Here is a 72,089-nt window from a genome sequence, read left to right on the forward strand (position 1 = left end):
AAATGGACTGTACGTCAAAAGCGATATTTTTACTCGTAAAGGGTCTTTTTATAGACGTGGCCAAAAATGTAACATTATGTTAAGATGAATATGTCATAATGTCTTAAAAGTTATGTTGGGCAAGTGGCTTCAGTGTTTGGCAGCACCACAAATTTGCACGAATTGCAAATATTGTTCAGGAGAAAGTTTATTAATTACTAGCAAATCCAGCAAACTCCGTTTCGCCACCAGATGGCTAAGTTTTTTGTAACATTTTGTTTGGGGATTAAAAGATGAAGACAAATTATTTTTTTTTATATTTGAAAAGGAAAACATTTATTTCATTTTTTCATTCAGAAATGAATTCATTTCGATTACAAAAATTAAGTGTAATTTAGTTGAACTTCTCGAAGTAAAAAATTAAAGTGAATCCAAAGTAAATTGAAGCGTTATACTTGTCCGCAAATTTTCCGTTTCATTGAAGCGCTCTTTGGTAAACCACTTCTTTGGTTTTTAGGTCTAACGTTAAAACAAACAAAGCGGATGGTTTCCCAACTCGTGAACAAGCTACGTATAACTGCCCATGTAAAAAAATGATTTTCTAAATTTATTCCGCAAACACTAAGCGATTGGACTTGCGACTTGTTAATTGTCATTGCGAACGCAAGGCGAACCGGGAGTTGCATTCGTTTGAAGTCAAGCGGAAGATCAGTAGGAACCATTGGTATTTGAGGAATACATACATTTTCACCTGCGTACTTTCCGTTAATAATGGTTGCCTTAATCAAATTCGGCATAAGTCTTTTCACCGCAAGTCGACTACCTTTGCAAAGTCGCGGTGGATTCAAATTGCACAATATCACAATAACTGAATATGTGGTGGAAATTCTCAATAATGTTTGGGAAAAAATTTTCAATAAGCTAATTGAGAGTTTACAAATCGCCAAACTCGTTGGTAAGAGTAATAATTTTCCATATCCCACAACTAACAATTGTTTAGAAAATTGTGCTGCACTTCGATCATTTTGAAGTTGAACTCTCATATTAGTGGTTAGCGATATTTTTTGTACGTTATTCCACATAGGTGATGCCTTCAGGCAAGCATTCAATTTATCTGCTGGCGTTCCACGGGGAATTACTGCCAACAACATCATCAAGCCGCTAAAGATGTTGTTATTTCGTTGAAGATCCTTCAGTGCGAAGTTAAGTACTTCAAACCCAATAGTTGACATGCTTCCCGATATGTTTGGTATAGGTGGCCATTCACAGTTTTCAAATGATTTTGGTCCTCGTTCATTTACCAACAGCAGTCGCAAATAAAAAAATTCATCATTTCTAGAATGAACAGTGTACATGCCACCTACCGTATCAGTGGAAAACACCTGTGGCCGATCTGGAATTGGGTTTCCTTGTTTGCGAAGAATTTCTTTATTGATGAATTCCAAGTGTAATACTTGGCCTTTTCAACGTCTGCTTCACACATTGCAAAGAAGCTAGTCAATATTGTCGATGGTGGTCTCTCGCTCGTTGTGCAGCATTAGCCTCAGTGAAGTAAACTCTTTACCCATTTTCCAAATGCACTGCTAAATGGACAACTAAGTAAGTAAGCTTTGGTTTAGAATATAGGGCCCTTGAAACGTCAAAAAATTTAAGAAAAATTCAGTGAGTAAGTGAGTGTTGTGGGGTGCGAATCTCATTGTTACTTGAAAGATATTTTCAGAGAAGTATTCGAATTTAATAATGATCAATTGTAAAGTTTGTGGTGAGGTGATCAAAAGAGGTTCCGGGTCCAAAATATCGTGCAACGATATTGTGTTAAAGTTCTGAGGGAGGACATTGATTACTTTAAATCTAGTGATGTACCATACCGTTGCGACAAATGCAGAGCTATTTGGCGTTCATCGATGATTGCGGCTCCATCTAACTTAATCAGCAACAACAATGAACAACAACGTGCCAACGAAAGTAATTCCAAAACACAACAAACATCAAGTGTAGGAATAGCTTCACCACCACCAAGTCCTAGTGAGAGTGAAGAGTTCTCTCTACGTGTGGTTTGCCAAAAACTTTCATCATCATGTTTTATAATTGATGTTTTGGCACATAACTTTAACAAAAGTATTTTTTCTGGAGTGCCAATATCTTGCCACTTTTCAAGAAACAAGCAGCTAATGATCTGGGTAACTATAGGCCTATATCACTCTTGCCCCCGATAAGTAAGATTTTTGAAAAAGCTGTAAAAAATAGAATTGTGAGCTTTTTAAAGAGAACAAAATTTTTCAGTGATGTTCAGTTTGGTTTTCAAAGCAATAAATCAACCGAAGATGCGTTGTTACATTTCTGTTCTCAAATATTTGTAAGTCTTGATAGAAAAAACAATACAGCTGGATTGTTTGTTGACATATCAAAAGCCTTTGACATGGTTAATCACGAAATTTTGGTTAGCAAACTTGAAAGTACTGGGTTTCGAGGATTCATTAATGATTGGTTAAGATCTTATTTAAATTTAAGAGCCCAAAAAGTGAAATTTGATGATGTTAGGAGTGATATAAAGAAAAGATTTGGGAGTTCCACAAGGTTCGGTTTTGGGACCAATACTTTTTTTGGTATACATTAATTCTTAATTCAGTTTGCCTTTTAAGGTTCCTCCTACAGCCTTTGCAGATGATGTTGGTTTTTCGTATCCTACAGATAGTTGTCTGAATCTTATATCGGATATAAATTGGGATCTCAGCTTGTTAAGAATCTGGTTTTCAGAGCACAAATTGATAATAAGTTCTAAAATAATACTTTGTTTCATACATGTGTAACAGTTAAGGCATTAAAATTAGCAACATAATTTTATTCAGTAATAATTTATAAAAAAAATACTACGAAACGTAAGAAGATAAGAATTACAAAATTATAATTATTTCACTATTCCAACAATGTGTATCATATAACCTGCATCTGTAAAAAAAATTGAAAGTAATTAGCTCATAAATTATTTAATTACTATATTTTTTGAAACGAATTTGACGTAACAAAATACACTATAGCATATACATATTTACATAGATACTCGTGTCTATTTGTAATGGTATATAAATAATAATAATGACTTTTACTTTCGAAACTATGTTTATGTTTCCTCTCTTTTATGTGCACGTATAGCCTTCGTAACTTACCTAAGAAAGACAGCTTACTCCAGTAATGGTCTTAAATTACACAAAAAGCTAACACGAATGGAGGACTAAGAAAAAGAGAACTTCTTAAAGTTCGATTTTTTTCCTCAGCTAACGTAAAAATGTAAATTTTCGACCGGATTTTTTTAAAAAGCCTATGTTGGTCTTAGATTGACATTTGAGTGAGTATCTTTTTTCTTCGTAAACACAATTTGCATGCAAATGAACGATTTGAAGTAAACTAACATAATTTCAAACGAGGTCAGACATCAAGTCGGAGTAAATTAGAAACTTATCAGATTAGGTATGTTTAACGATTATTGGAATCAGGTGCCAAACTATAAAACAGTATGTCGCCATGTCAATAACGACTGATAGGTAGGTGAGGTAGACCACAGTATACCTAACCTACCTGCTTTTTTTTTCCATTGAACGAAGTCCTCGTAATTTAACAAAATAATTATTGTAACTCATTATTTGTGATGTTAAAATAAGGTTGAAATGACAATAGGGGACATGAAAAATAAATTATTTTAACGAATTTTAAAATATCTTTGAATGACACATGTGGAAAATCATTTTTGAATCCATTTTTTATATGCATTAAATATTACAAGAAAAAAAAGAAAATTTGAAGTAACACACAAAAAAAACATTAAATTCATTTAAATCATAAAATATATGTTCATGCCAAAAAAAAAAACAATTTAAATTAAGAAAAATTAAAGTCCATATCTATCTTTTTTCTCAAGATACTAGAAATGAAAATGATTAGTTTTCGTGAGTTTCTTATTTTTAGAAAAAAGTTGTCAAAAAATAAAATAAAAGCCAAAAACAATATTGTAATGTATAGGGTAAGAAAAGTTTGATTTCAATATATGATTTATTTAAGTCCAAGACTATTTTCACAAATTTTTAGTAAGACTTTTTTGAATGTTGATTGGAGAAGTTTATTATGTTAAAAAACAATATTTTGTTGACAATACAATTTTTTGGAAGTTAAAACCTTTATTAATTCTCGAGATGTTCGAGTCGAACATCAATTTTTACCAAATTTTTGTAGTATTTTTGGTAGATTCATATTTTTTTGTAAGAAAACTGAGGATTGCATTTTGATGTTAAAGACAATATTTTGTATAAGATTTAATTAGTTTGAAGACAATATCTTTAATTGTTGTCAAGATATGCGCGTCAGAAATAAATTTTTACCAACTTTTAAAGTTTTTTTTTTTCGCACAAAAAAAGAATACAAAAGAAAAAATCATTGTTTTTTGTTAGTCAAATATTAAAGGGGACCCTTTTTTTTGTATTTATAAGAAAACCATTAGTAGATTCTATTTTTTAAATTCTCTCTACCGTTATCGATTCGAAATATATTTAAGGCCAAATTGTTGAATTGGCATAGAAAAAAAAGAGGCTGGGATGTGACCCACACCGATTAGTCTTGCTTAAAAGTTTGTCTATATTTCAATATTTATATGTCAATATTTCTTATAAGATAAAATTAGATTGAAGCCAATATTCCAAATTTTTGAAAAGATATTTGAGTCGAAAGTAAATTTTTAACAATTTTTGTCACATTTTTTTTAGGTTTTTAATTTTTTGTACAAAAATTGTCGATTCGATTTTTTCAAAATTTTACTGAAAGTTAACAGCAAAATTTTTTGAAAGATAAAAGTACTTTAAAGCGAATATTACAAATTTTTGAAAAGAAATTTGAGCCAAAATACATTTTTAACAACTTTTATTAATTTTTTTTAGGTTTTTATTTTTTGTAAACAAATTGTCAATTCGATTTTTCTCAACATCTTTCGGAATGTTGAACACAATATTTCTTATAAGATAAAATAAGTTTGAAGCCTTAATTTCAAGTTTTTGAAAAGATATTTGAATCGATATTCAATTTTGACCAACTTTGAGTAATGTTTTTTTTTAGGTTTTTATTTTTTATAAAAAAACCTGTCAACTCGATTTTTCTCAAAATTTTATCAGATGTCAAAAACATTGTTTTGGAGATGAAATCATATTTAAGTCGTAAAATTTTGGAAATGACAAATTTTTTCAGTTTTTTTGATTTATACAAAAAACCGTTAAATGGATTTTTTTCAAAAAATATAATTCTTTGATATCACGTTACAAAATATTATATAAAATTTAATTCAAGTCTCCAGCGTTTTTGGTTCGTAAGATATTTAGGGTTAACCAAAATGTTCACCTTTTTTTCAAACTGCTATGGTAAAAAAACCACCCACGAAAGGTTCTTGAGAGCCCTTTTTGCATCTTTCTGCCTTATTATCTGTATACATTTTTTTTTTTGAAATCGATATCTTTTCATGTTCTTGAGCTATGGACGACGAAAAAACGTCACGAACGTACACACCCACGCACAGACATCTTTCTAAAAATCTTTTATTTCGACTCTAGGGACCTTGAAACGTCAAGAAATGTCAAAATTATCAATTTGACAAATCGGACCCATTACAATAACTTCTTATGGGAAGTTAAAAACGCATGTCTGCATCGCACGAACTTTCTTCTGTACAACATAAATTTGTTTTAAAATAGTTACAATAATTTAAGATTTAAAAATACTTGATTTCTAAAAAAAAGTTCAAAAATTGTTTGAAAATGTGTTAAGTACGCAGTTATGTAGACCATACTTCATTTTATATTTGATTTTTGTGAAAAAGTGTTGATTCGTTTTCGAAATATCGCTTTGAAAAAAAATTGAAATATTTGTTTGAATCAATTATATTATTTAAACATTTTCAGAGCTTACACGGGAGAAAAAGTATTGAAATCAGTTAATGAGTTCACGAGAAAATTAAAAACTTAAAATTAAAAAAAATAACGGTTCTGTGCTAGCGATACAAAAATTTTTTTTACTGAAAGAAGCCAAGTTAAGAAAAAAATTTAGAAACAATTTAATAAAAATCTATGGATTCGTTTCTGGGGAAATTCGAATTTTTTACCCAAAAATTGTATTAAAACTACTGTTATTTTTAAATTTAAAAAAAAGATGGAAGGAATCGGTTTCTTTGACGTTCCCTACCATCGAAGTGTCATGTCTTATTGAAATTTTTGAGCTGTACAAATGTACAACTTGCCAATTAGGTCATAGATGTCACAAGTAAAAAAACTACTAGTCAAATTTGTTTACAGTCCTTTCTAAATGTTTTGATGTTATTTTCTTCAAATCATATTTTTTGGTACTTGATATATGGCTGCCGGTATATCCTGAAATAATAGCTCTAAAAATATCTGATTTAGATCCTAGGGACATTGGAACGTTGAGAAATGTCAATATTTTCAATTCGACAAATTGGACACATCACAATGGCAAAAAAATTACAGGAAAAAGATTTTTTAAAATAAAACAAAATGCATTTATAATAAATTTGAATTAAAAAAAAAAAGGGGCAACATAAAAATTTAATTTAAATTGTTGCATATCAACAAAATTAATGTAAACGAAAAAATTGCAGGATTCAACAAAACTTAATTGAACTTTTAATATTTATCGTTTAAAAGTAAACAATTTGTTCAAATTCATGGACAAATAAGTGTCATGCATTTAAAAATATTAGCATTAAGCTTCAATTTTGTTAAGTTTTTGAATTTGATTTTGTACTTATTGCTGTAAGTTTGTAACTTCTTGTTTTTTACTAAAACAGTTTTTACTTTCAACTCCATTTCTTTAGGCAAACAAATTTTTGATTAAAAAAAATGTCAATGCCAATAACTTTTAATGGGCCTATAATATGTTCGACGTAAGGTACATACTGCAAGAGTATTCAAATATTAAAAACCATCCAAAAAAATGGATAAACGTCTAAAAATGTACATTAATCGTTCAAAATTACTGTTTTTATGAGCCAACAAAAATATGACATGCTCTAAATTAATGGACACGTGAAAAGTGTTTTTTTTTTAATCCCAAAAATTAACCATTTTTAAATTTCTTAGATTCTTTTCAAAAGTATTAATAACTTTTTTCTTAATTTTAATTATTAAAATGAATTCAATAACTGTCTTCACATAATTTATTATTAAAAAGAAAACAATTTTTCCATTTATAAAATACAATTTAAAAATAAAATGTACATAAATTGATCCATCGTATTTTAAGCGGCAGACATAAATACCTTATGGCACAGTCAAATAATGTCAGCTTTGTACTTAATGACTTCCGAATGACAGATGACGGGGACAACAAAGCCTTGAAACCATTATACAAATACATTATGCATAGAATATAAACTATATTTCCAAATCTATTTGTTGAATTAATCCATCTGTCAAATGCTAGCTTTGACATAATGAAAGGCCTGTTTCCGCAAGATAAATGCTTTGTGCGTCCGTGGCTGGGCTTGAATATAATTATATGTATAATGCATCTCTCTATACGACTAAGAACTGTCAATTGTGAACCACAATATATCACCGAGTTGTCACCAAAGTGAAGTTTCATTAAATAACAGCTCACCTTCTACATAGCTAGTATGTATATTCCGTCCACATTTAATGATGACGTGCAATAGGCATTGTGCGTTGTGCTTGATTGGACCTTGCTATATTCGTATCTATGATCGCTATGGATGCCATTTTATACATATGTGTATGTGCGGTACGATACAGTACAAAGTTCAGGCAGGGTGTGTAAGAGTTTCCATTTCATGGCCATCGCGGTCGCCATGATTCGTATTTGCTTCACGTCTCAATCAACAAAAGCTGCTGTTGCTCTTGGTGCTTCTCGGCTATGTCGGAAGCTACTGCAGGCAATCTCATACCATCAGGACTGGCACCGCACCCACTATTTACCACAAGCACAATTCACGGGAGCATGAAATGGAACGCATTCCAACCGACAACGCACAGCGGTAGCGGTAGCAACGGTGGAGACCGATGTTGTCCGCTCAAAGCATACGGCGATGAATATGTTCATGTCTGGCGTGCTTAATATATGCAATGCGAAAATCAAGTTATAAGTAGGCTTCTGTGTTGCAGAAGCGTAAGAGAGTCTGCGTCCGTCTGGGCTTGGAGCTGCGCTTCCGCCCTGCGGAAAGATTGTGTTCACTGGATTGCAACACAGCATAAATCCATAGATGCAGCCATGAGCGGAGCCACGATGAAGACCGACCCATGACCAGCCCAACTAGCGAAGAGCGTGCAGCAAGAGTAAACAGGTGTGATTTTAACGCCTGAATGAAGCTGAGGGTTGAAGATTAATTGCGCTTTGAAGTTTGCCTTGAAGCATGGCCATCAACGACAGAGAAAGATACATATATTATATGAATTCCTCGCCGCCGTAGTCAACGTTATCGTCGTCGTCGGTGGAACCGGAACCGGAACGCTATATGCTCACAAAGTTCAGATTCAGAGTTTGCTTTGCAAATGGTTGTTCGTTAAAATTTTTGTTTTAATGAATATTTTCCATGATGCTGGATATGGTAACACATGGTTGTTGATAACATATAAGTAAGTAAATAAAAGGTACCTCCACCAAGTTTCACATATCAAGACCCATCCGTACCCGCACCTAAAACATAGCTGACGTCGTAGGTAAGATTGGAAAAGATAATAATTTTCGACACGGAATTTATATTTTGGAAGTTCACACAATCGGGAAGGTTTAAGCAAATAATTTCAAGGAAATTACATTTTGACTTGTAATGAATATTAAATTCATGTGTAACATTAAACAAAAACAAATAGACACACACCAAAAATTAGACAAACAAAAAATATGCAAATGAACCGTAATTAGTAACCAAATTGAGTTACAGAAAGTTACGTGGAAAGTGTACATTAGTTATAAAGATTATAATTATTAAAAAAAAAACGTCTTATGAAAATGTATTCAAGTTGAAAACAGTAGTTTTCGAAAAAAGTCAAAACTAAAACCATGAATATTACACTTTTCTTTTACGTAATGGAAAGTAAAAGTGCCTAAAAAGATATAGTTATTTCTCACGGAATTTTTTCCTAGAACTTGACCTGTTTGGGAAAGAATTACTTCTCAAATTTAAAAATAAAATAGAATCTGAATGAAACTTTTACACTTACTTTTTTAGTTAAAGTGTCAAAGTGAATTTTTTCAGAATACAAAATAACAAAATAAAAATAATATTTTTTCCAATAAAAAATAAAATAAATTGAAATTACCTACACCTGGTTTATTTTTAAGTGAATTTTGTATTTTGAAGGCTGATTTCGAAAAATAAAGCGGCTTTCTTAGAAACCAATTTTAAATTTATTCATAAGTTTAAATCGAGTTAAATTTTCACGAGATATTCAACCAATTTAAGAAAAAAAAAATGATCGCAGGATGGACTGTCATGCCGAAAGGTCTTGTGTTCGATCCGTGCCTACACCATTTAGAGTTTTTTTTCACGGGTACTGCCTCTTGCGAGGAATTGACAATTCCTCCAAGAGTAATTCTTGCCATGAAAAGTGCTTTCTCAAATTAACCGTTCGGATTCGGCATTAAACTGTAGGTCTCTTCCATCCCTGACATTTTTTTAAAGTTACGATTTGGGCAATATTACCGAACCCTTAAGCTTAAATTTGATGGGTTTTATGATATTTCAAATAAAATAACTCCAAAATATTAGAAATGCCATATCGTCACAAAATAACTCTCGGGCTCAAAAACTTTTTGAAAAGAAAATGCCACAAAATGCTAATTGACATACCGCCCAAGAGATGTCATATCTTCAAACTTTTAAGCATTCCAATAAAATTGTTGTTTATTTTGGGCACATCGAGTTTAAAATCGCACAAATGCAAAAAGTTACTGATAAAATGACAGATCGGAAAAAACTCGAAACATCAAGAAATCATTATTTTATCTCACTTTTAGAAAGCGGAATAACGCCATATGTATGGGCGATTTTATGTAATGTTATTGTAAGACAAAAGAAACTTTAAAAATCATAGCCGTCGTGAATATCACAATGCCTAACCCCTAAGTCATAAAACATTCAAAATTATAAATTCTGTTGGGTAAAACTACAACTTATATTCTTTTATTTAAGTTATTGTAATGGGTCCGATTTGTCAAATTGAAAATTTTGACATTTCTCGACGTTTCTAGGTCCCTAGAGTCAAAATAAATTTGTCCGTACGTTCGCGACGTTTTTTTTCGTCGTCCTTAGCTCAAGAACCAGAAGAGGTATCGATTTCAAAAAAAATTTGTTATACAGATAATAAGACAGAAAGATGGAGAAAGGGCTCTCAAGAAAATTGCGTTGGTGTTTTTTTTACCATAGCAGTTTGAAAAAAAGGTGAAAATTTTGGTTAACCCTAAATATCTTACGAACCAATGACGATAGAGACTTGAATTAAATTTTATATAATATATTGTAACGTGATATCAAATAAATATATTTTTTGAAAACAATCCATTTAACGGTTTTTTATAAATCAAAAAAATTGAAAAAAAATTTGTCACCTCCAAAATTGTACGACTAAAATATGATTTCATCTCCAAAACAATTTTGTGCAACGAAGAATAATATTTTTGTCATCTGATAAATTTTTGAGAAATTTCAAATTAACAGTTTTTTTATAAAAAATAAAAATCTTAAAAAAACATTACTCAAAGTTGGTAAAAACTGAAAATCTATTCAAATATCTTTTTAAAAACTCGAAATTTAGGCTTCAAACTTACTTAATCTTGTTGAGAAAAATTGAATTGACAGTTTTTTTTTCACAAAAAATAAAAACCTAACCAAATTAATAAAAGTTGGTAAAAATTGATTTTCGACTCAAATAACTTTTTAAAACTTTGAGATATTGGCTTTAATTTTTTTTTTATCGCTCAAAAAATATTGTTGTCATTATTCAGTAAAATTTTGAAAATAATCGAATTGACAGTTTTTTCACAGAAAATTAAAAACCGAAAAAAAATTGACAAAAGTTGGTAAAAAAGGATTTTCGACTCAAATATCTTTTCAAAAATTTAAGATAATAGCTTATAACTTATTTTTACTCATAAGAAATATTGTTTTCAACATTAGGACAAATTTTTAGAAAAATCGAATTGACAGTTTTTGTACAAAAAATAAAAACCTAAAAAAAAAATTAATAAAAGTTCGTAAAAATTGATTTTCGACTCAAATATCTTTTCAAAACTTTGAGATATTGGCGCGTTTTGTATTTTAGTTACCGTTTTTTAAATATATGGCTGTTCATAAAAATAGCAGTGCATGACAAAATACTGGATCTATTACGTAATAAGTAAGAAAAACTGTAATCAATTATATGAAAGTATACAAATAATGTTAGCTTACAATTAGTGCTTTGTTCCATAACCATTGTTTTGTATAACTGCCTCGCATCTACGTGGCATCGAGTCCACTAAAACCTGACACCTCTCGACTAGTATTGCGTTTCACGAATCAAGCACTGCATCCCACAATTTTTTTTTTCGGATCCTTGAGTTTTGCTTTATGAACTGCGTTCTTAACATCCCCCCACAAATTTTGGATGGGGTTAAGGTCGGGGATTTGAGCGGGACACTCCATAAAGGATAGCTTCTTCTGCGCAAACCATGATTTTTGCATTTTTTGACGTATGCTTTGGGTCATGGTCTTGTTGGTATACCCAAACCAACGTCATTTCCTCTTCAGCATAGGGCAACATAACCTCCTCGAGAGTTTTCACATAGTCGCTTGCATCCATTATACTCCCGATAGAATAAATAGGCCCGACCCCGTAATATGTAAAGCAAGCCCATACCTGGATCGATTGCTGCATTTTAGGCTCTTCTCACATATTCTCGACGACCCTTGGACCCAAAGACGTATTCGTATTGTGACAGCGTTAACAGACAGTTGAAATCCATTTCTTATTTTCCTAGAGCCTATGGAAGGGTTTTGTTTTGCTAACTGAACAAGTTTTCTGTCAGTTCTTTTAGCAGTCATCTTTTTTGGGCCTAGCGTTTTCGGATTTTTAGCTATTTTAAGGGGTTACTGAACATTTTTGCTGAGCAGCATTCGATGTCTTGAATATTTTGGTAGGTTTTTCCCTCCAAACGCAGTTTTCTAATAAGTTTTCGAATTTCTTCGGTGCAGTGTCTTGACCGTTAGATGCAAGTCACATGATCATATTTTTGTTTTAAGAATTTCCGTTATTTAAATCAATATAAAAAAATGTGACCAGCACTGCTATTTTTATGAGCTCAACTGTATGTAGGTCCTATAAGTCGGAAGTAAAAATGTACTCCATAAATAAAACAGGCCAGATTGCATTAAATTTTAACATACAAACAACTTCTTTAAAACTTTAACCGTTCTTCTAAAAAACACCATAAATAAGTCATTCAGTTTAAAAAATTATAATATATAAAAACAATTCTTACAAAATGACCAAACAGTTCATCCCCGTATTCCTTTTCGTGTTTACCTAAAATGAAAAAAAAACAAATTTTAATTGGATATTTTGCAATAAGTATCTAATCTAATAAATATTTCAAAAATACCCCGATGCAAACAAAGAACCCAGTTAAAAACAATTTAAACAAAGCCCTTTATATTTTTTACTGAAGGGTAGGCACCATTTAATTGATATTAACAATTTGGGATATATCTCAATCGATTGTTTTATTTTTCAAAAACAACAATTAAATACGATTTATACCTACATTCACTTCAACTAACGACAAAAAGGCCTGTTAAAAGTTTGACAAACGCCAATCAATTAATTTCCTATCTGGAAGCATATAAAAGTTGTGGAATTCCTCAATTATTAATTTCAATTCAATCGATTTTCTATTGATAATTCATTTTCCTCCTCGATTTGAAGTTCTATATCTAAAGTACAGACCTACCTACAAGAAAGCAAAAAAAAAAAAAGGAAATGGAAAAAGTTTTCTTTCTTTTTGTTTCTATTTTTCCCCCAAAAAACCATCATCAATCATTCGACTACTAATTGCTCTCTTTCTCTCTTAAAATACCTAAACTCTGTGTTGTTTCTATATTAAACTAATCTATCAAATAATAATGGGTCCTTCAATATGCTTGTCATAATACAAACACAAATAACAACAACAATAACAGTAACGAAAACAAAAACAAAAACAAAAACAAACAGACCTTCATTTCGTTACAGATCATAAATTTAAATCCTAAGGGTTGCGATTTAAGCTCAAAACTTTCTCTGTTATATAAACAACTATAACAACAACAACATCAAACCCTTTCAGCTTAAAATGCCTCTATTCGTTTAATGGGTCAATTTTAAGCGGCCGGATAAACCGAATGCCATCAAATAGAATCTCAAACCCCTAAACACCGAAAAACACTACCCGCCTTAACATTTAACTGTAATAAATTTCCAAAAACTCTTCTTCTTCTTCTACTTTGGTTCTGTTCGGTTCGGCGTTCAGCGTTTGGCATCCGGCTTCGTTTCTGAACTCTCTGCGCTTCTCTGCGCTCTAGCACACAAGTCCACCCCCCGCCCACTTAATTCCCTAAAAATAGCCATTTCCAGGGCAATGTATAGTTTGTAAAACACACTCATTCACCGCACCAACGACCGACATGAGGACGTGCCATTTGCTGTAGATAAATCTTCAAATTATTGCCCACCCACTTTGACCGAAAATCGAATTTCGAAAACGGTCACCATTTGAAAGGACAGCAGGGCCGACCGACACACGACGTGAAATTTATTTATGTCATCCAGCAAAGCAACTTCACCATGAGAAGCCTCTGTATGTATGGTCAGTAGGTAGGTACATTGCATCGCAACAAAAATTCCTAGATACATATATTGACATACAATAATACATACATATATATAGGTACTTATTTTAGGATCTCTACTTTTATACTACCTACGGGAATGTAGCCTCATTTATGTGTGATCAGATTTTGTCTACTTTTTTTTGGGTATGTATGGAAGCATGGGTGGGGTATATACATACACGTGTGCTTGGCCATATATGTATGTAGGTATAAATATCCTTTTGGAATATTTATGTCATCAACATTCCAAAAATTACTATGTGGACTTTCGCCAACACGCTTGTAGGCCAATTTGAGGGAGTAAACTTAAGCCAAAAAAGATTTGCGAGGACAATGGAAGGACATTTTGTAATAGGATAACACTTGATGTACATAAAAAGTCTGTTAGCAGGGATTTGCTGTTTTTGGTGCTGGGGAAAGTATTGAAGGGTTTTATTTCCCTTTTTATTTTTTGTTTAACATACATATTGACTTAAAATAAAGTGAATATAATTGGGTCAGTTGGTAGACTCCAGTTTTTGGTCATTTATTATGGCTTTTGTTTAAGGACATGCAGGATAGTGTGCTATAAAGTGGGAGCATTATGAATACCTTTCTACAGACATAAATGGTCGTTAACCCGCTTTGTTTGTTATGTCAAACACTGAGATAAGTTTTAAAGCCGTACTGCGTGAATGTTGTTTTTTTGTTGTTATTGCATAATATTCGCGATTTCAAAACAAATGTGCACACTAATTCTTTTCAAACCCTCTTTTTATTTCCTAATGCCTGCTGTGTTTGTGTTTGGCATCAGAACAGACCTTCTGACCTTACCGATGAAAATATCGGTAACTCATGACTGATAATTCGAAGTCGACTATTTTACTCACAGAATTTGAAAATCACCAAAAACAACCACAAACATTGGTATAAGAAATGAATGAAACAATTCAGGGAAATTTCAACGAATCTCTCAAATAAAAAAAAATGGGAAATTTTCAAAAAATTTCAAAATCGCCAAAAATATCCACAAAAATTATTATTGAGAAAATTAATTGAAACAATTTAATACAGATTTAAAAATATGTTTTCAAGTAAAGGATAATTATTTGGAAAACAAAATCAATACATCATAAACTTGCTTATGTATCCAACGACTCTGTTTACAAAAAGGACTTATTTTTTAAAATTTAAACCATTTGCCAACAAACTTTTTTTTTTTTTTTTTATAATTAGCAAACACTAAAAGGGGTTTTATACCTTTAATATGCCAAAGACACAGTGTGAGCATTAGGAAAAGAGGGAAGGGTTGGATAGGAGGTGTCGGTGTACATTGGTTTTAAATTTCTGAACATTGCAATGACAGGGAAAGATAGAGCGTGGCAAGGCGTTCCACATTCGCGTAGTACGGCTAAAAAAAGAATCTCTGTACTTCATAGTACGTCCGAAGTTGGGCTCAAGGGTAAACTGATGGGCATTCCTAGAAGCGCGGGTATTACGGTTAAATTGTTTAAGGGGAGGAATGCAACTGGCTATTTCACTAGAGCATAGTCCGTTAAAATAACGGTAAAAAAGGGTGAGGCAAGAAACCTTGCGTCGATGTTCGAGTGATGTAAACGAGTTGATGATGTTTATTTCACCAATCATTTTAAAAGCTCTTTTTTGAATACTGTTCAAGAGGCTTAAATAAGTTACTGGAGCACCAGCCCAGAGATGAGAGTTATATTCAAGTTTCGGACGTATATAGGTTTTATAGATTGTAGCCAGATCTCAAAAAACCTAGACATCTTGCGGCATTTTTGGCAACATCGCGTATGTGATCGCTCCACAAAAGGTGGTTGCTGATGCACATTCCGAGGATGTCAAGATTTTCTGTTTCGTTGATGCAAGTGCCACTCATAGATAGTGGCAAAGACGGTTTATCTCGCTTTAACGAAGCAAGACAGCATTGCGTTTTCGAAGCATTAAATTCTACACGATTTTTTATTCCCCATTGTACAATGCTGTGTAGGTCGGAATTTAATGAGCTAATCATATTTTGCCGTTGCAGTTCCACATCCGAAGAGGAGGGTTGTGAGTCTGGAAACGAATATGAAAAGCTAAGCTTACGAAGTGGTTTTGCTAGCGTGGAAGAACACCGCTTCAAAATAATAGCGGGGATACCATCTGGGCCAGCGGATTTATGAATGTTGAGATCTTTAAGAACTCTCGCCACAGTTCGAGTACGAAAAAAGATTGGTCCCATAGAATCATTTACGCGTTCAAGAACTGGAGGAGTCATGACACTATCTGGTAAGGTGGAATTTTCGGCGAACTGCCTAGCAAATAAGTTAGCTTTATCAATAGAGCTAACTAAAGGAGTGTCATTGACAACAAGCGTAGGAACCGAGGAAGAGCAAGAATTCCTCATGTTTTTTTACAAATGACCAAAAATTCTTACTGCCTTTGGGACATTGCAGTATTTTTCGCCGTAATTTTTGGTCATGTAAAAATTTGGTCCTTCGAATATAGGCGTTGCAGGCCTTCCTGGCTTGCTTAAACTTTTTCCGGTTTTCCTCAGTTGGGTTGGCTTTAAAACACCGGAAGCTCACCTCTTTCTCCTTGATAACCTCTTTGCAGCTCGAATCGAACCATGATTTATCCTTGGGTTTAATACTTTTAACCCTATTCGGGATAAACGTTTCCATTCCCAAATGAATCATACTAGAAATCATATCTGCACTGGAGTCTACGTCGCTATCGAGGAAGCATAGCGACCAGTTAAAGATCCTGAAAAAATTATTGAGACCGTCCCAGTTGGCTTTCTCGTACTGCCAAACGGTTCTCTTTGGAGCTCTTTCTTTAACTGGATTTGTTTGACACGAGAAATTAGCAGATATAACACTATGGTCCGATGAGCCTAGAGGCGTCAATACACTGATTGTGTACTTATCAGGATCAGAAGTGAGAAACAAGTCAAGGGTATTTTCTGCTCGGCCGTTAACGTCTGATATTCGAGTAGGCTCATTGACAAGCTGAGTAAGATGGTTAAACTCAGCAAAAATCTCAGCACACATTCCTTCGGGCGTTGTCTGGCCCGAATGTCGAAGCCACGAAGAATTGTGAACATTGAAATCGCCCGTAATAACGATTTCAGTGTGAGGATACAGGGAGACAATTCTTTGTATGGAGTCAGACAGAGCATAAAATTCCTGAGAAGTTGAAACTCTGTCCAGGTTTGGGCTCCGATAAAGAAAACAATAGTGAATGATGTGCTTATTCACGGAAAGTTTTAACCACATGAAAATAAAAAGGGAGTTAGTACAATGACCGTATTGTGGTAAAAGTTGATATGCAACATCATTCCTAATATATATGGCGAGACCATGGTGTGAGAAGAATAATGGCACTAAGCGATACCCATGAATGAAAAATTCAGCAGGATCGGAATCTTCACCTACTTGGGTTTCACTCAATGCCAAAACAGCTGGTCTGTTAGAATTGATGTGGATGTATACAGACAGAAAATTCGATCTTAGCCCACGAACATTACTATAATCTACTCTAAAATAACCAGTCATTGCAATATAAAAAAAATCTTAAAATCAAAACAAACGAACTTCTAAGTATACTAATAAGTTTCCCTTCCAAGATTTAAATGCCAAATCTTGATTTATGTATTAATTATTATGTTCGAAAATCGTTAAAGTGTTTTTTTGTTTATAAATTGTAGTATAGTTTGAAGAGACCAAGTGTGAGAAGACCATTACACTTGGTCTCCACTTCAACGATGGCAACTACGCCTTACTTTATAAAACTGTAGCCAACTTCAATGTAAAAGTTAAATAACCGCAGCCAACTTCAGGCAAAAAACGAAGATGTATTTAATTCATTCGAATTCTAGAAGCCAACCGCCATTGACGCCATATTTTTTGTAAGATATTTTCCTAAGAAAAAGAAAACTAAATTGTAAAAAAACCAGTTTAATAAACGTGTGGAGCAACTAAACTTCTTTTGTTTTTATCTATATATATAAAATATTCCTGTCACAGTGTTAGTGGCCATATTCCTCCGAAACGGCTTAACCCATTTCAATGAAATTTTGCATATACATTCGGTAGGTCTGAGAATAGGTTTTTATCTATTTTTTATATTTCTAAGTGCTATTGTTTAATAAATATTGTTAATTTAATAATTTTAAACTCTGTCGATAACTGCGCAAGTGATTATTGATCAGGTTTTCTTTGTATGATCTGTAATTGTTTATTATTTATATTTGTGTTATTCATAATTTAAAAAAAGTTTAGTTCTCACATTAACTTAATACCTCAAAAAAACTGAAGACGTGTCGCAAGCTCCCGTGAACAACGGCTATTGTATTAAACGTATTATATTTCACTATATTTAATTCATTTATTAATTTCTTTATTATTAAAAGACCCTTTAGTAAGAACATTAAAGCCAGTGTGTGCAAAAATTTGGGAAAATAAAAGAGAATTATTATGAATGGTAAGTGAAATAATAAACGAAAATACACCAATAATTATTAAATATACTGCTTTCCACTAATTGAATTTCAGCAAAACGGAGAAGAACTTCTTTGGGCCGTTATACACGTAATTCTGCAGGCATGCGGAATGCAAGAACCCAAAGAACAGAAGAACAAACCCAACAAGATAATACTAATGCGCGTGTGGGAATGGCGCGATTGCGTCAAGCTGAACCAGAGGATGAACGAGCTGGACGAAATGAACAAAGAAGATTAGAACAAATGCAAGCGCGTCGTTTGACAGTTAGCAGAAGCAGAGCAAGTGACCAGCAGCGTCAAGAGGTACATCGATCATTTACATATAATTCATTTCTGCGTCTAGCATTCGAGTATGACCCTGCTATTCAATATTATGCTCATTTAAAAGTGGTAATTGGAGCTATGGACAAGGAATGTCCGCATTGTAAAGCTCTTAAGTTTAAAAATGAGACACCCGGCATGTGTTGTTCATCAGGAAAGGTCCAATTACCTGCAATTGAGACACCACCGGAACCATTGAACGGTTTACTTATCGGCACAGATCCAGATTCTAATCTTTTCCTAAAGTCAATTCGAAAATTTAATTCGTGTTTCCAAATGACATCGTTCGGAGCAACAGAAATAGTTAAGAATATTCCTATCAACAATGGTCAACAATTCAATTCAACATTCAAAATCAAAGGCCAAATATATCACAAAATGGGCTCATTGCTGCCAATGCCGAACGAAGCATCTAAATTTTTACAAATTTACTTTATGGGCGGAGAAAATGAACGTGTGGATGCACGTTGTGGCTATAATAACCTCGACTCGCATTTTGCCAGACGCATCGTCAGCGACCTGGATGCTCTATTGAATGAGCATAATGAATTGTTGAAAATATTCAAATCTCACATGCACAATTTACAAAGTGATAATCACGCTATTGTCATCAGTCCTGATAAATCACCTGTTGGAGAGCATATTCGTAGATTTAATGCACCTGTTCTTGACGATGTTGCTGGAATCATGGTTGGCGACCGTACAACTACGCGAGAAATCGTGATTCGTAGAAGAAATAATAATCTACAGTTTATTGCTGATACACACCGTTTATATGATGCTCTCCAATATCCGCTAATATTTTGGAAGGGACAGGATGGGTATTGCATAAATATCAAACAACGAGATCCCACAACAGGTGCCGAAACAAACAAGAATGTCAGCTCGAAGGATTTTTATGCGTATCAGTTGATGATTAGACGCGACCAGAGCAACGTTATTCTACGATGTCGTGAGCTTTGTCAGCAATTCATGGTCGACATGTATGTAAAGATAGAGAGCAAACGATTACGATACTTGAGATTTAATCAACAAAAGTTGCGTGTGGAAGAATATATTCACCTACGAGACGCTATCATCACCAACGCCGACGCCGCTCAAATCGGTAACTCTGTCATTCTACCATCTTCATACAAAGGCAGTCCACGCCATATGCAAGAATATGTCCAGGATGCTCTGACTTATGTACGCGAATATGGGCGGCCGTGTTTATTTATCACGTTCACGTGTAATCCAAAATGGTCGGAGATTACATCTTTACTATTGCCTGGCCAAAATGCAATACATCGCCATGACATTACAGCACGTGTATTCAGACAAAAATTGAAGTCTTTGATAAATTTCATTACAAAATTACATGTATTCGGTCCCACACGTTGCTGGATGTATAGCGTTGAATGGCAAAAGCGGGGATTACCTCATGCTCACATTTTGGTTTGGTTAGTCGATAAAATACGTCCTGTGGAAATCGACAGTATAATTTCTGCGGAAATTCCTGATCCAACTACTGATCAAATGTTGTTTGATATTGTTACAACAAACATGATTCATGGCCCATGCGGGAATCTTAATCGTTCATCACCTTGCATGGCAGACGGAAAGTGTACTAAAAGTTTTCCGAAAAATTTCACTAACGATACAATCACAAATGTTGATGGATATCCAACTTATCCCGACAATTGCGGACAATCATTTGTTAAAAATATTAACAGCGTAGACATTGACATTGATAACCGTTGGGTGGTCCCATATTCGCCTCTGCTGAGTAAAACATTCAATGCTCATATTAATGTTGAGTTCTGCAGTTCAGTGAAGAGCATCAAATACATTTGCAAGTATGTGAATAAAGGCAGTGATATGGCTGTTTTTCGGGTTGAAAATACCAATTTGAATGCTCCTCCGGTTAACAAAGATGACGAAATAACACTTTATCAAATTGGCCGGTACGTCAGCTCCAATGAAGCTGTTTGGCGTATCTTTGGTTTCCCAATTCATGAACGGGATCCAGCAGTTACTCATTTAGCCGTCCATCTTGAAAACGGCCAGCGCGTATATTTCACGAGCGAGACAGCGTTTGATTGTGCTATTAGTCCACCAAAAACTACACTCACTGAATTTTTTGAATTGTGTAATCGTGCGGATGCTTTTGGTGCTTTCACACGGACATTACTCTATTCAGAAGTACCACGCTATTTCACATGGGCTGCTACAAAAAAATGGATGCCTCGCAAGCAAGGTACGCCAATTGATGCATGTCCCGGTTTATTCAAATCAAATACCTTGGGGCGAGTATTTACAGTCAATCCAAAGCAGACTGAGTGCTTCTATCTTCGACTGTTATTGGTTAATATCACCGGCCCATTATCATTTGAACATATACGTAAAGTGAATGGACAACAGTATCCAACGTATAAAGATGCATGCCTTGCACTCGGCTTGCTGGAAGACGACAACCAATGGGAATGTGTACTTACTGAAGCAGGATTGAACTGTACAGCTAAACAAATTCGCTTACTATTTGCTATAGTGCTGACTACATGTTTCCCGGCCAGAGCAGAGACATTATGGGATAATCACAAAGATTCAATGACTGATGATATATTGCATCAACATCGTACACGGTGCAACGATCTTACGATAATATTCAGTGACGCTATGTACAATGAAGCATTGATTGCTATTGAGGATCTTTGCATTATAATTGCCAACTTACCACTCAGTCATTTCGGTATGCATTCACCTAATCGAAATGCATCTGATTTAATAGACAATGAATTGAATCGTGAACAACAATACAATACTGCAGAAATGGCAGCGGTAGTTGCTCGCAATGTTCCACTAATGAATGAAGAACAAAGATCCATTTATGACCACATCATGCTCGCAGTTTCGGCAGGACAAGGTGGATTCTTTTTTTTGGATGCATCAGGTGGAACTGGAAAAACATTCCTTATTTCGCTAATTCTTGCTAAAATACGATCAAACAATCGCATTGGCTGTTGCATCTTCTGGCATTGCGGCAACTTTATTGGATGGAGGCAGAACAGCTCATTCAGTATTTAAACTGCCACTAAATATTCAAAACAACCCGGACGCGGTGTGCAATATAAAAAAACAATCATCCATGGCCACAGTGCTGAAACAGTGTAAAATTATCATCTGGGATGAATGCACTATGGCACACAAACATTCACTTGAGGCATTGAACAGGACATTGAAAGACATAAAAAACAACGACAGACTATTTGGCGGCACTCTGTTACTTCTTTCAGGTGATTTCAGGCAAACACTTCCCGTTATTCCGCGTTCAACGTACGCTGATGAGATCAACGCGTGCTTAAAATCATCGCCACTGTGGCGTAATGTTCAAAAAGTACAATTGAAAGTAAATATGCGTGTTCAAATGCTTCAAGATCCATCCGCTGAAACATTTTCAAAGCAACTGTTAGATATAGGCGACGGAAAATTTACTACCGATGAAACTGGATGCATAAAATTACCGGTCGATTTCTGCACGATTATTGATTCACAAGATGCTCTCATTGAACAGATATTTCCCGATGTACACCGAAAATATACAAATCATGAGTGGCTGGCAGAAAGAGCAATTTTAGCAGCAAAAAATGTGGATGTCAACGATATAAACCTTAAAATACAACATTTGTTACCAGAAGACTTGGGGTCATACAAATCAATTGATACAGTTTGTGATGCTACCGAAGCAGTAAATTATCCAACTGAGTTTTTGAACTCATTAGATTTACCAGGCATGCCACCGCATAATTTACAACTAAAGGTTGGATCTCCGGTAATTTTGCTTCGGAATTTGAACCCACCGCGGTTGTGCAACGGAACCCGATTAGTAATTAAAAAATTAATGAAAAATGTTATCGAAGCCATTATTTTAAATGGCAAATTCCGAGGTGAACAAATATTATTACCGCGAATCCCTATTATACCTACAGATGTGCCAATTCAATTCAAGCGCCTTCAATTTCCAATTAGATTGGCATTTGCAATGACTATCAATAAGTCTCAAGGCCAAACGATGTCTGTCTGCGGCTTAGATTTGAGCACTTCATGTTTTTCACATGGACAATTTTACGTGGCGTGCTCTAGAGTGGGCAAACCATCCAGTTTGTTTGTATTGGCGAAAGATGGGATCACAAAAAATATTGTACACTCTGTTGCATTAAGGGATTGATATTGTTTTTATTGTAGTATTGTAATAATTAGCGATATGTTAAATTAAATTGATTAATTAAAAAAATTTGTTTGGTGATTTGTTATTTTAATATTTTGCTACCGTTTACAGTACTCTATAGCTCTCCCTCTTACATATATACCACATCCGTACAAACTTACAATAAGTTAGTTATTTATTTCTATTCTCTAGAATTTATTTATATGACAAAACAAGGTTTGTCGGGTCAGCTAGTATATTATAAAATATTGTTTTGGAGCAACACAAAAATGTGTTTTTTTTTATTGATAAAACATAAATTAAGAACAAATTTTAGAAAAAAAATAATAAGAATCTATAGGTTTTTTTTTTTGAGTAGACCCCATTTTTGGATTTTCGACCAAAAAATTATACTGGATTCCTGTTATTTTTAGTTTAAAAAAAATTAAAAAAAAAGACAAACACAAATATGCTTTAAGCCTAAATTTCCAAATTTGAGCCAAGTAGACCTTATTTCATGTTTGTCATATTGAATTTAATAAGCTAGTGCCGGGTTAGTCAAAATTAAAGACAAATTCAGAAAACCAAACGAAAGGAATGAAGTTTGTTAGGTCAATACGTTTAAATCGAAATGTGTAACTCGTAGTCAGAAAAAATAAGCTTCTACGAAGCATTGAAATTGTTTAAAATTTATTACAAAAATAGTGAATATTTTACAGTCACGGTTCGCAGTTCTAAAAGAAAAGTTTTCTAACCACCTTTTATTCATAGAGTTGATTACAATAATTGGGAACTCAGTTCTTGTGAAAGATGTATCCTATGAATATGCAAAACAATCGATTCGATTGAAGAACCTTAAGATGGAATTCGTGAAGTTATTGAGGACAAATCTCATAAAAGGAGGAAATTATTTTTGATTCCAACGATTAACAAAAATTCTGTTAATACATCCATCAAAACAAAAAATGAATTAATTGAGGAATCAATTAAAATACAAATAGTAACACAATGTTGAAGTTTTTTACTTGAACTTCAAAATTAAAGAGAATTGCAAATTTACTAAAAAAATCTAGGAAATAAGCCGATAAACTTGATCAAAACAAAATTTGTAAGTTTCGAAAATTCAAATAAATAATTCAAATAATCTTGAACGAATTTTTTAGTTTATGAAGAATATAGTAGACTTAGGAAGTATATGTTAGTCACATTCATTAAGGTCTTTATAAAACCAACAACACGCTTCAGGAAACTCAATATGAATAAGGCATAAAAAACTTATCTCAAAACATTGTCTCCAATCAACTTCTCTGTTTATGTTGAATTCTTTAATGAATTTAAGTCTCTTTCTAATTTTTATTATGATATTTTATGTTACTGATATGGGCACCTCTTTGAAAGAGAATCCTAAAAAATTTTGGAAACTTGTAAACTTAAAGAAAAAATCAGATAGCTTTCCAGTTAACTTCACTTACAAGAACCTTTCGTTAGATAAAACTGTTGATATCTGTAATGCTTTCGCAAAAAAATTCCGTGAGTCATTTGTTAATAGCCCTCAAGAAGTTGAAGAAGTATATTTTCATAAGCTTCACTCTTTTTCGCAAACTAGCTGTAGTCACATTCCTGTGCTACAGAGCACGGTCCTTGATCTTTTATCTGCGTTGAATGATGATTGCTCAGCCGGTCCCGATGGTATTCCCCCGATAGTACTTAAAAAGTGTAGTAATGATTTTGTTGAAACCCTTACGTTCTTATTCAAACTTTCTCTAAAAGTAGGCAAATTTCTCAGTAAATGGAAGAAGTCATTTCTAACACCTATTTTCAAGAAAGGTAACAAGGCGGATATAACAAACTACAGGCCCATTGCAAAGCTTTTTGGCATTTCTTAATTGTTTGAACAAGTTGTTTGTAAAAGTGTGGCATTTTTTAGAAAAAATCCCACTTGGGAACAGCAACAAGATTTTGTAAAAAAAGATTAACCGGTTCAAATCTCCCCATATTCTCAAACATATGTTCAATCGCTTTGAAAAAGGTTATGAAGTTGACTGTATATACACTGACTTCCTAAGTAATTATTTTATTTAAACTCAAAGCTCTTGGTTTTCCACCATTTTTCTTAGATTGGATCTAATCATACCTTGCAAACAGATCCTATGAGGTAAAATTTAGAAATTGTCATTCAGAACATTTTGTTGCTCAATCTGGTGTTCCCCAGGGATGTCATCTTGGCCCTTTTCTATTCATCCTGTCTATTAACAACGTATCGTCATGTTTACGTTCAAATGAGTTCACATTTTTGCTGATGACATGAAATTTTTTAAGATTATAAAGTCCACCAATAATCGTATCCTTTTACAATCCGACATTGATAGTTTCCCATTTTGGTGTGGGAAAAATAGCCTTGCCCTCAACAAAATGCCTTAAATAGGCTAAGCAATGTTGCTTGGACGTCAATCCACATAAAACAGAATTAATACTCTTTTCGAGAAGATATTAAATTCCTCAGATTAGCCCACCCAAGATTTAAGGAACACCATTAAGCTTTGCCGACCAAGCTAAATATTTGGGCCTCATTTTAGACAAAAGACTAAATTGGAAGGCAAATATTGATGAAAGAGTCAAAAAGGCTACTGTATCGCTTTTTACTTGTAAAAAGGCCATAGCATCAAAATGGGGCTTCTCCCCAAAAATAACCCACTGGCCTATACACTTCGGTAATCAGACCGATACTCATTTATGGAGCTGTCGTATAGTGGACCGCACTGTACAAGACGGTAAATCTAAATAAGCTCATCAAAGTCCAGCGGTCAGAAGGTATGTGCATCACAGGAGCACTTCGCTTAACACCAACCGCAGCATTGGAGGTGCTTTTAAACCTAACACCTCTTGATAACTTCTCCAAAATGGTGGCTGACAACTCATGTGTAAGGCTCAGAGCCACCTCTAAATAGAACAGTTACAATACTGGACATACTACTATTCTAGACAGTTTCAGATCTATTCCAGATCGCTTAGACTATACCACCTCAAAAATGGTATTCGGTAAAAGCTTTCATGTGTCCATCCCTTCAAGATCCTCCTTGGAAGAAGAGAGACCCCTGGAAGACTACAGACGGTTCAAAGACCGATCACGGACTTGGAAGTGGTATCTATTAGGAACAACTGAATCTCAGTCTATCATATAGACTTCAAAATGTGGTATATTCCAGGCAGAAGTAATGGCGATTAAACAAGTACTATCCTGACTCAAAGAAAACGTTATATCTTGCAAGGATATACGAATCTTCTCGGACAGCCGAGCGGCTCTTAAATCTCTCGCGTCTGTCTCCACAAACTCTCAAATAGTCCACGATTGTCGATCATCTCTGAATAAGATGAAGGAACAGTTTAATATTCACATAAAAAACATAACATAGGAACACCACAATATACTCTAGAATCAACAAATGCTAGATGGACACAGAGTACTCGTACCACCTGCCTAGCAACCAAGCAAATATGGCATAGACTTAAAACGGTCAGAAGGCTTGATATCCCTGAGCAGACAAAGTACAAGTTCTACAATTGGAATAATAACAGGACACAGCCTCATAGGAAGACATGCTTTGAGGGTAGGGGTCTACAAAAATGACTTCTGTAGAAGCTGCATGGACGAGGAGGAAGAGGAAACAGTCCAACACCTTCTATGTACATGTCCAGCACTCTCTATTAGAAGGAATAACTTTCTCGGTAATCCCTTCTTCGATGATACCAATGAACTTGCAACGATTGACGCAAAATGTCACTCGAACTTTATTAAAAGTACGAAATGGTTTGTTTAAGTTCATTACTCTCCCATAAGTAACCTCATTAGTGGTATCACAATGGACTCTTGAGGTCTAGGTGCGTCAATGACATCTAGACAGTCACTCTAACCTTACCTAACCTTAGGCAAGTTTCATGCTTGGTTTTATAAAACGCTGGGCAAAGGAGTTCAATGATCCCTATGTTACTCTTTCTTTGTACAAATGCCATTTTCGTCCTCATCTTGAATATGCTTCGAAGGTATGGACCCCTTATTACGAAATTTATAGAAAAGGTATTGAATCAATTCAACATAATTTTATTCGCTTTGCCCTAAAGGGTCTTCATTGGGAAGATCCTTATGATCTGCCTCCCTACGAACATCATAATCAGCTTCTTCAATTGCAATCTCTCCATCAAAGGCGTGTTAATAATGATTTGATATTTATTTCTCAACTCATTAACGGTGAAATTGATGCACCTTATTTGCTACCTTGTGTAAATTTGAATTACCGAGGCGCAACTCGTCACCTACATTCTTTTGATTTTAAACATATTGACTTCCATAGAACTAACAATGGGAAAAATGAAGTTTTAAGTCGAATGAGATATTTTTATACCTTAAACTGTTCATCGATAGATTTAAATTTAAATAAGGCGGGATTAAAACCATTGTTTAGAAAAAGTGCTCCACTATCGCGAACGTCTTTATTTTATCTTTTGTTGTTCTGTATTAATTCATGTTAAATGTTAATTATGTTTTGTATGTTATGCGTGCGTTAGGCCTTAATTGTATTTTTATCTTTCTGACAACTAACACATGCATTTATGATGAGCCTCTGATCGTAGTTTAAGCTTGCTATAAGCTAACTACTTTCTGAAATTCTGAAGTGTAAAAAATATGTAGTTTTTAAAAACTCAAAACTATTTTGAATCAAAGATGAATCAGTGAATCAATGGTGATTTTTTAAAGCCGAAGTAAGTCAACTAACAAAGCTCAAGCACTATCAAAAATGTGATAGCTCTTTCAAATTTAATTGTGCTTTCAAATTATGTTTAGATGATATTCCCTAACATGTTAGCAACAAAAGGCTACTGGTAGAGTTCAATGAACTTAATCTTTGTTTAAACTTTAAAAAATTAACTTTGTAGGCTTCAAGGCATACATTTTTAAAACAAACTATATCTGATCAATGCCGCATATTTAATTAAGGAATCATTATTTATTCCATCAGATTTATATAAAATGTTTTTTTTTTTCACAAGAATTACATCTGTTTTAAATACCTTAGGCATTAATTAAATTAAAAAAAAAAACTTACATATGTATTCTATGCCCTAAAGATTTTACTTAGCTTGATGATTCCTTATAAAAGTCTAATATTACAAACAAAAAATATAATAAATTACACACATTTTTCTTTCAAAAGTTAATAAATTCATTTTGAAAGAAAAAAGAAGAAACAAAAAATAAACGTCAAAATCCAAGACGAAGATTTATTTATCGAAAAATGTTAAAACTTTAAATTACATCATTTTCATAATCTTTTTTACTTTCTTATAGAATCTAATTATATAAACATCATGACATCGATTAAAATTAAAAAAAAAAAAAAAACATTCTTCTTCTCATTGCTACAAGCTTCGCTATATCAAAAATGCCACGTCCCACATCGCATAAATTTCCACATCTAAGTGGCATGGAAAATATAAAAGAAGAAGAAAAAGATGTGTACCCACTTAACCCGTACACACATGAGTTTATCTTAATTATGTATGCATCCATCAGTTATGGGGGGAAAATGGATGAAAAAAGACTTGACACCCCATTATCGGTTTCTTATCAAAATTCATAGCTCACAGCGTTCTCCAACGAAACAGCCACCCTTGCGGAGCATGTGTTTCTAGAAGTTTGAGTTGAAAATAGAAAAACAAAAACCTAAGAGGGCAGAGAATTCTGGAAGCAAACTACACCGCAATAATTCACAGAAGAAGAAGAAAAATAATAGAAGTGGGTATCATCTATGTAGAAGGAAAGCTATACCCACAAAACAGTAGCAAAATCTTAAAACCGGAAAAGTCATCCATATCGATTCTCCATAACCATAACCATATCGTCAGCAATTCATCTTCTCAAGCACCGCAAAAGTCAATGCTGCCGACTCTGACTCCGACTGTAACTGCAACAGTGCAACAGCGACTACGACACGGTTGAACTATCATCTTCTGGGTCTCTTTAATTTTATTTTCATAGAGACGAGGAGACACGTGAAGTACACAAATATCATACCAAGACGAATATGTGAAAAAAGATACAAAACAAAGCAAATGTTTCAGGAATTAGTTGATGTTGAACACTTAATGGGGGATACCAAAGAGTAGTCAGCAGTCACAGAAGCAGAGCAAAAGGTCAACAATCTTCCATGAACATCAACATCAACAACATCAGCATCACCATCATCATCATTATCATCAGCAATAGATCACGTTTGTACTTTGTTTTTGTTTTAATTCTGCTTTAAAAACAAAACAGAGTTGCCAGATGAGAAACATTCATATTAAAACCATATGTTTAAAATTAAACAGGAAATTTCCTCACAACATTATATTCTGAAATTATCAAAGACACCAGGGGAGTGTCCTTAGGCCTTTTCTATTTCTTGTTAACTAAAAAACTATAAATAAATAAATTAGGTGGCGCACCAGTCCATGAAGAACCAGGGCCTAGTGACTTACAACTCTCAACCATTTCTGTGTACGAGTAATGTTGTCAGAGATGGAAGGGACCTACAGCTTATATGCCGAATCCGAACAGCTAATTTGAGAAAGCACTTTTTCATGTCAAGAATTACTCTTGGAGAATTTGTCAATTTCTCGCAAGAGGCAATACCCGTGAAAAAGTTAGGTGGCACAGGAGGGATTGATACCCCTTGCATGGTAATTGCATAGGACTTTCATGCCAAAGGTTTTGAGTTCAAGCCCTGCCTGTGCCAACTCAAGTTTTTTTTTACCGTTGCTGCCTCTTGCAAGGAACTGACAAGTCCCCTAACAGAAATTCTTTTCTTAAAAATTAGTTTCTCAATTAAGCTACTCGCATTCGGCATAAAAACTGAAGGTCCCCTCCATCTCTGAAATAAAATCCTCCACAAAAAAAGTCCTGAAGGGCTTTACCTATGCAATTGTCGAAAACCTATGCAATTGTCTAAATGGTTGATAGCGACGGAAATGCTTTAATAATTTTCAGATTGTTGGCATAATATCGTTTATTGACGGCCTCTACAAAAATAAGTCCAATAGGGTCAAATCGCAGCTTAAGGGCGAACAATTTACATCGCCAAGATAGCTGAAAACACTATATAGGAATTTGATTTGAAAATACCGGTCTTAGCATAGATTGCAAGTGCGGCAAGAATCAGTAGGCATCTAAATCAATGTTTTTAATTTCAGTGTGATAGCCTATGCGGTCGACGTTGCTATAGCAGTTTCAGGAAAGCATCTTAACATTCTAAAGAAACTCTTACAAAATGCCTGGGACAGACTAATACTTTGGGCTGATCGGCGTGGACTGGGTGTTAACCCACACAAAACAAATCTGGTCTTATTTTCGAGAAGATACAAAATTCCATTTGTCAAACCGTCCCTATTAAAGGAATCCAATTAAAATTCTCAGACGAGGCTAAATACCTGGGTCTTGTTTTAGACAAAAAAATAATTGGAACGCTACTGTAGCTCTCTTTTCTTGCAAAAAAGCAATTGGTAATAAATGGGGTTCACAATCCAGAATCACGCATTGGCTATACACATCGGTAATCAGACCGATTTTAACGTACGGTGTGGCAGTATGGTGGACTGCTTTAGAGAAAGGTATAAACAGGGATAAGCTTAATAAATTCCAACGTTCAGCTTGCCTATGTATAAGCGGATCGCTTCGCATGACCCCGTCTCTTGACATATTTAACAACAAATAGCTTCAAGCTCTGTTATTCGCCTCAAAGCTTCGTCGCAGTGGACTAACAACAACATTGGCCACTCCGTACAACACTTCGACAGAAACTTCCAGATTTCTATACCCACAAGATCTTTTTGCGAGGATAGGACATTCTTGGAGGATGAGTCAATCCACTTTTACACAGATGGGTCAAAAACCAAAGAGGGGGTTGGTGGTGGTGTGTACTCTGAACGACTGAAATTAAGTCTCTCATTCCGCCTTCCCAATCATTGTAGCGTGTTCCAGGCGGAACTTTTGGCCATTAGAAAAGTCTTGTCTTGGCTCAAAGAAAACGTGATATCAACATCTGATATCCGTATTTTCTCCGACAGCCAGGCCGCTATCAAATCTCTGGACTCTGTCTCTACAAACTCTATAACAGTCCATAACTGTCGATTATCTCTAATGGAGATGGCGCAACAGTTTAATATTCACCTTTGCTGGGTGCCGGGCCATATAGACATTCCAGGTAACTGTAAGGCAGATGAACTGTACAGTATAGCCCATCCTACCATGTTTAGCAAGTACTGGCATACCAATCGCTACTTGTAAACTGCTACTAATGCAAGACGCTGCGAGGAGGGCAGGCACCAGGTGGACCAACATCACCACGTGTCAAGCCACAAAAAACATCTGGCCAACACTGGATTTAAAACGTTCAAGGTGCTTGCTCTCTCTAAGCAGATCGCATATAAGCTCGATAATAGGTGTCATAACCGGACACTGTCTAATAGGAAAGCACGCCACAAGACTAGGCGTATTCTCAAATGACTTTTGCAGAAGCTGTATGGACGAGGAAGAGGAAGAAACGGTTCTTCATCTTCTCTGCAAATGCCCTGCTCTAGTTCGAAAACGCAAGAATTACCGAGGAGAATTCTTTTTTAACGATCTAAACGATCTAAATCATATCGGTATAATCAGCCTCTCACGTTTCATAAGGGACTCAAGCTGGTTTCATTGAGCTTAGGAGGAAGCCTCAAGATTCATGTGGTATCACAATGGGCCATTAAACTGGCCCAAGTGTGTCCGTTTCCATCTTGGACAGCCACTATAACCTGACCTAACCTAACAATTCAGTAACGCTCAACGTTGACCGAAACGATCTTTCTAGTCTTTACTGAAGAAACCACCACTCTTTGGAGTGGTTTATAAGCTATAAACTGTTTTTATAGCTTCTTCCCAATAACATGGGTATTTTTTTCAATTGCAGGTGGAGCAAATTTGTTTATAAACGTAGACGCCCAAAATGAACATAGGGTATACAGAAAGGATTATTTTTCGTACCTGATGCCGAAACTTCAATGGAAAAGGAAGTAGATGATGTGCCTTATATTACTGAGTCAATTGGATTTTCTAAGGGAGACGAACACAATCCCGAAAACCTGAAATGAAGAAAACCCAACATCACGAAAAATTAAAACTCCAAAAATAAAATATCCTGAAAATCATAAATCCGGAAAATCTTGGATCCTGAATTTCAACAATATCAGAAAGTCAAGATACCGACATTTTAAATTCCAGAAAAGCCAAATTCCCGAAATTCAGAAAATGAATCTAAGTATTGTGGTTATAAATGAAAGTTCCATAAAATTCAAATGTGTCTAAAGTGTTCATTTAGTATTATTTTTCGGGATTTAATTTTCGAAATTTGCTTTTGGGATTTTGGAATTTTAAGATTTCGAGTTTTTGAGATTATGATTTTCAACCACTTTTTATTGTCTTTAGAGTAGCGACTGTTTAAAAGTGTAGACTACTTGCACACAAGCTTCACGAGCTTTCTGCATAAACTGGGAAACATCATATTACTAACGAGTACTTCGGAAACAAGTTTTTCGGGCCACAAAGGTTTTTTGTCAATATTTTAAACGAGATTTATTACTGTCAGTGTCAAAATAACATAACATAAAAAACGAATAACAAGATATGACACTTAAAATTTTAGTTGTAAGAACATCAAGTTGCAACTAGCGATCTTTTCATATATTTGAATGGTATTTTTTAAGGCGAAGGTCGGACAAGAAATACCATGAATACCGATAGGAACATGTCACTCTTGTTAACTATCATAAACCACCTCCGAAATTAGATTCATTATCATAGCATCACCTAAGGCATCAGCTAAACGGTAACTTGAAATTTTAGTAGACCCAGTATTTTTTTTTTTTTTCATTTTAAACTTCAAAAAATTGTTAAATGGCAGCACTATTTCGAACCCACAGTTCAGGAATTTTGTCCACGTTATTATCTCACAGCATGGTTTCAGTTTTTTTCTTCAAATAATTCGTTTTAATTTTTTTCCTTTTCTTGCAAAGGGAAATGAAGTTTTGCATGGTCACTGGACAAAACTGTTGGCTTTGTTACCGTTCGTTGCCTGCTCCAAGTGCTCTTTCCAACATCGCGACGATGACGACGACGACAACGACTACGACGTTCGTCGTTGTTGTTTATTTCAAGAATCGGTTTTTGGTATACTTCAGAAATGTCATAACGTAGGTATGACTCTTTTGCTGACACCCTGAGTACCACCACCGTCAGTACTGAGTTTGAGTACACTATAGGCACTAAGGTACAATTCATCATGGTGATGGTGCTGGAATCTTGACATTTTTTTTGCTATACTAACAACAAGCACTACCAAGAGATTTAAACAGAAAATAATCGAAAAGGTTTCAGTCGAGCTTTCTGTTTCTAGCCAGTTGTGGAGTGTGTTGTTTAATGGCAAAAGAACTGACCTATTGTTATGATGCTGGCTTCGCAACATTATGCAACAATTCACAGTCGTAACTTTGGCTACAATCGCATAATACCTTTGACTTGGGGAGGATACTTTGATGGTTGAGTTGCTTTGTTTTCTGTTTTGTTTATAGTTTTTGTGCGCTTCGGTGGCCAATGTGCCCTGGTCACCCGTCATTCTGGATTAATGGTGGATTTCTCACTTCTCTGTATTTTTGTATTACTTTTGTGTGGGATTTTTCTTTTATTTCTTTTTAAATCGAATTAATGTTTATTTAGTATTTCGGTAGTTATCTACAACCGTTTTGACAGCTTTGCATTAATTTTATGGGATTCTTTGAAACATTAATTTTTCCCGTGGGAGTTTTGGTAAACTCGTACTTTTAAGAAATGGATCATTAAGATAAAAATAGAAATTTGATGAAACAATAAAATAATGTCTTACATTTTTGACTTTGTCATAGTTCCCCAACAAAAAATGACCCCAGGGAGTTTTATGGCCTTTTTATTTCTTTTATGACGATAAAAGTTATCTAATGCCTTCGGATTACCAATAGTTTTTGTTTTCACGGTTTTTCCTTTATGTTAAGTGTATAGGATTAGTTGTTACGGTGAGGTTTGTGGCTTACATCACATTTAATTTTAGAAAAGGTGGGAATTTGTGGGTGGAAATTTTCCATCAAAGCCATTATGACTGTTGTTTTGAAGGATTTGGTAAAATTAAATTGAAAACAACTTATGTTGAGTTTTTTAATACTAAGGCAATCATTTTTTGACTGTTGAATTTTAAATTTGGAATAGCTTAAGTCTTATATTGGTTAATTGGCCTTTTGTCCCGATACTATAGCTTTGAGTCATGAGTCAGAAAACCTTGTCAATATGCAACTTTTGTTATTACTCGGTTTAACTTATGTAAGTTGATTGGCAAAAACTTAATGGGAACCCTATTCAACTAGATTAAAATTTGTAATCATTAAAGCTGAAAAAGCCCGAACCAAGCTGATTTTTCTAATTTTAAAAGTGATTTAATACAAATTCAATAATTATTGGACTGTTGAATTTTGATGGTCTAAAAGACATAAAACTATTTCGATTGTCAAAGTATTTTTCTATTTAAAATTGGACAATATTGACATAATACAAAATTCTATTTGAATAATGCTCTAATTTTGTGCCTCAAATGATTTTAATTAATTCAAAAAAAGAAAAATGCCGGCCTTATGAATAAACAAATTTCTTTGAATACAAGAACGGGTTTTCAATTAAGGACTTTTACTTTTTTTCTTGTCTTTGTGAATGAATTTAGATGAAATCAAACGAATAAGAGAAATTTCTTATGGACAAACTCATAGTCCCAAATTAAAAACAAACTAATTAAATATTTAAAGAAAGTGCTGACACAAACATCAAATCTGAGAAAAAAAATATGATCTTTTTTTCTTCAATTTTATTTAAATAAAAACAAAAATAAAAATTACTGAAGCATCAAATTAATAAAACAAACAAAAATTAATATATTCGTGTATAGACATTATGACAACAATCTAATTTTATTCAAAACAGAAACTTAACAATAAAAGCGAAGTCTGCTATTTAGCAGAAGAAAATCATTCAAGCAATAAAATACATTTACAAAATCTATCGTAATTGTAACTGCAATATAAACGTATCATTAGATTTCATTCTGGACTTCAAATGCCTTATTAAAATAAGGCAAGGTATATTTGAATGGACAGATATAATGATTAATCCCATGACCCATAACACTTATAAGTTATGTATATATAATTCCTCTTATCACTTTTACCATATTTGTTCATCTAAATATAATTTATTCGATAGACCTTTTCTTTCTCGGAACGAAATTCTAACAAGTAGTGATAACCAAATTATAGGCGAAAAAATTGCTTGTTCGCCAAAAAGTTCCCCTCAAACAAAGACCGATCTATGCCACGTTTCGAACAATCAAATCAATGTTTTTTTTAGTTTCTCCGATTTCCATGCACTCATATAGAATTAACTTAGATTGATACACTCCAAATCAATAGAAAAAGTCCCAATACTTTTATACTGATTGAATTTCAGTTAAAATGAATATTTTTTTTACAATTCTTCTTGAAAATGTAAGTATTATTGCATTATTATTGCATTGATACTAATTTCTGTAAGTTCAGAAAATTACAACAAGTTAAAAAAACTCAAGTTGAAGAAAAACATGACATTTTAAAGAAACTTGAAAGAAATTGATGTACACAATTAATTTACAGAAGAAAAACTTAATTTCTGGATTGTAATACGATTTCTTCAATCTTTTTCTATCTCAAATGATACGTAAGACTAAAGAGCAATGTTTCTAATAGTTCTTTTCTTCAAAGTCAGTAAAGAACTTTGACCAAATGGGCTGTTTCCAACATCAAAAGTTTCATAATTTTTGATATTTTTTTCAACAAGCACTAACCTGTGTCAAATCGTTTTTCTTCTAACACAAAGTGACAATTTCAAGCCTTTCTTACATTTTGATAATACAAACCTAAGAAAGCAAAAAATTTACTTTTTTAATCTTTTTACATCAAAACTTAAAATTTACGAATAATTCTTGAAAAATAAAACATAAATCTATAAAATCAATTTTGAGTGTTTATAAAATATTGAATATGACGTTGATAGAAAAACCTTTCTATATAGATACTTTCCAATTGAGGAATCTTCACAAATATAATCGGTACAGTGTGCAGAGGTAGGTACACATAACCTACGTGGTATTTAAGGCAAAAAACAAAAAAACAGAACAGAATTCAAAAAATATTTTTGTTTTTCATGGTTTTGTCACCCGAAGCTGTTTGTAAGTTGTCAACCTAAATCCGCTCATATAGGTGCTGCGAGTATATTCTTTGTTTTTTCTTTTTCCCTTCTCGAGTTTGCAAAAGTATTGAAATTCTACTCCTGTGCCGAAACCACGTCAAGAGGAAAAGAAGGCAAAAACAAAAAAAAATAACATACAGAAGATGTTAAAAAAAAGCAATTTTATTTGTTGCCATATATAGATACGTGCTTAGACTTCTAAAATGTGTGAACAAATATGATGACAGAAAAAACAACAACAAAAATAAAAATCAAAAAAACTTATATACGAATAGGTATCCTATGGTAGGTACTCCTATATTGTGTTTGTGACACAAAAAAATCTTACCCTGGGGATTAATTCAATTCACATCTTCATATGCTGAACTTATTGCAACTCCCACAACACGTTCGAAATAACACACAAAAAAAAAACACTAAATCAAAAAAACAATTAAAACAAAATCGATTAAAAAATGCACCACAGAAATATTTATTCAAGCAGTAACTCATTGCTTGCTCTTCAAACTACACGCTTGACATACCTATACTATTAAGATAGTGATACCATATGTGGTGTTTTTCAATATTATGGTTAAGAATAAAACTTACAAATTCTGGTACAATTTACAAAAAAATTACTTTGATATTGATATTTAACACCAGCCTACTTTTTGGGTACCAAATTACAACAATCGAGAAAGAACAAGGGTAGTTTTGCGTTATCCTAGATTTATTTAGAAAGTTAAGCTTATTTGTATGAACACCGATTATTTTTTAATAAATATGATTTAAAATCATGAAAATGAAAATAAAAATAAACCAGCATAGGTGTTCATATATGTTTGCGTTTTGCCCCGATGTAATGGTTGGGCTCTTCAGAAGATGACCATTATACCTTGTCTTGAAGCATATTTTCTCGATTGAATCGAGACTCTATATAATCCGAGCTTCACAGAGCTACTGTGAATTATATAGTTGCTACATGTCTTCTATGGCTTCTACAATGGGGAAACGTTTGCAGTTACAATTTGTCAAACTGAAGCACCTCGCCCAAGACAATAGTAAAAGGTTTTGCCAAATTTTATCTATGGGTTAGTTGGTGATATGATGAACCGAACAAAAATGTACTTCGCTTAAGTTTAACTAAGCTTGACGAAAACACAAATTCTAAATTTAGACTATGAGTCTAAAGTTCTTTTAAAATAAAAATCCAAAAACGCTGATTGAGTTTTTAAAGGTCAATTCATACGAACAATAAAACTCAAGTTGAATGTGAAATTTATCAAAATGATCTTGTGGAAAAATTTCCATTTAGACTTCGGAGGCTTAGTTAATAAGTAGAATTCCCAAAATAGGTGCTAAGAAAGCCACAACGTGTTACGCTTTAATAGGGTTTGAAAATGAAGCTGGTGCGGCTGAAAAAGTGAATTTATTACATTACCTAGCTTTAAAATTTCTTATGACCGCGTTGATTAATTTAGATGTAGATGACGTTTATGTGCAACAAACCGACGATCGACACAATGGTTTCGCAAAGTTCCATAGAAGCAACAGAATTTGCAGTTTTGACAGAAAAGTGTCCTGACCGTATTATTTCTTCGCGTTTACAATAGTTTTTATTGGTTAACTAAAATTTGGTAAATAATATTTTTAACTCCCCTTAGGAAGTTATTATAATGGGTCCGATTTGTCAAATTGAAAATTTTGACATTTCTCGACGTTTCAAGGTGCCTAGAGGCGAAATAAAATATTTTTTTTCGTCGTCCATAGCTCAAGAACCAGAAGAGATATCGATTTCAAATAAATTTTGTTATACAAATAATAAGGCAGAAAGATGCAGAAAGGGCTCTCAAGAAAATTGCGTGGGTTGTTTTTTTTAAAATAGTAGTTTGACATTTCACCTAAATGTTGGTTAATCCTAAATATCTTACGAATCAAAAACGCTTGAGACTTGAATTAAATTTTATATAATATATTGTAACGTGATATCAAAGAAATATATTTTTTGGAAAAAAATCCATTTAACGTTTTTTTTTTGAAACTGAAGAAAAAAAATTTGGCAACTCCAAAATTTTACGACTTAAATATGATTTCATCTCCCAAACAATTTTGTGCAACGAAGAATAATGTTTTTGATATCTGATAAAATTTTGAGAAAAATTGAATTGACAGTTTTTTTTATAAAAAATAAAAATCTAAAAAAAACATTACTCAAAGTGTGAAAAAATTGAATATCGATTCAAATATCTTTTCAAAAACATGAAATTTAGGCTTCAAGCTTATTTTATCTTAAAAGAAATATTGTTTAACATTCTGAAAAATGTTGAAAAAAATCGAATTGACAGTTTTCTTACAAAATATTAAAAACCGAACAAAAACTAACAAAAGTTGGTTAAAAATGATTTTCGACTCGAATATATTTTCAAACATTTGAGATAATACCTTCTAGTTAATTTTTACCTATAAGAAATATTGTTTTCAACGTTCAGAAAAGTTTTGAGAAAAATCCAATTGACAGTTTTTTTTACAAAAAATAAAGACCTAAACAAAAATGAATAAAAGTTGGCAAAAATTGATTTTCGACTCATATATCTTTTCAAAAATTTAAAATATTGGCTTCGAACTAATTTTATCTTATAGGAAATATTGTTTTCAACATTCGATAAAATTTTTAAAAAAATCGAATTGACAGTTTTTTTACAAAAAATAAAACTCTAAAAAAAATAATACTAAAACTTGGTAAAAATTTACTTACGACTCAAATAACAGAAAATATTGTTTTCGATATTCAGTAATTTTTATATAAAAATCCAAATGTCCGTTTTTTCAAAAAAAAAATCAAACAAAAAATATTACGCAAATTTGGTAAAAATTGATAAGAGTACATATAGAGAAAGTTTTAAGCAAGACAAATCGTCAGACGGGATGGGAAGTTATCAGTGTGGGTCGCATCCCAGCCTCTTTTTCGCTTTTTTTGTTTTGATGTTGTAAGAGAACACTTCGAAGCAAAACTCGACCCTGAACAAGCAGAAATCGTGTGGCTCAAAAACTCGAAACTTTTCACTCAACCTTTTTGGTGAACATTGCACAGCGACCAGTAGAAAAAAAAGAGTTTTCAGTATCTTGGAAGTATGGTCTCTACCGAAGGCGGAAGCGAACACAACATATTGCTGTATCGGGAAATTAAAGGCTGTGTTCGGGATATTATCTAATGTTTTAGGGGAACAATTCTCTTAGCTTGAAGACAAAGTTACGATTGTTGCGCTCAACGTCGAGTCAATACTGCTATATGGTTGCAGCACTTGCAAAATAACAGCAACACAACTTCATTAGCAGGTCTATACGAAAGTTCTTACTGTATTTCTAGCTGAATCGTATATCCAATGAAGAACTATTTAGGATTACGGATTAGGAACCCATTGAATTTATTATACGAAGACGAAAAAGGCAGTAGATTGGACTCACGCTTCGTAAAGGTAATGCAAGACAGGCAATGCAGTAAAGTCCACTCACTCAAAAAAGCAGAGGTATCGGAAGACCGAGAAGCACGTATAGAAGACCAGTGGAGGAAGAATCGTCGGGATAAGGGAAGAGCAAAAGGGAGCTTAAAGAAATCGCCAGAAACTGCACACGATGGCACGTAGGAGTAGTGCAGGGCCTATATTCCGCTAAGGAACATCCACGAACTTGAGTCCTAAGCAAGAAAGTAGTTAATTCAAGCATACACTTAGAAGAACAGCTAAAATATTAATTAACAAGTCTTATAAATAATAATTTAACATGAATAAGATTTGAGCAAATTTAATTTTTTTTAAATTTATTCCATATTTTTTGGGTATTTTCTTATTAAGTTAGTATCAAGTTTGAGAAACAGACAAACGGTTCCTTATTTTCTTTTATTATTTTGTTTGCAAATATTAAAACTTTATAAAAATTTTGCAAATATGAAAAAAAAAACATAAAGTAGAGAACCTATTTTGTGGATATTTTGTTCTTAAAAATACATATCGTCTCTTGAATCGAATATTAGGAAAAACCCTAAGAGTTTTTGGTCATTTATTAAGACGAAAAGAAACTCAACTGGGATTCCATCTGGTATAACTTATAATAATGTCTTGTCCGATTATATTAATATAATTTGCAATAACTTCGCGTCGTTTTTTCAATCAAATTTTGTTAATCTCAAATTAGACTATGCTAACACAATGTATTCAGGTCCTATGGTTGATCTTGGTAATTTGCAGTTATCTGTAGACGATGTCTTATAAGCACTTTTATCTCTTGAAAACAGTTTTTCCATTTCACGAGACAATATTCCACCAATTCTTTTAAATAATTCTTTGTAATTTTCTTAACCTTTCTTTAAGTAATGGTGAGTTCTTAAATGAATGGAAATACTCTATAATAACTCCCCTTTATAAATCAGGTACAAAAAGTTGGATTGAAAAATACAGACCAATTGTAAAACTGCAGATAATTCCTAAGGTTTTCGAAGCTGTAGTAAAAAGCAAATTGTATAATCTTATTCACAATAAAATGTCAGTTTACTAACATGGTTTTTTAAGAGGTAGATCTACTACTACAAATTTGTCTTAAAAAAACTAGCGATATATGGATTTCACTCTCAGCTCCTAATGTGGATAAAGAATTATTAAGTAGGTAGAAAACAGGTGGTAAAAACTGATAATGCCTTATCTGAGGAAATTATAAATTTGTCGGGTGTTCCTCAAGGTAGTCACCTTGGACCACTTCTTTTTATAATTTTTATTAACGACTTACCATTACATCTTGATTTTTCTAAATGTCTCCTATTTACTGACGATTTGAAAACATTCAGTTCCATAAATTCACTTAACGATGCAAAAATAGTTCAAATTGATGTAAATAATTTAATTAAATGGTGTAATATCAATGGGCTTTATTTTAATTATAAGAAATGTAGCGTTGTGACATTTTCTAAAAATCACATAGTCTATGCGATCTCAAAAGCAAACTCTATGCTTTGTTTTTCGAAATTCAAAAGATTTCGAGGACCCCTATACATTAAAAGCTCTTTATTCTAGTCTCGTCTGACCACATTTAGAATATTGTACTGTTATATGGAGCCCCTATACCACGTCTAGCATTCGTCGTATAGAAAATGTTCACAAAGTTTGCCTTACGAAAAATGTTTGGTTATTCAAATGTTCCATCTTACGAGACGAGGTTTATTTTAATTGATCTAAAACCTCTTGCTAAGCGACAAAAATTAAACTCAATACTTTTTGCTTTTGATGTCTTGAATTTTAATATCGATTATCCATTTTTGTTATCTATGTTTTTTATTTATGCGCCTTCTAGAAACTTACCACAGTACTAGCTATGCTAAGTTTAATCCTATCACAAGAGCTTGTTTAGTCTAAATAGAGTGAGTAACTTTTAAGACGAGTAAATAAATAAATAAATAAAAACAGTCACATCCATTTTTGTTCAATATATTATGCAATGACAGTTTATAATGTTTGTTTACAATAATATCGAATTTTCAATAGAAAACCAACAACTGGTCACACTGCCACCAATAAGCCATTACGTTTGACTCAGCCAGCTCCGGAAACCAATGAATGCTTTTTACTAAACTATTGAAACGCACAATAGAAAACTATCGATTCAACATATTGATATATCACGCTGCCGCCTCGACCATATCGATGTGATAGGAGGTCAACGGCCCCTAACCGTCTACGATGAGAAATAACGAAGCTGGTTATGTCCACCAAATACCGGCAGACAACAAACCACTACATAAACAGAAATGAGCAATCAAACAGAACGGAAACAACTAGAAACTATAACAACTGCATCACCACCGGCATTATTATCAAAGCTTTAAAGCATATAAACTTGTATACGAGTATGTAGACGATACGAATGCGAACAATAAAGGTGATATGTGCACTGAGGAAGGTATAGCGTACTCAATGGACGACGACGACGTTAACGTTAAACATACCCTATATACAATGTGAATCATCTATAAAACCTTTACTTATGTCTATCTGTACAATAGACCAGACAAAACACACACAAAGGCGTGCAAATAGTTAGACACACGCAACTCACTCTCATGTCAGTTGGCCATCATCATGAAATTTTTGTTGACAATGATAGAAGGTTGATTTTTATTGCACACCCGCTTGATTGGATCTTTTGATAACGGTGTTTAGGGGTAAACAAACTGTAAATGCAATCTATGTTATATTGGTTTGCTGACGCTACGAACTCGGGCTCTGGCTCGGGCTCGTTCTCGGTCTCAGGCTCGTTCAACCATCAAGCTACAACTGGGGGTTCTTAACTCCTGGTACCTGGTGCTTTAATTAGATAGTAGGTGTGAGTTGTGTGTGTGACTAATTAAGTTTTGTTGGTTCTGCACAAATCGACAGGCGTTTTTGTTGTTTTCACGTTTCGTTGGAGACTCTGTGGCGTATACTTGTTTTTTTTTTAATTTTTGCTAAACAAATGTAGGTAGAGGTTATTGGCCCATAAAGTCGTTAATACTAGAGATAATTTGACTATAACGAAATATTTTAATACGATAGACATAAAAGCTTTGTTTATTCAATTTGCATAAAAGTGCGAACGTTAAAGAAAAGAATGATAAATGCAAAACAAAGTAATATGACAAATGAATCGTGGATTTAGTGTGTTGATTGATTACCTTGTTTTTTGTTTTGAGCATTTTTTAATAGGTTTTACCTGTATAGGGTTTAAGGCTTACATCAAAAACATAACAAGTGGAAATTTTATAGTTTTTTGTCTTTAGTTCTATGAATTTATTAAATTATTTCGCATTTTTCTAAAAGTTCATTGTCTATATAGGACCACAGGGCTTTCTATTGTTAAATAAATAATTAAACAATTTTTGGGTGAAACATCATTGCTACTTTTGATTCATTATTGTGTAGATTTGAAAATGCAAAATGTTGTATGGCCCTGGCACATATAAATCAGTGTGAATTGATGAATATTTTTGGCTTATAGCATTTAACTACTGCAACCTCAGAAAATCTCATAAGACCTGCGCCTACTTTTTCGGAAACAGATTCTTTTGTCGATACAAATTCCAATTGAAGCGTTTGGATGAAGAAGGGGGTAAATGACATTTGCAACATTTTGAAATAAAGGGTGATTTTTTTAAGGTTAGGATTTTCATGCATTAGTATTTGACAGATCGCGCGGGATTTCAGACATGGTGTCAAAGAGAAAGATGCTCAGTATGCTTTGATATTTCATCATGAATAGACTTACTAACGAGCAACGCTTGCAAATCATTGAATTTTATTACCAAAATCAGTGTTCGGTTCGAAATGTGTTTCGCGCTTTACGTCCGATTTATGGTCTACATAATCGACCAAGTAAGGAAACAATTAATGCAATTGTGACCAAGTTTCGCACTCAGTTTACTTTATTGGACATTAAACCAACCACACGAATGCGTACAGTGCGTACAGAAGAGAATATTGCGTCTGTTTCTGAGAATGTTGCCGAAGACCGTGAAATGTCGATTCGTCGCCGTTCGCAGCAATTGGGTTTGTGTTATTCGACCACATGGAAGATTTTACGCAAAGATCTTGGTGTAAAACCGTATAAAATACAGCTCGTGCAAGAACTGAAGCCGAACGATCTGCCACAACGTCGAATTTTCAGTGAATGGGCCCTAGAAAAGTTGGCAGAAAATCCGCTTTTTTATCGACAAATTTTGTTCAGCGATGAGGCTCATTTCTGGTTGAATGGCTACGTAAATAAGCAAAATTGCCGCATTTGGAGTGAAGAGCAACCAGAAGCCGTTCAAGAACTGCCCATGCATCCCGAAAAATGCACTGTTTGGTGTGGTTTGTACGCTGGTCGAATCATTGGACCGTATTTTTTCAAAGATGCTGTTGGACGCAACGTTACGGTGAATGGCGATCGCTATCGTTCAATGCTAACAAACTTTTTGTTGCCAAAAATGGAAGAACTGAACTTGGTTGACATGTGGTTTCAACAAGATGGCGCTACATGCCACACAGCTCGCGATTCTATGGCCATTTTGAGGGAAAACTTCGGAGAACAATTCATCTCAAGGAATGGACCGGTAAGTTGGCCACCAAGATCATGCGATTTGACGCCTTAAGACTATTTTTTGTGGGGTTACGTCAAGTCTAAAGTCTACACAAATAAGCCAGCAACTATTCCAGCTTTGGAAGACAACATTTCCGAAGAAATTCGGGCTATTCCGGCCGAAATGCTCGAAAAAGTTACCCAAAATTGGACTTTCCGAATGGACCACCTAAGACGCAGCCGCGGTCAACATTTAAATGAAATTATCTTCAAAAAGTAAATGTCATGGACCAATCTAACGTTTCAAATAAAGAATCGATGAGATTTTGCAAATTTTATGCGTTTTTTTTTTTTAAAGTTCTCAAGCTCTTAAAAAATCACCGTTTATAAGGACTTAAAGTTTTTTGTTGATAACTTTTTTCGTATTCCAATCTAAATAAAATTAAATCAAATAATAAAACAAGTAAAATAATAACATTTTAACAATGTTACTTTTATTTCATTACATTAGCTTGGTATATTTTAAAAAAGCTACATTTTCAGAAAAAGAGCGCTTAACTTTTTCTTGCACAAAAAGCTTATTAGCATTTTGAATTTTTAAGAATTCAAAGGGGTCATGTAACAAAATTAATTTTTTGTTCTTTTTATTTTGAAAAGTTGTTTTCTGTTCGCATGGTTCCGATAAAGCTTTTTCATAAAACCAGTGGTGTTAACTTGGTATGAACATTATTTGTTCCTTTATATTTTTTTATTTTGTCAACCGAAAGCTGCTTTATCGTTTTTTCTCGGATGAAAAAGTCTTAGTTTTTGTTTTGAACTATTCGGATCTTGTTGCTATAACAGCTTCATTGAATTAAGCATCTTCCTCGTAGCATTCCTTTTAAAAATAGGATCCATATTTGTTTATTCTAAGCCATTTGACGATATCACGGAAATTGATTTTTTCATTCGATATGTTTTTTGTAACATTTTTAACTTCCCATAGGAAGTTATTGTAATGGGTCCGATTTGTCAAACTGAAAATTTTGACATTTCTCGACGTTTCAAGGTCCCTAGAGTCAAAATAAAAGATTTTTAGAAAGATGTCTGTACGTGCGTGTGTACGTACGTTTGTACGTCCGTACGTCCGTACGTTCGCGACGTTTTTTTCGTCGTCCATAGCTCAAGAACCAGAAGAGATATCGACTTCAAATAAATTTTGTTATACAGATAATAAAGCAGAAAGATGCAGAAAGGGCTCTCAAGAAAATTGCGTGGGTGGTTTTTTTACGATAGCAGTTTGAAAAAAAGGTGAAAATTGTGGTTAGCCCTAAATATCTTACGAACCAAAAACGCTAGAGACTTGAATTAAATTTTATATATTATATTGTAACATGATACCAAACAGGTATATTTTTTGAAGAAAATCAATATAACGGTTTTTTTAAAAGTCAATTAAAATTAAAAAAAAAAAATTTGTCACCTCCAAAATTTTACAACTGAAATATGATTTCATCTCTAAAACAATTTTGTGCAACGAAGAATAATGTTTTTGAAATCTGACAAAATTTTGAGAAAAATCTAATTGACAGTTTTTTTATAAAAAATAAAAATCTAAAAAAAACATTACTCAAAGTTCGTAAAAATTGAATATCGATTCAAATATCTTTTCAAATACTTGAAATTTAGGCTCCAAGCTTATTTTATCTTATAAGAAATATTGTTTTCAACACATTGAATAATGTTGAGAAAAATCGAATTGACAGTTTTTTTACAAAAAATAAAAACCTAAAAAAAAAATGTATAAAAGTTGGTAAAAATTGATTTTCGACTCGAATATCTTTTCAAACATTTTAAATATTGGCTTCAAAGTAATTTTATCTCATAAGAAATATTGTTTTCAATATTTGGTAAAATTTTTAAAAAATCGAATTGACAGTTTTTTTTACAAAAAATAAAACTCTAAAAAAAACAATACTAAAACTTCGTAAAAATTTACTTTCGACTCAAATATCTTTTCAAAACTTTAAAATATTGGCTTGAAACTTATTTTATTTCACAGAAAATATTGTTTTCGATATTCAGTAATTTTTATATAAAAATCCAACAGTCCGTTTTTTCATAAAAAATAAAATCTACAAAAAATAGTACGCAAATTTGGTAAAAATTGATACGAGTACATATAGACAAACTTTTAAGCAAGACAAATCGACAGACGGGATGGGAAGTTATCAGTGTGGGTCGCATCCCAGCCTCTTTTTAACGTTTTATTTTGCTGGAAGATTTTCTAATGATCGAAAGTGGTTCTAAATGTGAGTTATAACGTTTCGTTTTTTCGTGACTCTTTTTCAATTCTTCCAAAATCCCTGTCACTGTCAAAATAAATATGGCCAACTTCAGGAAATTTGTGGTCAATCAGATAAAAATATTCCATCAAAAAAAGGACTTGGTAAAAAGAAGTTTTTGTTTTGTCCATGGCAAAAATCAGTCCATGCAATCAAATGTTTCCTTTTTTTGGAAATTTCAAATTCTTGGAAGAATGTATAGAGTGCACTCATTACCTCGGTGCTTTCTCTGTCTGCAACATCTTCGGTCCATGTTACATAAACGACATCTTCACATCGGAAGAAATGGACATGGATTCCTAGATTATAAAACCACCTCTGCCTCAAGTGAAATGACTTAGGCGTGGTTAATTTTGGTAAGGGCATTGTTTGCTGGAGGTCAAATGTAATATGCACGACCTTAGCATCGGACACAGCTTTTTCACGGTCAATTTTTTGACTTTCGAATCCGGACTTATAGCTGTTTTGGTGTTTAGCTGAGTTTTTGCCAGAGTCACAAATGCTACAATCGTCACTTCTTGGCCGGCGGGAAGACAGATTGAATTTCGTGTTGAAAATTTGTCACTAAAAATGTTGGCTAACAAAATATTGGACATTTTCTCCTCTTGTTCGGTGCATTTTTCAATTTTAGGGCTATGTTATTAACATATATTTAACAAAGGTGAGAGTTAAAGTTTAATTGGTTTTTTTTTCCTTAAGTAGTGCTATTCTTCGGCTGGAAATTCGTTAATATGCTTTAAAATATAGTCGACTACATAATGGGACCTCTTTTATCCGAAGTTGGAGTGAACTCACAGCTGTTCATTTTACTTTGAAGAACGTCCAATTTTTTCTTTCTGATTTGAAATAAGGAACACATTGCACTTTTGCAAACTCGTATAGAATTTGTGCCGACTATAACACTGTATTTATATGCAAAATTTCTTTGCTTAAGGGTATTTTACTCGACTTGTTGATTTTCTTGTTATGCTTTTAAACAGTAGAACGTTCTTGGCATTAATGGCGATTGAATAAAAGCTTAATAAAAGTGCTAATCTTTGATCAACATTTATTTTTTCGGAACAAGAATAACGACAATTATCACTTCCGCACAAAGGAGTTAAGTGCTGTTAGCCCATTCTTCCACTAATATTTTACGATTTTTAGTTGTTAGTAACTATTTAATACAAAAAATAAAAAGCTTAATAAGTTATACGAATCGAAGCGCAACGTAGATTTGACAGAAATTTAAGTTTTCGCCAGGCGAAAAAACCGAAACTGGAACAAATTTCACTTACCCCCTTCTTCATCTAAACGCTTCAATTGCAATTTCTTCCTGAATCATTCAAAGAACAAAAGTCGTTATCTAAGGTTTCACTTTTAGATCCGCACTAAATAAACTTTTCTACGGAAAAAGCCAAGTTACGTAATATATTTTAACAGACTGTCGCTTTTCGACTACACAAATTGATCTTAACTTTTTTTTTGTTTTTGCTTAAAAATAAACAAAACTCGAGACAAAAACAAAAACTAATGAAAAACAATTCGAATTTTTATTGAAGTGTGTACAAATTTTGATTTCACAACTGTTTTGTTACCACATGTATTTCCTAATAAAGTTTCTTACGTGACCATTTTTTCCGCTTCATTATAATAATGTTAATTAAAATTCAAACATGTGAAACTTAATTATTATACTTTAATATTTGCATTAGCCAAAATATGTCTTCAATTAAAAGCAATTAAAGCTGAATATGGATGCCAAAAATTGAAATATCAGATATGAAATGCGTAATTGTATGTTATTAAAATTTGTTAAATTTTTAGGCACACTGATCGTTATGTGAATTTATAATTTTTAACTTCCCATAGGAAGTTATTGTAATGGGTCCGATATGTCAAAATGAAAATTTTGACATTTCTCGACGTTTCAAGGTCCCTAGAGTCGAAATAAAAGATTTTTAGAAAGACGTCTGTGCGATCGTGTGTACGTACGTTCGTACGTCCGTTCGTCCGTTCGTCCAGAGCTCAAGAATCAGAAGAGATATCAATTTCAAATAAATTTTGTTATACAGATAATAAAGCAGAAAGATGCAGAAAGGGCTCTGCAGAAAATTGAGTGGGTGGTTTTTTTACCATAGAAGTTTGAAAAAAGGTGAACATTTTGGTTAACCCTAAATATCTTACGAATAAAAATCGCTAGAGACTTGAATTCAATTGTATATAATCTATTGTAACGTAATATCAAAGAAGCATATTTTTTGAAAAAATCCATTAAACGGATTTTTTTATAAATCAAAAAAACTGAAAAAAATTGTCACCCCAAAAGTTTTACGACTTAAATATGATTTCATCTCCAAAACAATTTTGTACAATGAAAAATAATGTTTTTAACAATTGATACAATTTTAAGAAAAATCGAATTGACAGTTTTTTTGACAAAAAAATAAAAAACCTAAACAAAATTAATAAAAGTTGGTAGAAAATGATTTTCGACTCAAATGTATTTTCAAAAATTTGATATGAAAAAATGGACTATTGGATTTTTATATAAAAATTACTGAATATCGAAAACAATATTTTTTGTGAAATAAAATAAGTTTCAAGCCAATATTTTTAAGTTTTGAAAAACTATTTGAGTCGAAAGTAAATTTTTACGAAGTTTGAGTATTGTTTTTTTTTTAGAGTTCTATTTTTTGTAAAAAAAACTGTCAATTCGATTTTTTAAAAATTTTACCAAATGTTGAAAACAATATTTCTTATGAAATAAAATTACTTTGAAGCCAATGTTTAAAATTTTTCAAGAGATATTTGAGTCGACAATCAATTTTTACCAACTTTTATAAATTTTTTTTTAGGTTTCTATTTTTTGTAAAATAACTGTCAATTCGATTTTTTTCAAACTTTAACTGAATGTTGACAACAATATTTTTTGAAAGATAAAAGTAAATTAAAGCCAATATCTTAAAGTTTTGAAAAGATATTTAAGTCGAAAATCAATTTTTACCAACTTTTATAAATTTTTTCTAAGGTTTTTATTTTTTGTAAAAAAAACTGTGAATTCGATTTTTTTTCAAACTTTAATTGTATGTTGCCAACAAGATTTTTTGAAAGATAAAAGTAAATTAAAGCCAATATCTCAAATTTTTGAAAAGATATTCGAGTCGAAAATCAATTTTTACCAACTTTTATACATTTTTTTTTAGGTTTTTACTTACTTACTTACTTAAGGTGGCGCTACAGTCCTGTGTGAACTAGGGCCTCACCCAACAAACTTCTCCATCTAGCTCGGTCCCTAGCTAGATGTCTCCAGTTTCGCGCTCCAAGTTGGGTGAGGTCACCTTCCACTTGTGCGCGCCACCTGATCCGCGGCCTTCCTCTACTGCGCTGTCCTGTGGGTGCGGATTCGAAGACTTTCCGGGCCGGAGCATTGGTTTCCATGCGCTCTACGTGACCCAGCCATCTTAGTCGTTGGACTTTTACTCTTCTTGCTAAGTCTACGTCGCTGTACAGCCCGTACAGTTCGTCGTTCCATCTTCTCCTCCACTCCCCTTCGATGCATACGGGACCGTAGATCACACGAAGAACTTTTCTCTCGAAGCGACCCAAGGTGCTTTCATCCGCTTTTGTCATGGTCCATGCTTCTGCACCGTATAGCAGGACGGGGATGATAAGGGTCTTATATAGCAACACTTTGGTCCCTCGAGAGAGGACATTACTACTCAATTGCTTTCTTAGTCCAAAGAAACAGCGGTTAGCAAGAGTTATTCTGCGTTTGATCTCAGCGCTGGTGTTGTTTTCTGCGTTTACAGCGGAGCCTAGGTAGACGAAGTCCTTGACTACCTCAAAGGTACGTCTGTCGATTGTGACGTTTTGTCCAAAACGTCGGTGTTGTATGTCCCTTCTAGACGACAGCATGTACTTTGTTTTGCCCTCATTAACCGTTAAACCCATTTTTGCCGCCTCTGCCTCAATACTCACAAAAGCCCCATTGACATCACGCTGAGTTCTTCCGATTATGTCAATGTCATCAGCATATGCCAGTAATTGGACAGACTTTTGAAAGATAGTGCCTCTAGTGTTGACGTGTGACTCTGCACTATTCTTTCAAGCACGATGTTAAAAAAATCGCATGACAGCGCATCACCTTGTCGGAAACTTTTTTTGACATTGAAAGGTTCTGTTAAGTTGTTTCCAACCTTTATGGAGCAGTGTGAATTCTCCATGGTCATCCTGCACAAACGGGTGAGTTTTGCAGGGATGCCAAAACTGTACATGGATCTATACAGCTCGTCCCTGTAGATGCTGTCATATGCGGCCTTGAAATCGATGAAAAGATGGTGGGTGTCGATTTGGTGCTCTTGAGTTTTTTCCAGGATCTGCCGTAATGTGAATATTTGATCAACTGTGGACTTTCCTGGTCTAAAACCACACTGATAAGGACCTATCAGGTTGTTGACGATGGGCTTTAGACGTTCACATATTATGGCAGATAAGATTTTATAGGCGATGTTAAGTAGACTTATTCCTCTATAGTTGGTGCAGTTTAGAGGGTCTCCTTTTTTCAGGATCGGGCAAACAATACTGAGGTTCCATTCATCGGTCATGTTTTCTTCCGACCATATCTTACAGATAAGATGGTGCATGCTCCTAACCAACTTATCTCCAGCTGCTTTAAAGAGCTCGGCATTCAAGCCATCTGCTCCAGCAGCTTTATTAGACTTCAACTCAGATATGGCAATCTTTACTTCGTCTAAGTCGGGAGGACGGGATTGTTGGCTTTCGTCGTCTATATCGAATGGGTCATCCTGCCTGACAGCGGGATTCAGTTCTTCGTCGCCGTTATACAGTCTGCAGAAGTGGTCCTTCCATATCCTCAGCATTGACTGCGGTTCCACTATGATGTTTCCACTTTCGTCTTTGCAGCCTTCGGTTCTAGGTTTATGTACCTGTGAATTTCGTTTCACCTGTTCATAAAACTTTCGAACCTCATTCCTGCTTTTATACCTCTCAACATCTTCGACCGCACGCTTCTCATGTCCTCTCTTTTTCCTTCTGAAAAGTCGGCGTTCCTCTCGCCTCTTCTGCTCATAGAGCTCACGAGCAGCTCTCGTCCTTTTATGCAGCGCCGCTTTGCGTGCCTCTTGTTTGGCTGCATTTGCCTGCCGACATTCCTCATCAAACCAGGGGTTGGTGGCTGTTTGAAACCCAGCACATCAGAGGCGGCTTCTCTGATAGCATCTTGGCAATGTTGCCACTGGTTTTCGATACATTGTGTTGGCGGCAGAGAACTTCGAGAGAGGTTACTTGTCACTCGGTCGGAAAAGGATTTGGCGATCTCTGGCGATTGTAGCCGTTCGACGTTGTATCTTCTCCCAGCACCTCCCTGTTTTGCCTTGGGTCTGGAAATCCGAAGTGCTACCCTGGCTACAACGAGGTAGTGGTCCGAGTCGATGTTAGCTCCTCGGAAAGTTCGTACATCCATAATGCTGGAAACGTGTCTGGCGTCGATCGCAATATGGTCAATCTGGTTGACGGTAGATTGATCTGGAGAAGTCCAAGTTCCTTTGTGGATGTTGAGGTGTGGAAAACGCGTACTGGCTACCATGACGTTTCGCCCCGCAGCAAAATCTATGAGCCTGAATTATCGGAAGTGTTGTCGTGCAGGCTGTTTTTCCCGATTATTCCACCAAAGATGTCTTCCCTTCCTAGCTTGGCATTAAAATCGCCCAGGACTATTTTAATATCGTAGCTAGGGCACTGCTCATATGTTTTGTCTAAGAGCTCGAAGAACATATCTTTGGTGTTGTCGTCTTTCTCTTCTGTGGGGGCGTGCGCGCATATCAGGCTAATGTTGCCGAATTTAGCCTTGATGCGTATGGTCTTTAGGTTTTTACTTTTTGTAAATAAACTGTCAATTCGATTTTTCTCAACATTTTTCAAAATGTTGAAAACAATATTTCTTATAAGATAAAATAAGTTTGAAGCCTAAATTTCAAGTTTTTGAAAAGATATTTGAATCGATATTCAATTTTTACCAATTTTGAGTAATGTTTTAAAGATGAAATCATATTTCAGTCGTAAAATTTTGGAGGTGACAAATTTTTTTTTTCAGTTTTATTGATCTGTAAAAAAAACCGTTATATTAATTTTTTTCAAAAAATATACCTGTTTGGTATCACGTTACAATATATTATATAAAATTTAATTCAAGTCTCTAGTGTTTTGGTTCGTAAGATATTTGAGGTTAACCAAAATTTTCACCTTTTTTTCAAACTGCTATGGTAAAAAAACCACCCAAGCAATTTGGTTGAGAGCTCTTTCTTTATTGAAGTCGATATCTTTTCTGGTTCTTGAGCTATGGAAGACGAAAAACGTCGCGAACGTACGGACGTACAAACGTACGTACACACGCACGCACAGACATCTTTCTAAAAATCTTTTATTTCGACTCTAGGGACCTTGAAACGTCAAACTTCCTATGGGAAGTTAATAAAATCTACAAAAAATGGTACGCAAATTTGGTAAAAATTGATAAGAGTACACATGGACAAACTTTTAAGAAAGACAAGGCTTTTTTTTATTTTTATTTCATAGTTTTATTTTGTTTGGCCACCAACCTATTCTTATTTAAACTAAATCCTAATACTCTAAAACAAGTACATACCGGCCAAGGCTTTAAACCCCATCCTGACTACACATTACTAAAAGCCCATTGAAGCCACGAAAACTGGTTCTTCTGCTTCACCAAATCATTTTGGTCCCGTTCGGACATAGCCCTACTGAACAATGAAGTTCTTTCCCACCTTGTGCCATGGCGTCCCGATTGTAAAGGATTCGCCTTTCCATGGTTCTTGGTCTGATGTGGTAGATTAGAGGAATTACCAATCTATCCTATATGGGACCTAATCTATCTAAAAAGAGTAATGCCTCTGGTGGAATAAAGCCGCTAAGCGTATACCTTCAAAATATTCGTCGTTCGGATAGAACGCCCCGGAAATTAAATTGGTGGTCGTAGACATAGCTCTTGCAATGTGACTTCAAACGATTTTTATCACGAAATTGTCAATTCTATTAATTCGAACCCCCTTCTAAGCGACCTCGTTGGAATAGTATTGAATATAAGAAGATTCGGATGTTCGATGTAAGCCGGTACAGTTTCGTTAACACTGCCGCTAGAACAACAGAAACTTTTCCATCTGGGAAGGGGCAACATTGAACCTCGAAGAACAGCCATATTATGTCTGTTGAAATAAATACACTTTTGTTTGTTAATCGCTGCCCGTAAAGATTAACAATGACCATCTTGACCTGATTCTTGCACGCATCCCTCGTGGTCCTAGCGCGGAATTAGGAGCAGAATTTCTAAGACTCCTGGACATTTATTTTCAGTTTCTTATCTTCTTAATAACTTTCAATCTTTTCGAAATCAAGCTGCAAATGAGGTCAAATAAACTCAACTTTTCAGCGTGCGCAAATGCCTTGGTTAGACTACTTTTCAGATTGCTGTTGTAAATGCTGAAGAAAATTGGCGAATTCACTGCTCCCTTTTGAAGGCCATCTTTAATTTGGAATGTTGTGGTAGAAATTAGATTGCCGCTTTTGGCACCAAACTTTCTACCGTTATGCATATCATAAAGCCTGCTCCGTTTTAGATAAGAACCCTCTAACTATACGGTGTTAAAAGCCTTTTCCAATTTACTCAAAACAACACTTGTGCATTGTTTTTTTATTTTTTCCATCGGATATCAGAAGTTTAAACGCAGCATGAAAAGTGTTATGATCCGCCTTGAACTCGAACTGTTTATCCGGAAATATTTTCTAGTCCGTAACTAACTTAATGAGAACCCTATTGATAATCTTCTTCCAAACTTTGCTGACGTTTTGAAGAAGACTTATCAATGAAAGATTTGACGGGTTGGAGTTGTCCCTTGCCTTGCTTGGGAGAAGATAAACCACAGCAGATCTATTTGTTCTGTCATAAGAACTGCTCTGTTCTCTCTAGTTCTTTGGAGTTTGAGACACGAAAAATTATTGATTTTGGGGTCACTGGAACTAACTGATCGAATCTTGAAATCCTAGTTCTTGTTAATAAATAACCTGAAGATATCCTTAATCAAGAGAGTGATATTAGTTAATGACGACTCCATTATCCAGTTGTGCGGTGAAACGTCTGTACAAGTTTGTTCGCCTTGTCAGTATCTCAAGTCGATGTAAAGAGCCTGAATGACATTCCATTTGATAGTTGTAACCTAAAAAATATAGCTGCCATTTACTGTCAAAGTTCAGAAGTATCTATTAGATGCTTCTTAATCTAGGATCTATTATTTTTTTGTCCCCTAAACATAAATCAGATATTTTTTTGAAATTCAATTGACTTTTAGCAAGTAACTGATGCTATTATGATAAATCATCCAGAGCAATGGTATATACTATTTTTTCTCCCTGCACAGCCTGCACAATCCTCATAGTTTTCTTTTCTTTTTCATCATGAAATCCAATCAGAATAATAGATTTTTGCTCAGGCAGTTGCTTAGCAATTCAAAATATCTACATGTACTGTACACAAAATACAATCCTCATTCCAACTCAACCTACAGATATTTTATGATGCGTCTCATCCTATATAGTAAATCCATTATTTTGCACAAGGTGACGACGAACAATACATAATTCCAGAACATTCTATTGTCTTGTGACTTCCTTAACCGTTCCGTTGGCCTTCACACTGATTGCTCTTTTCAGCTCGAGCTCAGGCCAGTACCATAAAGCACCAGCCAGCGCCATCTTTGAAGCACCCTATCCAATAGCTAACGCCCGCCATGGCATGCCACTACCGTCACCGTCACTGCCGCCGCCATTGTATTTCCGCTTGTCTTACCTAGCAATTCACACTTGCTGACATTTTTGTGATAACCCAAGCGAGAATAAAATAGAAACAAAGGGAAACGAACAACACGCTAAGGCGATGAAGAAAAGGAAGCAAAAGAAGAAGGTGAATTGTATATGGAGCGGAAGATTTGTTTTGTTTGTTGGAGATGTTCCGTTAAATAGGAAAACATCTTGAATTACCTGATGCTGAAGCTGCTGCTCTGCTGTTGGTTGGTCTTATCTTTGATATACACGAGAACATAGGTTGTGATTGTGCTCTTTTACTGCTGCTTAGTCACTTTCGTTCAAAACGCCATTTCACAGGAAGTGCGAAAGTAAAATTAAGTGATGACATCAAAAATGAAAATAAGAACAACATCAACAAAAACTATGTGCTGATGTGATGTTGTATAAGGATAGGGCCCTACATCTTTGACACCGTTGAAGGTTATTACGTTACTCACTCTGATGCTGAGGCTGAAGTTGAAGCTAAAGCTGTAGCTTCTTCGTTGCTTCTATGCTACTATGTGCTGCTGTTGCTGATTGTGTCTTCTTGTTGCTTTTTTCATATTGCCTTATGAGAGAGTCGCACGGAGTCTTAATGGAATTGAAGTGGATTTTCTTTTTATTACTTTTGAAACTGTTTTGCATATATGCGAGTTATTTTGATTGTTTTACTCTTTAATCTTCATTCTCATTCACAAACTACAACTACACTCACTTTAACACTACGATTGTAAGGAATGTTTGCATTAAGTGGCGCCCAACAACGGAAGTATCCTGTTTTATATTAAAAGTCAGGATTGTCATTCTTTCTTGTGCTTGAAATGAAAATGGTGGCAATATGGTTGATATGCTGTAAAAGCAAATATTTAAATAATATTTTAATGTGATTCTTTCAAAGGAAGAGTTGTGTCGTGATGAAGGTCATGAATTTGAAAGATTAAACAATATAGTAAAAGATGAAGAGTTTCAAAATCTTATTCTTTGGAATTAAAAGGTGTATAAAATGGTGTACGTTTATATTATTTTGCTTCGTTTACTCAATTACATTATTGTTAAAGAAAACATTAGTAATGGGTTTGAGAGGGAAGATTGTTTATTAAAGGCTTGTCACGGACACGTGGATGAAATTTTGTTTTCAAACTACCGAAAATAATGAAATATAGTGATAATAAAGTTTCGTGATTTTATTTATTTTTGATTTTGATTTGATTACTTTTTTGCAATTTTAGTAACATTTTTTGAAAGTTTTGATTCCTTTTAAAAAAAATACTGATTGGGTTTTTCAAAAAACTTTAACAAAATAATTAAATTTATCATAGAATGAAATAACTTGGAAGTCAATACCTTCATCTATTGTCAAGACAGTATTCTTTATAGATTCTTATCATTTGTAAGAAAACTGACAGTTGGATTTTTCCAAAAAATAACTTAGTGCTATTAACAACATTTTGTATGAAATAAAACTTATTTAAAGGCAATATCTTTAACTTTTGTTAAGATATTCGCGTCAAAAATCAACTTTTATCAATTTTGTTATAGGTTTTTTTATTTTTTGGACAAAAAATGTTTTCTCGAAAATTTGAATTCGACAAATAGGATCTTCTTATAGATTGTTAATTTAAGAAACATTTAAAAGAAAAGAATAGATGATTTCAAGGAATCGTATGTCAACTGTAAGTAAATTTGAACTTAAAAGTATTATGATTTCATAGAAATTTGGCATTGATTTAGAACAAAAAATGGACTAATTGTTTTCTTCTAAATTAAAACAATTGAACAGAAATATTTGTCAGATTAAATATCTTATGCATACAAAATGATTAAATTTTTAAAATAATTAATATACTCCTACTACAAAAAATAAGAACAAATTGAGTTTTCATTCGAATTTCTTCAGAATAAAAAAAAAATGGGTCAAAACTTATTTTACTTCATAGAGAATTTCAATAAGAACTTCTATAAAAATTTAATTATCGATTTCAAAATAAAATTCTGAGAAAAATATTACTAAATTCCAATAATTGTTCGTATAACTCAGTTGCTGATTTGTTGACATTAGGCAGAAAGAATTTTAGTAAAAGACTTGTCACAAGGACTCAATGAATCTAAGACGTACGTAACAAATATGAATTTGCCTGTCTTATTGTCTAAAGACTAAATGAACAAACTGAAGTTTTTAGTATTCAATGAAAGATAGAAAAAAGACATTTACAGCAAATTAAAAACCTTATATGCAAGTTTTTGACTTAATACCTTTTAACTTAAAATGTTGTTTATTATGGTGCCTGCCCTCCTCATAGCGTCTTGCATTAGCAGCAGTTTACAAGTAGCAATTGGTATGCCAGTACTTACCAAACGTGGTAGCATGGGCTGTACTGTACCGTTCCTGGCGAGTTTATCAAAAAGAGATTCACCTCTGTCGTTGATATTTGTACTGCCCCGTACAGTATGATGAGCGTTAGCATCGCTCCGAATAATTTGGCGGATCCTTTGCATTTCCGCTTCAGAGACGACTTTCTTCAGGGCTTTTCCAGGAAGAAGGCCAAGGTGGTCATGGCCAAGATACGCCGACACTAGCCAGAAACTTCCTTTGGTTGTTTTCAGCCTAGCTACGGTGGTATCTTTGTCACTGAAACGAGTATGCAAGATCTAGGTTCACCTTTATCTGTCACACAAAGTGTGTAGTATCTAGGAGTCCTCGAACAACGGATCCTACAATCCATGGCTCTTGGATCAGGACAATGTCTTCTCCGTTTTTTGCCAGACGGAGAAGAAGTGAGGCCGAGGCCTTTATGGAGTGTTGGAGATTAATCTGTACTAACTGCAGCTTTTTGACTACAATTAGGCAGATCAACCTCCACCACGGTTTTGTTCTGATTCTCTGAGTCTGAGGATGAACCCAAGAGTTCGTCCTCGCTCAGAAGGATCATGTTAAAGTCATCCTCAGTCTCCATTATGGATGGACTGCCTACGACTTTTGTAGAGGGTGGAGCCGCGATTGGAGAGGGCATGGGTGCATCGTCACGCTTTGTTAGGAGAGAAGACGACGTCCCAGGCCCACCAACCGCTAGTTCACCTTCGGTTGTTTTTGGAGGCCCGCTTTCCGCGTTAGCCTCACCTTTTTTATAGATTCGAATTTTAATGGATTCGAAGCAAACGTTTATGAAGCCTTCATTTAGGGCTGAACCAAAATGGCGGCTCTCCTATAAAGACCCTTCACTTCCTCTTGCTTGGCTATCTACCAGTTATGCGTCGAAAGGAACGGGTTGTAAACTCTGATCATCTCGAAAATGTCCTTGATACCAGCAGATTCGTCGGTATCCAAATGCGGGCTCTAGGTCTGCTAGGAATGTTTTCCATAGCGACAACCTCGAGCTTACCACCTGGCCAAACTTCACCTAACCGGCTGACAGCAAGTTTGTATAGGTCACAAGACCTCTGGCTGCCACAAACCATGAGTTTGACATGGCCTTGATACCAACCCCCATCGCTTATGGAAGGAAGTGGTCCTAGAAGCTTCCTCAAAATGCTCAAAAAGCCACCCGAGAGCTTAACCTTGAGCAACTGCCAAAGATCAACCGATATTGTGCCATCATCATAGCTCCTGTCAACGACCGCAACCACGACTTTGCCCTTCGCGACGTCACTGAAACTGGATTGTTTCTTGATGGGATTGAGGGGAGTGCTAGTGTTGTGCACCCTAGGCCGTTTTGGTGTCGGTACGGCCCCCTCAAGAGACTTCTCTCTTTTCGACGTAGAGTCCTTATTGGACCTTGTTGTAGCAAGTATGCTTTTGGCCCATTCGATGCTAGCGGTTTGCTGCGGTGTCTATTCAGCCCCCGATGATGCACCAGAGGCCTTTAAGATTTTCGCCGCTTGCCACCTTTGTCTATAAAGGCTTTTTGAGAGTTTTACATTTCTGGAAGTATTCTCATTTGTAGTGATAGGTTCATTTTTCACAACCCTGCCACTACTGAAATTAGGTATCGCTACCTTTATATTCTCGTTGCTACCAACAGAAAAGGAGGGTCCATGGTTAGCCACTTTTTCCTTCTCTGTGTTGGCCGCAAGAGATACGGCAGCGGGCTTTGACGTCAAGCTGCCGACAGGTCCTGAAGAGTGACCGGTCTCACTTGTTTTTTTATTTTTGTTTTTGGTTTTGTTCATAGGGACCTTGAATCATCGAGAAATGTCAACATTTTCAATTTGACGGACCCATTACAATAACTTCTTATGGTAAGTTAATAATAAAAACCATTAAATTTCTTACTGCAGGAATATTCTAAATATGATAACTTTTTACTATATTTATATAGTTATGGATTAAAAACTTTTCATGTTCTAGATAACATTAAAATGTTTTAATATACTGATTCAATGCTACCAGTACCTAGCGTCATTCAATTCAATGAATACTACAAAATCAGAAACCAATTTAAGCTTCAATTCAGATATCAAAATTGTCATTTCGCATCCATGCGTATGAAATTAAAAAAAATCATTCAAAAAATCATACCGTGTTAATTTGTCCAATCAATGCATCATTTAAAAAAAAATGTATTTCTGTCTGTAAAAATAATTTCCTTATCCGCTCACAGATAAAAATATATGTACTCGTATATAGCTTCACTATAACTGGATTTAATATTGAAAATATAATTGATCCAATATACTAGGTTTATTATAAATACCATACACATGCTTAAACCTATTTGTGTTTGTTTGTAGGTGTGTTTTATATGAATACCAATTGAATGCACAGATATTTTGTTTAAATCGAAATTAATCCTTCAGCAATATACCACTGATTCCACTTATACCCAATCCATCCTTATTTTCATCTGGAATTCAGTTGACATTCCAATTGAACTGGTGCGTATTATTTTATCACTCATACGTATACACCAAATGTAGTCTCACAATTTGATTCATCAGGTACAAATAATATGTATACGAGTATGTCTATCTACTTTATTAATTGCCAATTTTATTTCACATTTGGGAATTCGATTTTGTATTTATAGCAATGAGCCATTGTCTGGTGTATTTTTTTTAATGCACACAGACTTTCTATCTGTCCTTTATCTCTACACTTAGAGAAATATATGCAATTAATGGGAAGATATTAAATTTCCATAACACATCTTTATATGGTAGCTTTTTTTTATAAAACTGAAACTAATATACCAAAAATAAAATCCAAAACTATTGATTGACCTACTTTCTTAGTTTGGCTTAAAAAAACATACAAATTTTCATAAATTTAATGCTATTTGGTAAATTTTAAAAACCCAGTGTAGGTTGAAAGTGCTTAGGTAAGTTTATAAGCTTCCCTTTTAAGAACCTCTGGCGCTGGACAATCTTATAATATCATGGTATATGAATTAACACATAATATTGACATAATCTACGATTTATGATGTCAACAGACTTCTGCCAAAATTGTTTCATAGGAGAAGGTTCCTACTGTATGCCTTATTGAGAGTCCCATAAACACCTGTTCATAAAAGGGGAATTAATTTGATTCCCATAAACACTCGTTCATACAAGGAAAATCATTTTAAATACAACATTTGTATAACACACATCAGACATAAATAAATTATATCTCGCATTTTCTATGAAATGTTCACGGGAACATGAACATGTTTTTTTTGTATTATTAGAACTTGACATTTGAAGCTTGACACAAAACGGCTTAGATGGAAGGTGTTCAAAAGTTGCAGTGGAAGTTTAAGTTCAACAATAAATTCGTGTTTAAGTTTATCCGAAACGACTTTTATTATTTTATTGTAGTAAAATTTAAGATAAGAAAATAAAACTTATATTTCTGATAGAATCATCTACCACCATAAAAACTCACCTTATTTCGAAAACATATGTTTAAATTATCAAGGAGAAAACAGGAGATTTTATCTTTTATACTTACTTACTTACTTAAGGCGGCGCTACAGTCCTGTGTGAACTAGGGCCTCACCCATCTAGCTAGGTCCCTAGATAGATCTCTCCAGTATCGCGCTCCAAGTTGGGTGAGGTCACCTTCCCCTTTTGCGTGCCACCTCATTCGCGGTCTTCCTCTACTGCGCTGTCCTGTGGGTGCGGATTCGATGACTTTCCGGGCCGGAGCATTGGTTTCCATGTGCTCTACATGACCAGCCATCTTATAGTCGTTGGACTTTTACCCTTCAGCCCGTACAGCTCGTCGTTCCATCTTCTCATTCACTCCCCTTCGATGCGTACGGGACCGTAGATCACACGAAGAACTTTTCTCTCGAAGCGACCCAAGGTGCTTTCATCCGCTTTTGTCATAGTCCATGCTTCTGCACCGTTTAGCAGGATGATAAAGGTATTATATATAACGACACTTCGGTCCCTCGAGAGAGGGCTTTACCACTCAATTGCTTTCTTAGCCCAAAGAAAAGCGGTTAGTAAGAGTTATTCGGCGTTTGATCTCAGCGCTGGTGTTGTTTTCTGCATTTACAGCGGAGCCTAGGTAGACGTCATCCTAGACTTCCTCAAAGTAACGTCTGTCGATGGTGGAGTTTTGAACAAGACGTCGGTATTGTACATACGACAGTATGTAGTTTGTTTTGCCCTAATTAACCGTTAAACCCATTTTTGCCTCAATATTCACAAAAGCGCAATTGACATCACGCTGAGTTCTTCCGATTATGTCAATGTCTTCAGCATATGCTAGTAATTGGACAGACTTTTAAAAGATAGAGCCTGTAGTGTTGATGTAGGAGCTCTGCACTATTCCTTCAAGCACGATGTTAAAAAAATCGCATGACAGCGCATCACCTTGTCTAAAACCTTTTTTGACATCGAAAGGTTCTGTTAAGTTGTTTCCAACCTTTATGGAACAACGTGGATTCTCCATGGTCATCCTGCACAAACGGACGAGTTTGGCAGGGATGCCAAAACTAAACATGGATCTATACAGCTCGTCCCTGTAGATGCTGTCATATGCGGCCTCGAAATCGATGCATAGATGGTGGGTGTCGATTTGGTATTCTTGGGTATTTTCCAGGATCTGTCGTAATGTGAATATTTGATCGACTGTGGACTTTTCTTGTCTAAAAAAAACACTGATAAGGACCTATCAGGTTGTTGACCATGAGCTTTAGACGTTCATACATTTCGGCAGAGAAGATTTTACAGGCGATGTTAAATAGACTGACGGCCATGTTAAATAGGTGCAGTTTAGAGGGTTTACTTTTTCTATATCTTACAGATAAGTTGGCGCATGCTCCTACCAAATTCAAGCCATCTGCTACAGTGGCTTTGTTAGACTTCAGCATAGATATAAGAATCTATATACTTCTTTGACGTCGGGAAGACAGGATTGTTAGCTTTCGTCGTCTATGTTGAATGGATCATACTGTCATCCTGTTCGTCGTCGCCGTTATACAGTCTGCAGAAGTGGTCCTTCCATATCCCCACATTGACTGCGGTACTAATATAATGCTTCCACTTTCATCTTGCAGCCTTCGATTCTATGTTTATGTACCTGTGAATTTCGTTTCACCTGTTCATAGGACTTTCGAACTTCACTCCTGCTTCTCTAGTCTCTCTTCTTCCTTCTTAAAAGTCGGCGTTCCTCTCGCCTCTTCTGTTCATAGAGCTCACGAGCAGCTCTCGTCCTTTTATGCAGCGCCGCTTTGCGTGCCTGTTGTTTGGCTGCATTTGCCTGCCGACATTCCTCATCAAACCAGGGGTTAATTTTTGGTGGCTCTTTGAAACCCAGCACATCAGAGGCGGCTTCTCTGATTGCATCTTGGTAATGTTGCCACTGGTTTTCGATACATTGTGTTGGCGGCAGAGAACTTCGAGAGAGATTACTTGTAACTCGGTCGGAAAGGGATTTAGCGATCTCTGGCAATTGTAGCCGTTCGACGTTGTACCTTCTCCCAGCACCTCCCTGTTTTGCCTTGGGTCTGGAAATCCTCCTGGCTACAACGAGGTAGTGGTCCGAGTCGATGTTAGCTCTTCGGAAAGTTCGTACATTTATGATGCTGGAAGCGTGCCTGGCGTCGATAGCAATATGGTCAATCTGGTTGACGGTAGATTGATCTGGAGAAGTCCAAGTTCCTTTGTGAATGTTGAGGTGTGAAAAACGCGTATTGGCTACCATTACGTTTTGCCCCGCAGCAAAATCTATGAGCCTGAATCCGTTATCGGAAATGTTGTCGTGCAGGCTGTTCTTCCCGATTATTCCACCAAAGATGTCTTCCCTTCCTAGCTTGGCATTAAAATCACCCAGGACTATTTTAATATCCTAGCTAGCGCACTGCTCATATGTTTTGTCTAAGAGCTCGAAGGAAATATGTTTGGTATGGTCATCTTTCTCTTATGTGGGGCATATTAGGCTAATGTTGCCCAATTTAGCCTTGATGCGTATGGTCATGAGGAGCTCGTTGATGCACCTATAGCTCAAGACTTCTTGCCTAAGGCTGGCTCCAATGGCAAAGCCGTATCCAAATAAGCGCTGTTGGTTTTCGTGGTAGCAGTCACCATAGTAAATATCGCAGTTTTTCATCCTCTTTATGCCCGGCCCATCCCATCGTTTTTTCTGGATGGCGGTGATGTCTGCTTTATAGCAGTCTAGGGCCTCCGCTAATTCTTCGGCCGCACGTGGTATGTTAAGGGACTTCACATTTCACGTGCATATCCGAAGTTCGTTGTCCTCAATTCGTTTGCCTTGGTTGTCAACAGTAAATCCGTCCGTATCCCAGGCTTGTTTGTGCTTTGCAACTATGAGGTTTTTACGTGGCCAGGAAGTCACCCCGACAGCACAACCCCCAACCTGGAGGGCCAGATCCAAAGTATAACTCTAAGGAGGGGAGCCGGATAAACCGGTCCTTATAGGCCTGGGCTCCGAATAAGTCGAAGAAGCCCTATAAGGTGTTAACTAAGTAGTTCAACCTTATTGGAACTGTAGACGCCACCCTTGATTCCACCTCGTTTGTTGCCCCCAACAACTTTCCACTGGTTTTGAACCCAATCTCCAATTGAGGCACTAGGCAACCGAGGTTCACTCTTTATAAAAACTTCATCTCCATTATAAAGCGCCACCTTGTGTAGCTACATATAAAGATAAGTTTTGGGTTAAATGTTTGAAGCTCAATTTAGCATGTTGCATGTCTTTGATCAAATATGTCTGTTTTATCTATCATGTTGCACCAAATATTTTACATCGATGATGTGTTGCATCAAACATGCTGTATCAAACAAGTTGTTCGATGTTAGATGTCACTAGTCGACAAAATATAATTCTTTTTCTATCCAACAAAAGAGGCAATACCTTCTCATTTAAAGGATTAAGGTGTCCTTTATTCGAATCCCACCTTTAAATTTTTCTATTACTTCAGGTTTTTAAAATGTGCCCCTTTCTAAAAAAAACAACCCAAAACGGTGTTTTTAAAACTCCTTTAAAACTCAAAATATCTTTTCATAATAATTTGTATGGTTTCAGTAGTATTTAAGTTTCTGGAAATTCTTATTAGTTATGAGTCCTTACTTGACTCTATTTGAAGTTTTGAGTTAACCTTAAATTTAATACATTCATAGTTTTGAAAAATACGTTGAGGAGCTAATTTTGAGTGCTGATTTCGAATACAAACTTCAATTTTAACCATTTGTTCAAGTTCAATACCCGTTTGTAACATTATTTTTATATTTTTTTCAAATATATTTCAAAAACTTGATACCGCAAAATTCTTTAGACAACAAATTCGTTACGAGTGCAAAAGTCACTATCAAACCGTTTTTGGTTTTTGAAAAACTGTTTTAGCATAGCTGGTTTCGCGTTTCCTTCTAACAACTTATCAAAACTATTCGAATATTATATGAAACAATATAAATGTTTTAAATGAATATTGAAGAAAGGGATTATAAATTTGAAAAAACGTCATGAAATTTATTGAAAAAAACCAACTTCGTAAAATCAAATAGCCTTAAAATACCTAACACCCGTTTTTTTTCTAATTTTTGAAAATAAATTGTTACACAAATGGGGATTACTTTAGCACTCTCAAATTTTGCTCTCAAAGAATATTATTTTCCTTAAATCCTCTGAGTGTATGATTTTGTGCGTTTTACCGAATTGACCATTGAAGGTTTGTTAATACCCAAATTCCCGCATTTTGGATTAAAAGGGGATTTCATTCTGAAATTAAATTTGATCACTATTATGTAGAGGTATGCGGACTCTATAGTATACATACATCTACAATTATATCATATAAGTATACCTGTATATATATTTGGAATTCATGGACATTAAACGTTCCAACGAGCCATTAATTTAAACAATTAGTGCTCAACTGAGCTCACAAAATCCTCTTATCATCGCCATGGGATATTATCTACCCTATAGCACACGCCCACGTGCACAGCACATTGTTGCCGAACAAAATATTATTAATTTTGATCGAGGGCTTCATTTCTCTTCATCTCGTCCTTTCTCTGTAGTGTCTCTGATGTTCATGGGAACAAATAATGCTAATATAATTTTCATTAAATGGGTTTTAGTGCTCTTTAAGCTTTTGTCTAACAAAATATTTCCGCAAAAACTATAGGTATTCAAAAACTTAAATCCGTTGCCTTCATCATCGTCATCCTCATTTTCATCGTCATCATCATCATCATCATCATTCAACATTCACCACAAACTTAAATCTGCTCCCAAGCTGCTGTAGCATCAGTTCCTGCAAAAGTCATTTTAAATTCACATCAAATTTGATGATGATACCGCAGCAGACTCGAACCAAACTCCAAAGTCTAAACTAAACTGCGAACAAAAAAAGGATGCGAAGCTAAGGATAAACGAGTGTGTATGGTGTGTGTGTGTATATAATGTGGCTTTTTCTTTACTGACAATTATCATAAATTTTCTTAGTAGATGGGTTAGGTTAGGTTTAGACTATATGGAGATATGTATGTGTGATTCCTTGGTTATCTGAAGTAAACCACATCGCCTTAAGACCAATGCCGAACTCTTCTCTGCTTTGCTTTGTTGTTGTTGTTGTTGTTCTAATCCTTGTTGAACAGATTTTGAGACGGGAAAGAGGAAAGCTTTTAGGTAAAACCTCAGTCAACAACACCGCAAGGAGTCTTTGTCGTTTTTATGTCGTCTTTGTCGTTCGTTGTGTCGCGCATAAACTGGGTCACATTTTCAAATAAAATGCAACTGACAACAAAAGCAACAAATTCTAACGCTCATATCTATACATACATACATATATAAGTACGAGTACATATAACCACATGCAGAATATAATTCTAATTAAAATACGACGATGACAAGGCAAGGATGTCTTCTAAGGATCCAGGACAACGAGCATTTTGCTGTCGCTGGTCGTAAATTGTTAAAATGAAATTGGTAAACACTGTGTCTCGCTATCTTTGTGTGTATATATGGTTAGGGGGGCGGGGGAGATGAAGAGGGGGGGTGTTGGAGGATTTGATGGTTGTATATGTGATGGGGTTGGTGAGATATAATATACATATGTATGTATGCTGGAGGAGGCTTTTAGTGCTATTGAGACTTTTTTTTTGTTTTTGTGTCCTATAAACTTGTTTCAAACATTATCAACAAATGGGCTGTGTCTATACTTAGGGGAGTGCAGAGTGAATTTTATTTGTATCTATATCTATGTTTGTGGGTAGGAATATCTGTACAAGGGAAAATGAAATAAGGACATTTCCATAAGTGCAAGGCATACACATTTGGGAATGGAAAGGAAAATATCCTTGAAGGTTGGCCTCATTTTTAAAAGTTGTTTTCTTTGCGGCTTACTAAAGCAGGTCAACTGTATACTGATGGATAGAAATAAAACCTCAAATATTCAATGAATAAACAAAAACAAACAAAAAAGAAGGTGACAGAAAAGGGAATTTTTAAATATTGAATATGGATGCAGAAGTCACTCATGACAAGCTTCCAAACAAAAAAAACAAAAGGATAAGGAAAAAGTCTCAAGAGATTAACTTATTTCAAAAATATTCAACGAAATTCTATTGAAAGGGCGGAAAAGAATTAGTTTTTCATTTTTAAAGGGTCTTCTCAAAAGAAGTTCTGAAATTGACTGAATTTGAGGGCTGCAGCATAGTTTTAATGTATTTAGTTAGGGTGAAAGTGTGAATACAGTGCAATTTTGTTGCTTTTTTTGGAGAATCAATGGTTCGTGTAAAAACTCTCCAGTTAAAGAAAGAGCTCCTAAGAGAACCGTTTGGCAATACGAGAAAGCCAACTGGAACGATCTCAATAATTACTTCAGGATCTCCAACTGTTCATTATGCTTCCTCGATAGTGACGTTGACGCCAGCGTTGATATGATCACAAGTTTGTTTCTCCTAGAAATGAGAACTTTTATCCCGAATAGAATTAAAAGCATCAGACCTAAGGAAAACGCATGGTTCGATGCCAGCTGTAAAGAGGTCATTAGGGTCAAGAAGCTAAGTTTCCGTTGTTTTAAAGCCAATCCAACTGAGGAAAACCGGAATAAGTTCAAGCAAGCCAGGAAGGCCTGCAACGCCCATATTCGACAGACCAAATTTTTACATGACCAAAAATTACGGCAAAAAATACTGCAATGTCCCAAAGGCAGTAAAATATTTTTGGTCATTTGTAAAAAACATGATCTCTTTGCTAGGCAGTTCACCGCCAATTCAACGCTGCCAGTGAGTGCTCGGCCTGTACTTCCTCGAGTTAATAATTCTATGAGGATATTCTTTGTAGCGAGAGTCCTAAAAGATCTTAACATACATAAATCTGCTGGTCCGGATGGTATATCCGCTATTGTTCTAAAGAGGTGTTCTTCATCGCTGGCAAAACCACTGCGTAACATTTTTCATCTGTCCTACTCCTCAGGTCTCGTTCCGAGCGGATGGAAATCCGCAGTTGTCCAGCCTATTCCCAATCTTCCTTACCGTCTAATTACCGACCGATTGCACTTACGTCCCTTCTTTCCAAGGTCATGGAAACGCTGATTAATTATCAGCTCAAGAATAAATATCTTGAAGAACAGAAACTTCTTAATGACCGACAGTATGGCTTTCGTAGCAATAGGTCCACTGGTGATCTCATGGTTCATCTCACCGAACAGCAGAACAAATCATTACATAGTTTTGGAGAAAGTAAGATTATTGCACTAGATATTTCAAAAGCATTTGATAGGGTTTGGCATCAGGCTCTCTTATCGAAAATGCGTGCTTTCGGTTTTCATGAATCCCTCCTTCATTTTTTTTTTTTTTTTATAATAAGCGCACACTCAAGGTGATATATTACCCTTATTATGTAGACACAGTGTGAGCACTAGGAAAGGGAGAGAGGGGTTGAAAGGAGATGTCGGTGCACATTGGTTTTGAATTCCTGAATATTGCAATAGCTGGGAAAGACAGAGTGTGGCAAGGCATTCCACATTCGCATAGTACGGCTAAAGAACGAATCTCTGTACTTGACAGTACGACCGAAGATGGGCTCGAGGGTATATTGATGAGCATTCCTAGAAGCGCGAGTATTACGGTTGAACTGTTTAAGGGGAGGAATGCAACTGGCTATTTCTCTAGAGCATAAACCATTAAAATAACGGTAAAACAGGGTGAGACAAGAAACATTTCGACGATGTTCAAGAGACGTAAATGATCTTATGATGGTAATATCACCAATCAATCTAAATGCTCTACGTTCAATACTATCCAAGAGGCTTAAGTAAGTTGTAGGAGCACCGGCCCAGATATGGGAGTTATACTCAAGCTTTGGACGTATATAAGTCTTGTAAATAACAGCCAGATCAGAGGGGGAGAAAAACTTCTTGCATCGCCTTAGAAAACCCAAACATCTTGCGGCATTTTTGGCGACATCGCGTATGTGATCGTTCCACAAAAGGTGGTTGGTGATACACATACCAAGAATATCCAGGTGTTCAGTTTCCTCGATGCAAGTGCCATTTATGGATAATGGCAGGGGGGGTATATTTCGCTTTAACGATACAAGACAGCATTGCGTTTTCGAAGCATTAAATTCCACGCGGTTTCTTATTCCCCATTGTACAATGCTGTTAAGGTCGGAATTTAATGAGCTTATCATATTTTGTCGTTGCAGTTCCACATCCGAAGAAGAGGGGTGTGAATCTGAAAACGAATATGAAAAGCTAAGAGTACTATCGTCAGCGAAACAATGTATTGGATTAGATGTTGCAGACAGGAGATCATTAATAAAAATGAGAAAGAGTGTTGGAGATAGAACAGAGCCCTGGGGCACACCAGCATTTATTTTGTGGTTTTCAGACTTGAATCCATCCAATACAACTTGTATTGAACGATTCGAAAGATAATTACTAATCCAATGAAGTAGGGATTCATGCAAACCGAAAGCACGCATTTTCGATAAGAGAGCCTGATGCCAAACCCTATCAAACGCTTTTGAAATATCTAGTGCAATAATCTTACTTTCTCCAAAACTATGTAAAGATTTGTTCCACTGTTCGGTGAGATGAACCATGAGATCACCAGTGGACCTATTGCTACGAAAGCCATACTGTCGGTCATTAAGAAGCTTCCGTTCTTCAAGATATTTCTTGAGCTGATAATTAATCAGCGTTTCCATGACCTTGGAAAGAAGGGACGTAAGTGCAATCGGTCGATAATTAGACGGTGAGGAAGATTCGCCTTTTTTAGGAATAGGCTGGACAAATGCGGTTTTCCATCCGCTCGGAACGAGACCTGAGGAGTAGGACAGATGAAAAAGCTTACGCAGTGGTTTTGCCAGCGATGAAGAACACCTCTTCAGAACAATAGCGGGGATACCATCCGGACCAGCAGATTTGTGTATGTTAAGATCTTTTAGGACTCTCGCTACAGTACGAGTGCGAAAAAAGATTTGCCCCATAGAATCATTAACTCGCTCAAGTACAGGCGGAGTCATAACACTCACTGGCAGAGTTGAATTGGCGGCGAACTGCCTAGCAAAGAGATTTGCTTTCTCTAAAGAGCTAACAAATGGAGTGTCATTCACAACGAGCGTAGGAACCGAGGAAGAGGAAGAATTCCTCATATTTTTTACAAATGACCAAAAATTTTTACTGCCTTTGGGACATTGCAGTATTTTTTGCCGTAATTGTTGGTCATGTAAAAATTTGGTCCGTCGAATATGGGCGTTGCAGGCCTTCCTGGCTTGCTTGAACTTATTCCGGTTTTCCTCAGTTGGATTGGCTTTAAAACAACGGAAACTTACCTTCTTAACCCTAATAACCTCTTTACAGCTCGCATCGAACCATGCGTTTTCCTTAGGTCTGATGCTTTTAACCCTATTCGGGATAAAAGTTCTCATTCCCAGGAGAATCAAACTTGTGATCATATCAGCGCTGGCGTCAACGTCACTATCGAGGAAGCATAGTGACCAGTTAAAGATCCTAAAGTAATTGTTGAGACCGTCCCAGTTGGCTTTCTCGTATTGCCAAACGGTTCTCATAGGAGCTCTTTCTTTAACTGGAGAGTTTTTACACGAGAAATTTGCTGATATGACACAATGGTCAGATGTGCCTAGAGGAGATAGAACACTAACAGTGTACTTACCAGGGTCAGAGGTAAGAAACAAGTCAAGAGTGTTTTCTGCTCGACCTACGACGTCCGATATTCGAGTGGGCTCGTTGACCAGCTGAGTTAGGTGGTTTAACTCAGCGAAGATCTCAGCACACACTCCTTCTGGTGTTGACTGGCCCGAATGTTGAAGCCATGAAGAATTGTGTACATTGAAATCGCCCGTAACAACGATTTCAGTGCGAGGATAGGACGAAACAATTCTTTGGATGGAATCAGACAAAGCATCAAATTCACGAGAAGTTGATACTCTGTCTAGATTTGGGCTTCGATAAAGGAAGCAATAGTGAATGATTTGCTTGTTCACGGAAAATTTAAACCACATAAAATTGAAAAAAGAATTGGTGCAGAGACCATATTGTGGCAAAAACTGATAAGCAACATCATTCCTAATGTATATGGCGAGACCATGGTGAGAAAAGAATAATGGCACCAAGTTATACCCTTGAATAAAGAATTCAGTGGGATCGGAATCCTCACCCACTTGGGTTTCACTTAGTGCCAAAACAGCTGGCCTGTTTAAAGCAGTATGGGAGTACACAGAAAGAAAATTCGCTCTAAGCCCACGAATATTACAATAATCTACCCTGAAATTTCCAGCCATTGCAAATAAAAGAATAACAAAAACCAAAACAGACGAAGACTTTAAGAAAAATATTACTGCGTTGAACCACAGAATGCTATTCGATACACGCCACTACCAGTGTTATGCCTTAGTAGTGACAAGAATCAAATCCGGCCCTGTTAGTACAAAACAGTAAAATTTTTGTTGTCAACAATCTGCTATCAACGATGACGTATTGGATTAGTAAGTACCTTTCGAATCTTTCAATACAAGTGGTATTGGATGGATTCAAGTCTGAAAACCATAAAATAAATGCTGGTGTGCCCCAGGGCTCTGTTCTATCTCCAACACTCTTTCTCATTTTTATTAATGATCTCCTGTCTGCAACATCTAATCCAATACATTGTTTCGATTTCGTTTTCAGATTCACACC

General features: G+C 35.0%; 1 protein-coding gene across 1 annotated transcript; it reads left to right on the forward strand.

Moving 5' to 3' along the window:
- The first annotated feature begins 750 nt into the window (after nucleotides 1-750).
- LOC129944866 (uncharacterized) lies at nucleotides 751-41,854 on the forward strand. The gene is made up of 5 exons (XM_056054528.1): nucleotides 751-934; nucleotides 1,801-2,033; nucleotides 2,099-2,195; nucleotides 18,433-21,322; nucleotides 41,761-41,854. Exons 1-5 carry the CDS (start codon nucleotides 751-753, stop codon nucleotides 41,852-41,854), a joined length of 3,498 nt encoding a protein of 1,165 aa, XP_055910503.1.
- Nucleotides 41,855-72,089: the final 30,235 nt, after the last annotated feature.

Source organism: Eupeodes corollae, chromosome 2 (genome assembly GCF_945859685.1).
Source record: "Eupeodes corollae chromosome 2, idEupCoro1.1, whole genome shotgun sequence".
Taxonomy (NCBI): domain Eukaryota; kingdom Metazoa; phylum Arthropoda; class Insecta; order Diptera; family Syrphidae; genus Eupeodes; species Eupeodes corollae.

Bases quoted from the DNA above. Each gene is read 5' to 3' on its own strand.
- LOC129944866 (XM_056054528.1), top strand. From the start codon at position 751: ATGGTTGCCTTAATCAAATTCGGCATAAGTCTTTTCACCGCAAGTCGA. The intron at 2,196-18,432 runs GTAAGATTTTTG...ATTGAATTTCAG, and splicing joins ATCACTCTTGCCCCCGATAA to CAAAACGGAGAAGAACTTCT. The intron at 21,323-41,760 runs GTGCAACGATCT...AATTTTCAATAG, and splicing joins TTGCATCAACATCGTACACG to AAAACCAACAACTGGTCACA.